Raw genomic sequence first — 72,089 nt, 5'->3', positions numbered from 1 at the left:
TCCTCTCCATCCTGCTGGATCTGCAAAAAATTTTTGGCATCCTGATCACCCAAGAAATGGATGTTTACTTTGTTTAAATGTGGAGAAAGCAAGTACTTGTTGGGCTGGATCGGCGAGAGAGCAAGAGATGATTACGAATCCACCAACCAGATTGGATGGAGGGGAAGGAATGAAAAGAAGAAGAAATAAAAAGGAAACAGATTCCTTGTTCCGTTCGTTTATCAGCCATTAAGCAAACTAAAAGCCTGGAACATATAGAGATCCAAGAAGTCCCAACAAGGAATAGAGCTCTAAGTAGTCCCCAACAAGTTACGTTGTCCAGAAAATGCAGTGAAAGCAATTCCACTTTTTCTCTTTCCTATGGCAGCTAGCGCAACCTTCTTCTTTTCGCTCGCTGATTGAAAGTAACAGTGAGCAAAGAAAAGAAAGAGAAAAGGAAAGAGAAGAAAATGTAGAAACATTTGTTAGCCTGCCAGCAAGCGGCTAAGGGAGAGGAGGTGGTGAGGTGTGAGATGATACCTTAGGTTATCAGCAGGTAGATGATAGCCATCAATGGGGAAGGGGTGGGTCGTGCTGCATTTTCCGTATGTAAGAGGAGGTGGCACAAGCTGCTGGGACAGACTAACCGACCTTTGAGTTTTGGGTCTCAACAGATCCGATGCACACTGTTCCGGCGCCTGCTCTGATATCTTTCCTCCTCCTCCTCCTCCTCCGGCCATGGCGCTTGTTGGATCAACTATAGTCATCTCTGCTCGGTTGCTACCGGCAGCGGTAGGACTGACACAGCCGGCCATTCCATTATCTAGGAACCCATGCAAGAACCTGCAATTGCTCCCATTTTTACAGTATCCCCTTGCATAGTACATACACGGCTTCCAAGGAAAACTAGATCCCATTTCTGATATTGGTGATAAGCATAGATCCGCCAAAGAACAGCTCCTCCTATGATGATGATCCACGCCAGGAGCAGCAATAGTATTGTTGGTGCTATTAGCCGCTGCCCAGCTTGCGTAAGGGAAGAAGACTCTTTCATCGTTACTGTTGTTCATGCAATCGAGGATGTCACCGTAGATACCGCTGGTGCTGTAGTCATCCCTGGGACTTACGCACAGAGAATTGGGATTAGGATTTGCACAAGCAGAAGACGCCGGCAAAGAAGATGACGATGACAGCGAGGAAGAGGAGGAAGCTGTGGCGGTGGCGGAAGATGAAGGGGGCAATGTGTGGTCATTGAGGAAAGAAAGCTGATCCTGGATTAACTGAAAATCGTCCACCATGTCGCCTCCATAGAAACCATTGCGGCTACCGCTGTCTTGAAGATGAAGTGAAGGAGAAGCACATGGGTGGTCTAAGCTGCCACCGATGTTGAAGGAATTTGCAGGAGCGCTTACCGTCTCATCACGATGTTGTGCATCATCAGCAACATTGGCCCTGAAGAAAGGCTGATGATGATGAAGAACCGCAGATGTCCAGGAAGCTGGAGCAGCAGCAGAAGCAGGAGCAGAAGAAGATGACGACGACGACGACGACGATGAGGAGGACGAGGAGGTGGAGGAAGCGGATGATAATGGTGACGAGGGGGAGAAGCGGATACCAGAATTTTGTCTGGAAAAGTAGGGAGGAGGGCTTCTCGTTGTTGAGGTTGGCGATCCGAGCAACCCAAGCTCCCTTTTGGCCTTTAAAACCGTGGATTGGACGAGAGACTCCGGTCCGAAGGCCAGACGAATCATTTCTTTCTCGCCGTGGTCCTGAATCAACAGAAGCCCCATGATTTTGGGTGCATTTTCAGGATCCAAGCATTGGATCCTCGTGAACACGATTCGCGTAGCTTCGTAGGCGTCCATGGCTCCCCTCCACCTCCACCTCCTCTCGATCTCTAGCTAACTTGAACACTTAACGACCAAAAGAAAGAGAGTGTGTCTTCTGGGCAATAGAAAGAGACTGGCTAGCTGTTAAACAAGAGGGTAGGCAAAGAAAAAAAAGGATGAAAGGAGGAAAAGGCATGAGAAAAAAAAGTCGCAAAAGAAAGTGACACAGAAAGAGAGAAGTTTTGGGGGGAGGGGGAAGAGGAACTGGGACTGAGGAATGGAGACAAAGTTTTGAGAAATAGTACTGCTAATTATAATATCAAAAAAGGAGGAAAAAAGCACAGAAGAAGACGGCAACGAGTGCGATGGAAAAATAATAAGATACCCGAATTAAATTAAATTCAAAAGCAGGGACAGGAGCAGTACTGCTAGCTCTGGATGCCTTCTTACCATGAAAGCTGATGAAGGGGGCTACAGTACTTTTCACTCCACACCCCCTGAGGAAGCTCTGTCACTCTCCTACTGTAGATCCACTCACTCAACACCTCCATTACTCTCTCTCTCTCTCTCTTTGTGGAGCGAGCGCTTGGACTTCGTGTTTTTCCCCTTCCCTTTCCTCAATCGTTTATACAAGTGTCGAGTAACTACCACCTTCAGTGCAAATTTTGCTCTTTTTTTTCTCTTCTGCGACGCTACTCCCTCCTTCTGCCTTTGTCGATTAATTTTTTTCTCCCAGACCGGAAGACAGCAACTTCAATGCAATCAAAGTGGCGTCTCTTGGAAGGACGGAACAAGATCCGCAGTTAGATTAGGTTCTCCTGTCTGCGGGATCTTCAGCATGGTCAGTAGTCCATGCCCTCCCACCCATCATCATCGCCTTCATCACCTACCCTGCCTAAATAACTCCATCATTTCATTTTGGGGGTTGGGCTTTGTTTCTGCTTCAAAAGGACCTCCAGTGATCAACCAGGACTGCAATTATTAGCAACCCAATCGGGGCTTGCTAGCTCTGTTTTCTCCTTGTGGCTACCGCAGTCCACCACTCTCCCGGCCCTCTCCAAAAAACAGGTTGGGAAAAAGGAAACGCGGGCCGGGTGGCTTATCAGACATCGATGGTGCGCCTCCCCGTCAAGGAAAGGTGAAGGTAAAGGTGAAAAATCTCGGAATCTCTCTTGTTCCTTTTCGTCTCTTCCTTTTTTCTTTGATTTTTTGTTCGTTAAACAAATATATAAGCTTCTCCGCAGAGACAGAGCGAAGCGGTGAATATGGAAGTGAAAATCTCAATATGTCACTTTTACGTGCACCCATTTTGCATTTGGCCTTGTAGAAAATGTATGGTACCAGTTATTACCATTTTCTGTTCACCATTTACCGTGGAAGCAGCCAAGAGTAAAGCAGATGACGACGGATAAAACTTAAAAGCAGCTAGCGGTGGGAACGAATCAATATATACCGGTGCTCTCCCAAGACACAGCTGCCGGCTTCTTCTGATTTATGAGTTACCATCTCGAGCCAATCCTGGTAGTGGCAGCTGCCGCTTGTTTTCTTTTCTTTTCTTTATGTTAAGTCTGTCTACAGTATGCATATGTAATAGCAGGGGAAAGGGCACTGAGTCATGACTTATGTCACATGGGTGACTCAATACGGTCCATGGCTGGTGCGTATATGGCACATGGAAGCAACTCAGATTTACTTCCTGCGGTGGACCATCCTGTTCCCCCTATCATATCATATGAGAGAGAGAGAGAGAGAGAGCATAGTTATCATATAAGAGAAAGAGAAAAAGAGAGAATAGTGTGGCTATGCGCACAGAAGAGCCGCAGGCTCTCTGGTATTACGCTGTCGCTTCCCGCTTGACAGGCCACCGGCTTTCTCTTCCCACCCTTCGTAGATCTTGTCGCGTTATGATGCTGAATAAGAACCGCACATGTGCCCTCCAAGGTGTGGTCCTCCTCCCCTGACCATAAGGAAACGGCGTAACGTTGCTCGGCATATAACGCAGTCCTCCTTTATCCATTACCCAATCAGCAGCCATGAAGGGGAAAAACGCACATGGTCTGAGCGTAGGCTCTCCTGCATACTGTCGACATTACATCGGGCGAGTTATCTTCTTTTGCTAATGCGTCGGATACGATAAACACATTAGGGCAGTGTTTGATTACACTTCCAGATTTGGAGGAGAAATCTTTATGGAAAATTAAGTTGTCTCCGAGAAAGTGGAATGGTGGGAGCTTCATCTTCTTCAAAAAATGAAGGCATGATTGAGAAACTAGAAAAACAAAACAAGGGCCTGTTTGATAAACTAGAAAATTAACTAGTTGAGAAATTTTTGGGCGCTTGATGAGTAAGGGGAAGGGCAGAAAGCCAGTTACTTTTGAAAATAAAGACGATAGCATATTTTTATTGCATTTTTGTTCAATAGTCACTTGAAACTTTTTTACACGTTTGAAATTTTGTGTTTTTAGCTCTGACCCTTGTCAAGACTTGTTTTGTTGGTTGCTAACATTTTCCACATCTCGTCTGGCAACTCGTGGGTAACAAGCAACAATGTAAATTGATCCTGCCACGAAAATGGATACTACTGCAAAGAAGTGAATTCAAATGATCATGATATGTTCTTTAATGAAAGCACCATCATTGCACTGGAGAATATATTAGAATTTTGTTAGTTTAGTGACAACCAGAGCAATAATAAAATCGGCAGCAGAGCTCAATCTACAACATAATTGACGGTAATCTTTGAGGACAATTCAATCTATTAACATTTGTGAAATGCAAAAAAATTTAGAAATAGAAACCAAGATAAAAGGGAAAAAATAAAGAAGGGCCAAAAGGATTACCTGCAACTGAATGGTGAAACTCCTCCTCCTTATCAACGTAAAAGTCATTGAACTTTAAGGCTGACAAACCACTCCTCCAGCACGAAACCCTCTGCAATCAGGAAGTCTTCTCTTCTCTCCTAGAAAGTACTGGAATCGCCCTCCCCACCTGTCCAGAACCCTAAGCCCCACCTCAGTCTCCTTTGCTGCTCCTTACATACACAATCAATGGCCTTCCGATAGCAATGAAGACGGTGAAGTCAATGAGAAGGAGATGAACAAGATTGTGCGTCCCTACACCTGCCATTTGCTTCTTTCTCTAATGTAAAACAAGATTGTGTCCCCCATTAATGCGCTCGTGCATAAGTGATTTCCAATGAATATTTTACCATTTTTTTATGTGTAGGAAAAATTCGTACCATTTCCCCTCCTCTATAGTGTTTCCCTCCCCAATCAAATGCTACCTAGAGGTCGGGTAGAATCTAGAACAATAAAAAATTGACAAAACCCTCATAGGCCAATTTGGCAACCCTAATTGTAAACCGTCAAAGCTATTTTCCAACCCTACTTGCAAGATACTACATTTAATAAGAAAGTTTCACAAAACTAGGAACCTTTTGCAAGTGTGTCAACATGAAATTTAATTCTTTCCTTCACATCTCTTGCTTATTCATGTGTTTTGTTGCTTCTCCCTAGCATCCCTAATCCAAACAGTCATTATCCTAAAGCATAAGCTTATTTTCCACGTCAAAGTCATATAATTAGGTGACTATAAAGGGTATCTTTTGCCTCTTCAAAGCAATACAATCAGCAATTAAAACATTGAATTAAATGTCTTGAGATTAAAAGAAGGAACAAAAGAGCAGCCACAAACTTATAATGGCATAGTTGGTTTCGATGGCAGATTTAATTTTGAAATATCTAACAAGCAATATGATACTTTGTGGAAGGGGCTCACACCCTTGGCCAAATGGGGTGAGCCCTAGTTGCAAAGTGTTATAGGTTGCCCATGAGCCAAAACACTAATGATCAAACACTGCAGCAACTAGAGGCTTCAAATAGTTATTTAGGCAAAAACCAAGATAGGAAGGGTCGAGCTGTTAGTCATGTAGCATTTCCAGTCGACGTGGCCAATGATGATTGGGAGACTATGGCGTAGCACAGTAGAGGATGATCCCTTTGCACTAGCAGCTACTTGCCAGCAAGTGCTAGAGATGGACAAGTTGCAAGCAATGCAGTGGTTGGTGCATGCAAAACAAGTACATGACCTTAAATTAAAATCTGACAACCACACACAGAAGCAGATGAATGCATGTCAAATAAGGTAACGTGGGGATGATGGGCTTGCCAAGAGTGTTAGCATGGAGATAATGTGGCAACTTGCAATACCACAGTAGAAGACCAAGAATGGCAAAAAAGGGCAGGCCAAAACTAGAAGTGCTGGTTTTAATGTCGGGAAAACTGTGATCTCACAGGCTAGGGCCAGTTCCATAGTTATTTGGCATTTGCTTTCAATAGGGCCAATGATTGATAGGGATATTACCACAATGGCATTTGATACAACAATTGCATGGAGGAAAAGTGTCCTCTAGAACATCATTACATGTATTTTGGGTGTGACTTGCATGACAAAACTTGTAGTTTGATATTGTAGATATTAGTTATGTGTCTAATGGTTATGACTTCGGTTCTTTGCATGTATATTATGATTTTGGAAAAAAAAAATCTTACACACTTATATCTTTTGTTGGCATGCTTTAACCCCTTTGTTGTATTGTTGAAGCATTGAATGGGGAATGTGCTTAGTTGAGCAAATTTTCTAACTAGTTCTAGGCATGCCGAGAATAGGCATTAATATGTATGACCATCCTTCTAATATGTATGGTATCCATGTGTACTATATTTACCTCCTTTTCTTGTAGCTTGAGTTCCCCAAGTTCGAGGAAAAAGAGATCATCAGTGAAGTTACAAAGTGCACAAGAACTTTATATGTAAAAGAGTACCTACCAAGCACTATGCATCCATATGTGTGTTTTATTTTGAGAGGGAGAAAACGAAGTACCAACACAAGCACTCATAGATGGATATGAAAAAGCTTCACAATTATCTATTTTGGATTGGGGGATTTAGTTTTTACTAACTATAAAATGAAACTCAAAAAATGAAGCAGATGGTCTCCATCTAGCAAGAGTGAGTTTGATGATCTTAATGGTATGATGTTAGAGTGGTCTGAGAAGCATTAATAAGGACGTTTACTGAGAGTTGACATAAGGAGATTTTGATTGAGCTCCTGGCCTAGGTCCCTCGGTCTTTGCACGACTGTTTTCATGTAGAGAAGATGGTTGAGACTATAAGCTTACTGGTTTGAAGAGCCTAATAGAGGACAAGGGCCACTAGAGCCACCAGCATCTAAGGGGGCACTTTTGTTGAGTCACATGCCTCTACCTCAAGGTTGCCCAAGACTTATTTTGTCTTCAAACAGGAACTAGAAGAGCACAGTAAAAAGTACTTATTCTTTAATTGTCATAAAAATGGGACTTAGGGCCACAAGTGTAAGCACCTTCATGTATACAAGTATACAAGTTAAAGATGAGGAAACTAATGAGAATGAGGTAAAAGAGCATCATGAGAATGAAGCACCTTCAAAAAAGTCCTAGAGGTCTCCTACCATACCATTACAACGGCTTCTTTGCTTTCAATAGGCTTTCGAACTATTTTGAAACCATTTTCAAACTGTTTTCCAAAGGTTTTTCCATTTTTTTTTCAGTTGTTGTTCCTTCATACCATTTAGTTTAGTTCTAAGAATACTTAGAAGCTAATTAGGCCATCCATTTATTGGAATTAACCTAGTCTATTTTTACCATTCTGCCATCATTTATTAGTGAAACTCTAGAAAAACCCTAAAAACTGCTCCATTGAACTTAATTCTCCTAGAATTAGTCATTTTCTAGGTAAAATATGAATACTAGAGATAACAACCCCAATTTATAGGTACTCAATCTAATTTAATTAGGCTAAAAGCACTTCATTTCATATGAAATGAGCTTGCTTAAGGTCAATTGTGCAAGTATACTTCAAACCAAAAGCAAACTAAGTTCATCTCAAATAAATTTGTTTAGCTTTAGTGGATCTTAGATTTCAACCTCTCTCAGTCAGTTTTAGCTTGGATCAGTCAAAATTGAGCCAAAATTACCTAATTTATGAGAAAGTATCTAGTTTTAGTTCAATTTAACAGTTAGTTTCTCAACCAAGCTCAAACCTAACTTATTTTAACTCAAGAAATTCACTCTTAATGTCTCATGAAGTTCAACCTTCAAAGTAAGTCAGCAGTAAAACCTAGTAATCAGGACAAACTCATTACATTCAGTAAAACTCTAATTTTAGTTCTAGCTCAATTAGGCATAGTTAGTCCAAATTATATTTACCATCACATTTGTTTAGGTCTATTTAGCCTATCCTCAGATCAGGTCAAGTTCAAATGCTTCAAAAAGTAGGCAAATTTATCACTCATCTCACATTCGGCTCAATCACTCCACTAGTGACACACAGAGTGTTCATTGCAGCTAATTTCTAGCTTGCTTCACATCAGAATTGTTATATTCCTTAGCTCATCATGATAGGCTGGCTCTAATCTTGGTTCTCTCAACTCAATTGAGGAAAACCCTATATAGAGTACAAGAATTTTCAATTTGTAGCTCACTTTAGTTGCTACACGTGCCTTTTTCTAAAAATAGACATGTCAATTTTTAAAAACTCAATGTTCAAATGAAACAAGAAGATTTACTCATAAAATTCTAGACAGGAATATTTTCATGTAGCCTTTGACATGTCATAGCTTGTACCTCCCAATTCCTTAGAATTTTGGATGTGACCATGAAGGGAAAAATGGTCATTTTACGTGAGACATCCAAGGGCACTTTGGTCTTTGAACATAATGACATACTTTCATACTTTTTTAAATTTCGAGCTTAATGAATCCATGTCTAGCATACATATGGGAGATATGTATGAAACCCAACCTACCTCAGACCAAGCCTGGTCAACTAAGCCCACCTCGCTCATCCCAATCCAAATCTAGATCCAGGGCATGTCCCCTTGCCTAGGGTCAAGCCTATCCAGACTTGGTCAAATGCTAGTAAAACCAGCTTGAGCCTAATCCAAGTTTGCGAAACCTCAATTAAACCTAGCTCAGCACACTTGCCTTGAACCTAGTTCATCTGAGTCAAAGTCCTAGCTCATCTAGTCCAGACTCAGCTAGCCAAGTCCTAACTAGTTGAACCCAGTTTAGCTCTCTTGACCTTGATCAAGTCTACTTGATCAGCTTGGCTAAGGATTAGCTCAATCAACACCAGACTAGGCCTAGCCTTAATAAAAACTAGTGCACCCTAGCATTGCTTATTCCTACTTGTGCCAGGGAGACCGGAGCATTGGATTGGTAGAGGATATTCATCTAGTCAATTTGAAGCCACCTATACATTAGAAAGTTGAAAAGATAAGCTTATGATTGAGAAGTTGAATTCTATGACCATCTGACATACTTCCAACCCCTTCTCTTCACCTATGCTTGAAAAAAGAAGGATGACAAGTGGAGATTTTATGTGGAGTACTGGGCATTAAAAGAGGTGACAATAAAAAAACAAGTACCCATTCTAGTTATTATTGAGTGTTTGCATCTCCAAAATTTATTTTGGTTTTTGGAGTGCTTCAGAAAAATGAGGTTTTATTTTGAAATGAGAGAGAAAATGACTCGCTCGTCGGCACGAGGTTCAGCCATTCAAAATGCCTTTGTTAGGTTTAACCTGACCAAGAACCAGCCTCTCGCTTTATAGATTCAGATATTTGAAATGTTATCCAAATTTCTATATGCATGTGTGTTCAAGTCTAAATAATTTTTTTTAAGAATATCGAGACTAATTTTGAGATGATTAAAATATAGTTTGGATTTTTTAAAAAATAATGGTGTCCACATGTCTAAAACTATGATCTTAAGGGTTAACAAACCCTTAATAATTAGTAACTTTAGAAACTTGAAATTGAATTGTTGGAATAGCCAAATAGTATAAGAAACAAATTGTTTAGAAGAGACACTTGTAAGATCATTTGAGTTCTTCAAATAATGTCACTAGAACTCAATTAAAAGATAACTTATATTTTAATATAGTTTTGAAAATTGATCTTTTCAACTAAATTGAGAAAATATGATTAGAAGCATACTTATAATTTACTTATTTTGTAAAACGTGACTTTAACTTGTCATGCATTGCAAAAGTAAGTTTTCTAAGTTTTGTTTGAAAATAAGATATCAAAATAGATGGACGATGACCATAGTTCTTGTTCATCATACGGCCAAAGAAAGAAATTTTGGAATATTGAAAACATCAAAATAATATGCTGAAAAAAATAAATATTTGATATTTAAAACAATAAATATTGTAATTTATAGGGGTGTTTCTCTTGAATCTTAAGTAAGTTTCAAGATTTTAAATTAATTCGATTATCACCTCATTAGGACTTGATCAAGTCTTACTTAAGCTTCTTAGATATATGTTTGTGAGCATTTGTGATTCCCATAAGTGATTGTGTATACATGATTACATAAAATTAGTATGCTTAACAAAAAAAATAAATAAATCATTCCTACCATAACATACATCTATGAAGCAAGGGAAAAGAAAAATTTGATGAAAATTGGTATAGTTAAGATTTCATCTAGAGAGTCACTCAATGGTGTATTGAAAATATAGGTGGGCCAATGGAATGCTAGTAGAATAATTGAGAAAAATATGAAAGATGAACTTGCAATTCGAAAAATGAAAAATGACATGCTCAATGCAAATCAAAATGTACATCAAGCGTGTTTGGGTGTTTCTCGGGTTGGACATGTCTCAACTTCAAAAATGACAAAAATAGAAAAATGATTCATCCCAGTCCTCATGATACACATTCACATACAATCAAGCCATCAAAATAGAGAATCAGATAGATAAATGAAAAGATAGATATATGATGAGAGGGCAACAATTAAGAGAAAGAGAAAAAAAAATGAAAATTCATAGAGAGCAATAAAGATAAAAAAAATGAGAGAAAAAGAGAGACATTTGAAAGAGAAATAACTAAATGAGAGAGAAATGAGAAGAGGAATAAAATAAGAAAAAAGAAGTAAAGATGAGAAAATTAAAATAATAGAGGAAAGTTAAGAATGAGAGAAATAAACATTAAAATGAAAATGAGAAGAGTAAATAATGAGAAGAAAAGAAGTTAAAATGAAAGAGAGAAAAGTTAAAATGAGAAAAAAAAAACAAGTTTAAAAATGATAAACGAGTGAAAAGAAATGAAGAAGCTAGTTAAAATGATAAAAAGATAAGTTAAAAAGAGAGGGTAAAAGATCTTGAGGAAAATGTTTGCCTTGGTCATGCTTTTTGGAGCTTCAAGAAGATTCCCTAGCTCCGAAGAGACTCTAAACATTCATCGGCTTGTTATGAAGAAAAGAGACAAAAAATGGTAGAAAAAAAGTTATAACTACCTTAAAAAAAAAAATTGATGTAAAGGCGGCTGCTTAGCTCTTCAGGGTAAAGAGAACTCCTTGATGGTGCCTTTAACTGGTTGGAGATGCTCCCCAAGAGTCCATCACAAACTCCTCCAAGGTCTCCTCTTGTTGGAAATGAAGGTTTGAAGTTGAAGATTAGGAGAGCCAAACAAGAAAATTTGAACAAGAAAAAAAACAGAGAAAGAAAGAGAAGAAGGATTCTCAAAGAGGAGAGAGAGAATTGAAAGACTTGAAAAAATGATGGATTTACCCATCAAATGAGAGAAATTAAAATCAAAGGCTATTTTGGAAATCTTGAATTAAAAATTATTGGTATTTGGGAAATGGTCATAATGCCTCGATACTTGGACTGGGAATGATCTGTGACTTGTACTGGGATCTAAAAATGGATCCAGCTCTCAGATTTGGAGCTGGATCAAAAGCTTAAAATGGATAAAAAATAATATATTTGGATTTCGATCTTGAATTTTGATCTAAAACTCATATTTGTTTCTAAATATTATATTTGGATCTAAATTAAAGTAAAATCATGGAATTGGATCTAAATTTGGATCTTGATCAAGAATTTGGACACAAACTAGGATATCTAGACTTTGGATCTTGGGTTCGGATCAGGTCTGAATTGATATAAAGGCACAAATTGGGATCAAATGAGTCCAAAATTGAGATGTGAATCAAGGTCTAGATCTAAATTTTCGATGTGGATCCAGTTTTAGAATTTAGATTTGTATATACATCCATTTTGTATGTGGTTTGAAACTTTGAATCTGGGGATCTATTTTGCATCTGGGCTAGTATTTGGATATAGTTTTGAATCTAGGGCTTTTTTTTTTATCTAGGGCTGGATTTTGTATCTAGATTTGGACCTTGGGATTTGTTTTAGGCTTTTGTATGAGTTTTTGAACCGGATTCCAGTTTGAATTACAGAACAAGTCTAGATTGAGATTGGCCTTTGTGTCGAAAGTCTGAAATTAGATCTAAATAAGTCCTACATATTGTTGACAGTCAAATAAAAGAAGAAATTGATCATAATTACGAGAAATTAAAGTGCTGGAAGCCAAAAATCCTTGAAGGTTGTTGTAAAGTTATGATGCAATGTTCGAAAAATGCTAAATATAGAAATTTAAAAGTTTTGGGTGATTACTTTGAGTTACTTGATAAGTCACAAATGTTACATATCATTCTAGATTAGATCTTAGAGTAAGGTATCATTAGGTTAGAATGAAATAAAGTAATATTAATAAGCACTATTTGGATGACATCATAGTGTGATTATGAGCTTTTCATAAAATGTCATTTTGTGATAGCTTTATTGTAGTATTTTCTAATGATATCCTCATATACAACTATACAATTGAAGAATCTATGATACACCTCAACACAATGTTGAGTATGTTACGCAAGCATAAATTGTATGCCAAATAGTTAGTTAAATGCAGTTTTGGATATCATGAGGTTATCTATTTGGGTCACGTTGGTAATTGATGTGGTGCTAGCTAACCCATATAAGCTTCAATTAATGTAGGCATGACCCCCCTACCTTGTCACCTCAAGGGCATGAGAGGATTTTTTAACCTAACTGGCTACCATATGAAGTTCCTTCAATGATATGGTACATTGCTCACCCTTGCTGAGTATGTTGGAAAGGGAGTCATGCATGGACTAATAAGTCCTTTGTTGCATTTGAGATGCTTTAGGAGGGGATGATTAACATCACAGTGTTAGCACTCTCAGATTTCACATGACCCTTTGTTGTTAAGATGGATGCATGATATAATAGCATTGGGTAGTGTGGACACAACATCGAAACCTTATTGCCTTTATGAGAAAGGCATTCAATGCTTCGATAAAGCCACTATGTGTGTATGATAAAGGGTTGTTGGGATCGGTCATTACTATAGAGACGTGATGAACTTATTTGCTTGGAAAGCAGTCTATGTTTCTAACTAACTACGTAGGCTCAAGTACTTGTTGATCAATACGTGACTACCTTGAATCAACAATAATGGCTCTCTTGGGATATCATTTTGAGCATCACAAATAAGATTCTAAAAAAAGATGCCACAACTTATTATCTAGACAGGAATTGGTTAACCTATTAGTCTCCACTATGAGATTTGGACTCAAGTCATGATACACCAGAGCATTGATGAAAGACTAAAAGCCCCAATGAAGTCCCTAATCCATGACCCCCCCTTCTTGCCTAACGATACTTTAAGAACTAAATTCTATAGTATAAAATCTTAGGGACACCTCTCCGATCTTAAAGATACTGCACCACTTTTGTTCTACTACAGTTGAACATGGGGTAGTGCACAAAACCCTATATAGGGTGAGGGAGCACCTCTATTAAAAGAGAATGAAGAAGTCAATTAGCAATAAGCAATGGAGTATCCTACCTACTAAAAACAAAGGTATCAAGCAATCAAACCCCCAATCCATCTTATGCCCTTGCTTATCACACTATCCCCTTGGTGAGATATGACTGTAGGCATTATAAATGTCTTGCCAAAATTAGACAACAATGATACCATCATAGTGATGGGTGGATCATTTCAACAAATAAAATCATTTTGTAGCATTTACAAGATGCTACTCAAGCTCCATTTTTGTTCAACCTTCTCAAGAAAATATGGCAACCTTACATGGGATGCCTAGTCTATTGCATATTTTCGAGATATTATTTTCTTGAGTGAATTCTGGAGAGAATACCTAAAGTATGCATGCATCAAGCTTAATTTTAGTTCACCAAACCATCCACTGGAAAATCAACAAATAGAAATTATTAATGAACTACTGAAGCCTACCTCCATTGCATTCCTAGCAATGACCTACTACTTGAACCCAATATCTTTCTTGGGTTAAGTGGTTATATAATACCAATATACGTTCTACTACTTAGATGGCCCCATTTGAAGTTACGTATGGGTATCCACCACCAATCATAGTAGCCTAAGAAATTGGCACAACTATAGAAACCAAGTTTCACAAAAAACCTAATGATTGAGATGACATACATTAGATCCTCAAACAAACATCATTTTAGTCTAAAAAAGAATGAGATAAATAAATAATAAGGGTATAAAGGATCATGATTTTGAGATAAGGGATTGGGTATTCTTGAGGCACCTACCTAAAAAGTAGAAAACACTCTTTTTCCATCTCTATTCAAAGTTATTAGCCAAATATTATGGCCTTTATCAAATTAATAAAAAATATGGTATGAGAACTTACACAATTATTCTTCCACCAGCCCTTATTCATCTAATTTTTCATATAAGTCACCTAAATTTCTTTCTTGAAACCATGATGAGGTAGTTGAGTTGAAAGAGGAACCGATCATCCCCAATAGATCCTTCATACTAGAATGTGAAGAAGGTTGAAACTTTGGTCAAACAAATGCTTATGGTGCATGGAAGGTGGGAAAAGCTGACGTCATGAGATGACAAATGAGATCGTTTCGATTCTCATAAATTCGGCCTTAAATGCAAAACCAGTATTAAAAGGGTATATCTGTTACAAGCCTACCTATGAGTCACAACCCTAAGATTGGACAATGTGTCCACCAGAGGTTACAAACAGTTATTTGGCACATAACCAAGACGTGGAGCCTTCACACAATACTTCTTGTGGCATTTGTGACCAATAGGTTTAAGGATTGTAGGAAGGTTATGCCCCCTGCATGGTAGAGGATGATCTCCTTGCATTGAGTGCTATCTAACAGCATGAGTGGCTGCTAGTAGTGCCTCCTCATATGTCGGTGAAATAGGTAGAAGATCTTCTATGAAGGGCCGATAAGTATGTATATGTGTAGATGAGTGCATGCTACATGGGGTAGCATGGAAGATGGAAGGCCTACTAGAGGAGCAGAACAAAATTGACATAGTGATGGGCCAAACCATGATAAAAGAACTAAAAAGGAGAGAAAGGGTGTGACGAAAATTGGAAGATATAGTTTCAACATCAATAAGGCATTGAGTTAACTGGCTAGGTATGTCCCAAATTTAGAATGACTGGTCTAACTAGTTTAGAAGACATTGTTCCATACAAACTTCATCACTTTTGTAATTTCAGGTTATGTTTAGCTTGGTCAAGACAAACAGAGATTACTTTTCAAAGTTATGTTCAATTTTATGATTTCCCCTTCCAACAACATGGAACAATATTGATGATTTTTTACCCATTTCATGTCTTCTATTCTAGCTCTTGCATGTTGTGGGGCAAATACTTTTACAATCAACAATTTGATTTGGAATAAATGGATAGTTATAGTCAATTTGAGGGTTGTTCGATCTTGGAAGATGTTATCCTGTAAATTTGGATGCATGAGTAATTGATGTCAAATATGTATGTTATATAGCTCTAGTTCTAGAGGAGGACCAGTCTTTGATCTTGTTCTTTAATGATAAAATTTACTTAAGTTACTAAATTAAAGTCTCTTAATCGAGTACTAGAGATAGATTGCATATATAAGATGTTTCTACTACAAGTTTGATAATGCATTGGCAGCATTTTTTATTTTCATACATAAATGTGCAAATGAGAAGCTAGAGTATCACAATGAAAGTCCAAGTCTAAGAGAAAAACAATAAGCATGAATTGACACAAAATGCCACAAATTCTCTAACAATTTGCTTATGTAAATGGAAGATATTTCTAGGGCAGTAATAACAAGATGATGCATACCATAGATTGTGATCATAAACAAATGTTGCTATTACAAAATTCTTCTTCTCAGAATGCATAAGCTATTATGTTCAAGGTTCCTTGATATTACAATGTTAATTTTGTTTGAGGGAGGTAGCATATCTCATGCAATAACCTAAGTTTTCTTTACAATGAAAACTCTCAAAAAATGATAAAGTTGATTTTTATATAACAAAAATCACATTTTAGTTATCTAGAAAAAATAATTGTTGCAGCCCAATTTCAAAAGATGCAAGAAGGCTAACTTCCAAAAAGTATCCTAATATTTATGGAAAATGTGGTTCTCGTAGCAATGATGGTGCAACTTGTAATAATAAGCCCAAGAAAAAAAGTTTGTTGAACCTTGTTACAACTTCCTACATAGCAGTAGCTATGTTGCATAAATTTTGCCTGTTATAAGAAAACAATATAACCAAAACACTAAGACAACCAGTATCAAAAGTCTATCCATCAAAAGGGGCACTAAGGAAAGTTTTAAAAGTAACAAACTACAGGAGAGAGTGACTTGACATTTTTCTCCAAATTTGAGAAGAACTCAATATAACTTCTGTATAAGTATGTCACATATTAGATATTTGTAAATTACTAAAGCAAATGTAACAACACATATTTTCAATGTTGCAGCCAATGTCCAAATGACATACTCCCAACTCAAGTTTTAGTTAATGCAATACTTCACCCTATTTGTACTTCCCAACTTTCTCTTGCTACATATGTTTTTGGATTATTAGACAATATAATCACAATCATATCATGTTGATATTGTGAGTTTACATTTCTTTCAGCTTTTATCACGCGTAGCTTCTATTAGAAAATTATAAATTTGAAAAAGATTTATTTGAATAACTTGTCATTAAATGTATAAAAGAAGAAGACAACGCTATAATGAGAAAAGACAAACACTTCAATGCGAAATTAGACTAGCCCCCTGTCACAACTTTTAAGAAACATCAAATTAAAAATGCATAAACTTGTACATATAACTATATTTATGAAATCTTTTGCAATATGTTGAGTTACCACTCATGAAAAAGGACCAATGATGAAGAACAAAAGTAGCATTACAATATTTGCTAGGTGTTTATGTGCAAAAACTTTCAATCTTGAATGCAGCGGTTTGAAAATGGGAAAGGCATTACTTGTACTTGCCTCCCTTATTTCATGAGAGAGTCTGAGAGATGGGAACTGACATGTTGATACAATGTTTAACTATTTATGACACCTTTATCAGAGGTAGTCAAACCAAGAACTAAAGTGCATGAAGACCAAACATGCCCTGATTTTTAAAAGATGCTTGTTTAAAATCTAAATGAATTATAACAAACACGACCTATGAACAGAAAAAAACTCATCATTAATCTATGCATATATGGTCCTAAACTAACATGATGTATACAATCCTAGGCCAAGCATGATTGAGACCTCGCCTCTAGGCTTTATTGATCTTGAGAACTGAATTGAACTCAAACCGAAATGAATGAACTCAATCCATGAACAAGATCCTAGTTCAGTTTTAGCTCACGACATTAGGTTGACTTCAAATTTACTTTAGACCATTGAAAAACAAGGAAAGAGTGGGTTTCTAGACTTTCAAAACTGAATTCAACTCAAATCAAGAAACATAAACTCAAACTGAACTTTGAGAAGAGAGGTCCAAATTTGATGAGCATGATCCTAGCTCGGTTTCAGCTTACTCCGTTGGGCTGAGGTCAAATTTAGCTTGGCCCCTTGAAAATCAGGAGAGAGTGTAGACTTTAAGACCTTCATAACTGGATTGAACTCACCACTGGGATGAATGATCATATACCAAACTAAGGAATATAGATTGAAACATGATGAACTTGATCATATCTCAGTTCAAACCAACTCAACCTAGTTAAATTGAAATTCAGCTCAGTCCCTACTAAATAGGAGAGAGAGAGGCCCAATGGAAACCAACAACTTAGTTTAGAACTGAAATTTAGGTTTTGTAACTCAAAGTAAGTGAAATACTACTATTTCCCACTAAGGTAAGCCTATCCTAAACTTAGTTGGGCTTAAGGATGTACCGTTGAATGAAAAATTATAGCTTTCGATTTCAAAGTGCTGACTTAAACTAGTGAAAAAGGGTAGTGAGTTGATTTTAACTGACTTATTAAGCTAACAATTACCCTATTTGAGTTTCTCTAAATCCTTGTCAAGGCTTTGTCAGAGCTTTTGATACTCTAGGGTAAAATGGTCATTTGGAATGATAGCAGGTGATCCTGCTTTAGGTATCAAGTGCCTAAATATGGTAGGTTTGACCCTATTTTTCTATGGTGGGCTCTTACATTTGAAATCACTTTTGAAAGCTCAATTCAAACTCTTCTTGCGGAGGAGTTAAATGGCCATTTGGTCCTAATGAAAAATTTATGGTGTTTACACTAAGGTGAAACAAACCTGAGGCTAATAATTAATGCATGGAAAGGCTCCTCTAGCATTAACCAGCATTATATGTTGTTTTATAATTTTTTGGGTAAGTTTCAAGAAGACAAACAAGACTTGATGTTCATAATCATTGCATTAGATAAAATAGCTGTGTGCATTATGCAGGTGGTGATCAGCAGAGAAAGAGAGAGAAAGGGGTGTTGACTTGGGTGCAGTGAAGTGTACATTCATATGTGAGAAATTTTGCCTACATAATTGGCCTGGCACAATCTATCATATGGTGCAATATATATTAACTACCTATATAGTTAACGCATGGTTCGATCTACGTAGTTAGATATAGGGTTGGACAGATTGTCCCCAAGATATGAGAGAGAGAGATCAATAGAATGGTGAGAAAGCAACTTCTTTCTTTCATTTCAAATGCTAGAAAACGGTCTTTTCTTGATCCCAGATAATAATGAAGGTGCATTTTGGTACACCCACTAGCAATTTAATGTTCGCTGTCAGGAGGTGGTAATTGGTGAATTAGTCAGTCTATTAAGCATGCATCTCTTTGTTATTTTTCAAAACAATGAGTGTCCTTCCGTAAATTGCTCAATAGTTGAGTAACGGCATATAATTTTTTTCTAAATATTTTGAATGGGAAAGGCTGTTGCCCCTGGCTTATATGTGACGAAAGTCTAAAGTCTTCAAATGAAGATATGAACTTTCCTTATTAGGAGAAGACACCCTTATGCAAAGACCCAATAATAAAGCATGTTTCCGTTTCATAATAGAAGCAATTAAATGAAAATACAGCAGACACCTCTCAAAAGATGGCATGCTTATTCATATGAAGGAAAAAGGCTCAACAATTACTCACGCCATTTCCATACTAATCCTTCTTTAAGTCGGAAAAGAAAAAAAAAAAGTTTTGAATGGTTCTTGTATATCCCATTATACCTTCGCAGTAGCACTACTCCCTTGTACGCTGCTTCAACAAATTGAACCAATGTCTGATTTCATACAAATATAAAACAGATAGCTGTAAATTATCTCAGGAATAAAAGAAAGTTTCTTTTGAAAAGGGCATGACAAAAAGTCGTTCTATACAAAACAACCATAAACCCTATTGCACATACCCATTTGCTTGGAATAGTCCATGAAAATATGAGCTTTGGTTGGATTAGAAACTAAGAAGAGAGCAGGCGACGAAAGGATCACCTTCCACAATAACTGAGAAATAAAACGTTGTTGGTCATTATGCATTAAAAAATCTTTAGGAGTACTAAAAAATCATATCAATGTTGGATTTAACATATGAAATCTAAATATTACAAATATGCTTGAACATCTATTTGGGTGCATGATCCCATGCAACTATATATATATATATATAGATGCACTAACTAATTATGTTACTATTAGTGCCAGTGAAAGGAGTGCTACTAATGCCTGCCTTCACTAGCGCTATGTACAAAGCATTTAAGAAATGAGTACCACAATGATACGACAACCAGCAGATATATATATATATATATATATATATATATATATATATATATATATATTATTCATAGATTTCATTGTCCCACTTTGACAGAGAAATCCTCCATCTTCTCATAGAACACCCTCTGATATAATACATTGGACCGTGTGTTAATCATAACCATTGACCATAAAGGGTCTTCCATTGGATAAAACTCAAAAATTTGTGTGTGTGTGTCATATATATATATATATATATATATATATATATATATATATATATATATATATATATATATATAGAGAGAGAGAGAGAGACACACACAAATCATCCAGCCATTTTTGAGTGTGTATGTGAGAAAATCAGCTGGCTACTTTTGCGGCCAGATGGTTTTTTTTTTTATTTTGTGTCACTAAAAATTATCACAAAATGTGTATTTGTAATGACTAGTTGGTTGGCCATGGTTTTTAACGACAGAATGCGTATTTTATGACGGCTTTTCACGACAAAAAATGAAAAAATAACCACTCAGCCACAAAGGTGACCATCTGATTTTCATTTTCACACACACACACATATATATATATATATATATATATATAATTGGTTATACAGATTATTTGAGCCATCGAACCAGCACCATCTATCTGAAGCAGAAGGATAATTGACAAAAAAACAAAATGAAAAAGATGTAAAGTAATATTAAATGATGAAAGTACTCATCATCCTATCTCTTAAGCTTTCATATGTTGGATCAAACAACCTTGATTAGATGGTTAAGTGACTCTAAAAAGCCAGTCACAATTCAATTTTCAGATATATATATATATATATATATATATATATATATATATATATATATATAATTTGTTGGTCTCTTCATCTAAGTTTAGACGAACAAATCTTTCAGCCTCTGAGCATATCTTCCAATGCATTGCACCAGACAGTCGTGATTGGATGACACTCAAAATAGCCAAAGGATTTCTGCATGCACATACACACACACACACATATATATATATACATTTCTCCGAACACCACAACACACACTGCATCGAGCAGTTGTGTTTAATTGCATCCACCAGATTCAATTTATCAGACATGGGGGCTCAAGATGTCTAGAGGATTTCAGTTCGCTCTCTCTCTCTCTCTCTCTCTCTCTCTCTCTCTCTCTCTCTCTCTCTCTCTCTCTCTCTCTCTATATATATATATATATATATATATATATATATATATATATATATATATATAATTGCATCCACCCGATTCAATTTATCAGACATGGGGGCTCAAGATGTCTAGAGGATTTCAGTTCCTCTCTCTCTCTCTCTCTCTCTATATGTATATATATATATATATATATATATATGACTATTATCTTTTGCCTGTATCAATTGGTGTTTTTAAGTATCTTTTGTAGTATTTATGGATAGATGTACAACATAAAAAGTAAATAAAAGATTGTAACGTACTGATGTCCAAGTCGATTTGTTTAATGATGACAAAAGCGTAAAGTTCATAATACACAGTAAACTTACTCTCTCCAGCTGACAACAGGCTCAGCGCCTCCGCCAAGCCTTATCAAGGCAACTCCCGCAACCCCTCGCAAAGCGCAGTTTGTAAGAACGAAAGGATGAAAGTTGATCCACGGTTTTCAACTTAATACCCTTTAACAACCTTCTATTAGCATTGTAGTAAATACATTTTTTATGCGAAATAAAAAGTTATTTATTGTAAAAGCTCTATACAACTTAAATTTTTCGCATCCTTTCAGTTTATATAATATAATAATAATAATAACTTATGATATAATATACTATATACTAATACCGCTAAAGGATGCGTATAGTTAAAAAAAGGGTAATCGCACATTGTATTTTTTTGTAATCATAAAATGCACTCAAAAGAGAATTTCAAATGGTTTATGTTGCAATGAAAGTTTATAGTGTTCTTAACAAAGTTTATTGTGTCCTTAACAGTGCTTTATGGTAGGCCTGGGTGTCAGGGTGGGCCGCCATCGGGTACCCGGTACCTGGCCCGGTCGAGCCCGGGTCCGGGCCAGGAAAACCGGGTCCCCAGCCGGGCCCGGGCCAGATGACGCAGCCCAGGTCGGCCCGGCCTGGCCTGATCAAGCCCGTTCCCCCTTCCCCTCTGTCTCCCGCTCTCCCTCTGTCTCCCGCTCCAACCCCTCCTCCGTCTCTCGCTCCACCTCCCCCTATGTCTCCCGCTCCAACCCCTCCTCCGACGACGACATGAAGGCCGGCACGCCATCCGCATCCTCGACAAGGAGGGCGACGGGAAGATCGCCAGGGCGAGGCAGGATCTTTGACGGATCCCCGCAAAGCCTTTTTGTGGTTGTGACTTCGCTGCTCGGACCGTCGGATGGCGACAACTTCGTTGCTCAAACAGGCCGGGCCAAGTCTGGCCCGGGCTTGTGCTTCGGGCCCGACGAGCTGACCCGGGTCGGGCCGGCCCGACTCGTTGCCCACCCCTAGTTTAGGGTGGTTTCAGTAGCTTTTAACTATTTAGCAACATCCAATAGCAAAATATTTGATATTTTCTCTCTCTCCTCTCTTACCCTCTCCACCGACCTACCCACTACCCACCTGAACCCGACGCTCTTACCCTCTCCCCCCTTTCTCTCATCCCTTACTCTCTGTTTGGTTGGGGGGAAAGGGAGGGAGGGAAAGGAAAGGAAATGGAAGTGAAAGGGAAGGAAAAAGAATGAAATGAAAAGGAAAGGAAAGATGTGATTAAAAAGTTTGTTTGGATAAAAAGGAAAGAAAAAACTAAAATCTTGTTTGTTTGGACTACATAAAAGAAGTGAAATGATAGAATTTATAATATGTCACAATAATACCCCTAACAGTCAAAATGTTTAAAAAAATGAGATTACCCCAGTCTTCTCTATAGTTGTTATCCCAGTCTTCCACTTGCTCTTCCTTTGATTGCTCACAGGATCCACTCATGAAATTTTGATCACTCTCATAATATTGGCTCTCTCATTCATAACAACTTTTTTTATGAAGATGATGCTCATATGTGACAAGCTGCAACCTAAATATATAACTAGCGATTATATTGGAAAGCATTGTCGATCGTCAAACACTAGTACTGATGAGTAGATCGTCAAGCTTCTTAGCTGATTACAGTAAGCATGTCATTGCTGAAACTGTTTAACAGTTAACCAGTGACATATACATCCTCAACCTTTGTTTGACAATTAGAATGTGAAGTGTTGTTACTAAAGGAAATGCCACACACATTCTTTTCCAAAAAAAAAAAAGAAAAGAAATTGTAACATGCTGCTATGTAAAGCTCTCTCTCTCTCTCTCTCTCTCTCTCTCTAACATGCAAGCGTGCTACAGTTAGCAAGACAAGAACAGTTTTTGAAAAGCCTATGGTGTTTATGTGGGTGGTACCATGGTAAGGAGAGTTTGCTGCTTCTCACCTAACATGGGAATGGACAACGAAAGCACCAAGGCAAAAAGGGGGCAAAAGGATGACTTTATGGTGAGAAAAAGCAAGAAAAAAATTGCGTAACAAGCAGAGGCCTTCTTCTTCCGTTTCTTCTTCTTTTTTTTCTCCTTTGCTCTTTTGCTTTTCCGCCCTGTTCCTTCTTGCCTCTTCTTTGGTTTCTTCTTCAACGGTTTGGTTGGAGGGAAATGGTGTTTCTTCTGACACGCCTTGTTTATTCTTTCGTTTCTTGTTCAACAAGAGGTGGGTCTTCATGAAGGGTATTGTAGGCAGACTATAACTCTTCATCTTCATTCATTTCCTTTTCTTTCTAATCTGTCCGATTTAGGAAGGATTAGATTTACACTATACAATCCTTCTCTTTCCTTTCTTTTTCTTTCCCTTCCTTTTCATTCAAACAGACTTTCTTTCTTTCCCTTCTTTCTAATTAGCCAACTTTCTCCCTTTCCCTCCTTTTTAATTAGCTAACCAAACACAGGAGGGATTGCTCAATCCCTCCATTTCCTTCCAACCAAACAGGGCGTTACCCCCTCCCCCCGGTGTGCCGGGCACGCAACTTTCCCCTGTAACTCTCTGCCCCTTGCACCTCTCTGCCCCTGTGCCCGGCCCCTCTGCGAGAATTAGCCCCCCTTGAATCGGCCGGTTGCTGTGACCCTTGAACTGTGATAAAATGGAACTTGAAGAGGCCACAAGAATTGGGCCACAATTTTGTTTTTTAAGGATTCTTTGAGTTAATCGCCTCTGCGACCAGCATAGGTCGAGATAAAAAAAATGAAAGCAGCGAAACAGCGGCACCTCCTGTTGAATTGATATGAAAAAGACGTTCTCTCGTAATAATGTGTATGGATAGAAGCTGGTCTGCATGAAAGGATTGGATGTTGAACAAGCATCCAAACACCAGCAGGATACTTTTTTGTCTGAGTGAATGAAGCACTGGATCTGTTTGGATTTTGATATGGAAAAGGCGTTCTCTCGAGATTCCTTTCTAGCTGTTCAGTTTTCTGACGTTTTCTGTCTCGATTGTTCATTCTCTGAATACCCATTTCAATCAATTCAACGTTTGACTTGCTTGCAAGCGTGCAATGGAATTTGGTATGTCGAATTTATAATACGTAAGTGAAATTTGCAGGATTGTACACCATTCTCACAATGTCCATTTCAATGGAATTTGCACATGATTCTCACAATATCATGGTCAGGGGCGGAGGGAGGGGGGTGGCTAAAATTGAATTATTTTTTTCTTTCATGTAAATTTTTTAGTGTGAGTTAAGTTTCCAATCCACAAATGGTCAAAGTTTTTTCTACTCAGTTCCTTCCTTATTTTGCAAGATTGCAAATGTTGGTGTCGGAAAGCGAAGGTACGGCTCGCCCTCACCGTTGAAGCCCTTCTGTGGCATGTCCCTACTGGGATTGCTGCGGAAAATCTTAATTGAATGGAGGCTTGTTTGCAGGGGCGGGGTGGTGCAGGCCGGGCCGTCGGGTGGAGGGGCGGAGAGTTGCAGAGGGGGGAGGGCGGAGGGGGCGGAGAGTTGAAGAGGGGGCATCGGGCGGAGGGTGGAGGGGCAGAGGTCGAAGGGGCGGAGAGAAAGATGGGAGAGGGTAAGAGAGGAGAGAGAGTGGGGTTCAGGAAAGAACGTGGTCCGATCCGATCGCGCAAGATCGGACGGCCAACGCCAAATGCCCGTCGGGTTCATAGATCTAAACTTATGGATGTGATCGTATGAGTGATCTATGAGGAACATGTATTAAGCTAGTCATTTTTTTACTTTAATATTGCTTTATGATAATAGAAAATGAACAGTCCATATATTATCAAAATTTTGATAGTAGAAAAATCAAAATTTTCTACAAAAATAACTTGGAATAAAACAATATTTACATTAAATTAATGTTTATACACACATAAAGATGTTCACATTTTGTTTATAATAATTTTTAACAAAAAATTAATTGTCTCTTACCTAAGTGGTCTGGTATTTATCAATTATTATTTTTTCTCTATTTTGTGTCTATATATATATATATATATGATACCATAAAGGCTTGTCCTACATATTTTTGATGTGTACTAAATGCTCTTTGATGTGATGATAGATAATAGATATTCATCTTCCTTTACCTTCCGGCCTACTCATTTATTAAGTTTTGGACCTATGGCCCTCTATGTTGCAGTTATGGCATTTATATTAATGCACTTTGAATGATATGGTATTAGTGGGGAGCAAATCATCTGCAGCAACCTTATTGAGCACAACAATAGAACCAATGAACACAGAAACTAAGATGGTGCATTAGTAGAACCAATGATCTAAGCACGTTAGCAGGTTTATATATTTAAGCATATCTACTAATACATCATTGATAATTCAAAGTTGCAACTACTTAAATGACCAAGTTGGTTAGAACTCTCAATGGGTTGAACTCAAATAGAATATCCAGCCAAACTATGTCAAAAAATCCAATTGATTGAATTCAGAGTTAAGAAATGACATATGCTTGGGCTCACATTCAAATTTTGTTTTAAACAAATATCCAATCAGATTTGGATTCAAATTTAATTTTAATAACTCTATCCAATATCCACACATTTAAAAGTTGTTCCTTAACAAATCATACTGCGGTTCAGTTGCCACTGTATAGTCAAAAGTCATTTATGTTTTCAAATGTAAAAAGAGAACTCTGATTCGGTATTTAATTTAAAAAATCAAATACGGATAAACATTTTTCTTTACTCAAATCTGGATTTGAATCTAAATCTATGAACATCCTATAAATTGGATATGGCAAGTGGGTAAATCCTGATCTCTTGACATTCCTAAGAACGACTTTTTCATAATATGAACGTCATACTTTTGGAACACATACTGATAGACTAAATTATCCAAAAGAATGCATGAACTAAAAAACCTTATATTCTTGTTCCAGAAAACACAATGTGATTATCGTTCTTTTTAGATCTGATAACCAAATGTTGAATGCAGTCTTATTATGTATATTTACTGAAGGAAAATATTGTGTTTTTGAAATACATGTCAAAGGAACTTGTATTTCTACAAGCTAATTTTTCTTTCAGCAAAACACCCTCTCGATAGATCCTTTTCACTGACTACTCACAAGAACATAATCCTTGCTTATGTTTTCCTAACATTGAGTCATCCTACCTAATTTCCACACACACACATGCCCACATATATATATATATATATATAAACGGCCCAATGGGCCATCTAGGATTTTCGGCTAAACGCACCACCATTAGTGTGATCATGGCAATGCTTTTGATCTAGTTATTAAACACCAAATATAACGACACCATATTTTCTATAACAAAAATATGGTGTAAATATTAAAACACGTGTTATAAAGAATACCTATTTCAAACACATACGTTTTTTTGGAAAAACACTCTAAATTTATCTCTTTCATGATTAATAAATCACAAATAAAAATGCATTGCCATATTGTCTCTTTTTCTTTGGTTTGCTTAGAATCAACACCTTAAATGATTTCCATTAAAATTTGTTAGATATATAGATATGCTAATTGTCACGATAAAAAAAAATTTTAGTATATTTTTTTTCCTTGTATTGGCGTTTTTAACACCTCTCTCCCTATTAATTGTTTAAAATTGATTTGGACAATTTATGCATAAAACAGTTGATACAATTTAGTAACTATATATTTTCATGATATACAAATGATAAATTATCAATCATGTCTACCATTTAATTGTATCTAATTTTCAGTAAATATTTAAAACGAAAAAAATAACAGGGTTGGTGATCATTAAGTGGGAAGGCAAATTATAATGTCGGGAAATGGTGATGGTCTTAATGTTGGATGGGATTACTGATGATGTAACTCTCAAACTCAGGGTGATGATTTTGGAATTATATGGTGTCCTAAAACCCCAACACAAAAGATTTCATCGGACGTCTTTAGATTAAGGAGCCACCACGCCACGCCACTGCACCACCCACTCCCCCAGTCTCTCTCTCCACCCTCTCACAGTAGTGCGCACATGGGGGCTTGAGTGGAGCTGGAACGTCCGTGACAACATACTTTTGTCATTAGCGAGGACAGTGTCGCTTTCAGGGTTGAAAAATATGGAGATGCCGAGCGCAGCGCATAATCACATCCTGCAAATTGCCTCGATGATTGATTGCCTGCCTCCCTTCTTACCTTACCGTGCAGTGAGTCAGCTACCAACACACAACACTGAGCAGCAGTGAGGGATCGCTAGCTCGAGGGAGTTAATAGTTTTTACTCGCCGTCAATTATTTAAGAGCTACCAAACCCACACCCCACCCCCTCTTGGCTCTTACATTTTCTCATCCGCTTTGTGCAAAAGGAAAGAGACGTATCGATAGGTCGGAAAAAAAAAAAAAAAAAAAAAAAAAAAAGAAAGCCAGCGACTGAAAGCCCTGGCGTCTTTGCAAATAATGACCACTACCCATCCATCAGTCCCTGTTAAAAGAGTACCGTTTGGCATGTGATGGTGTCAGTCGTTGTCTGCCATCTAAGTCGGGTTAGTTTACAAGCCTCAGCCCCCACTACCCCTTTTCGAATCTTTCGTTTTCCTTTTTTGTTTTTCATATTTTTTTTCTTCAAAAATCCTCTTTTCTTTAAAACTGAAAATTTTTACCCTTTTTCTCATACTCATTCATAACTAAATCCTAGTAACTTAAATATTCAAACAAGTTCATTTTTCTTCTTCTTCCTCTTTAATTAAACAACAAACAGTTGATAAAGAGACAAAAAGAAGAGTTTGAATCAGCTGAAAGAGTTCTTGTTAGAGACATTTTTTTATATTTTTCCACTTTATTAAATGCTAAATGGCAAACGTAGTATTATAAGGAAAAAAAAAACATTATCAAGCTACTAAGTCCTGACCAACTTAACTTATAAATTATTTCTTTATTCTATTGTCTCTTTCTAAGTATAATATAGTGTATATATATATATATATATATAGCCATATTAAATCACTTTCCTACCTATAAATTTGAGCCTTTCAGACTCATTTGTCAAGTTACATATAACAAATTAATGGAAACCAGAGAGAGAGAGAGAGAGAGAGAGAGAGAACATAAAAGAAAGCCAAAAATTAATATCATTTTTGCTCTATTTCGTTCCTTATCGAATTGTCAATACTTGTTAGTAAATAAAGAGATCAATAGACCTAAAAGCCATACTCTTGACATTAGAAGAAGCCAGGATCTAGTTTCCTCACATTTAAAAAAGAGTATATCCGTGGACCGTGACAAAAAACAGGCAGCTATAATACACAAGTTCCCATGGGAGAATGTTGCGGTGGTCCCTCTTATTAGCGAAATAATAAAAAATAAAAGAATTAGTCATTTACAAAGAAAACTAAAAAAAGAGGATGATCAGGATAGGACATTATGTCCCACTGTTTAGGCATATCTGCCCATTGTCTACGAACTATTTGCTCCACGGGAGACAGAAGAAAGCAGTCCTATTGTGGAAAAGAAGCGGGTCACTAAAGCATATCAAATGTGGAGAGTTACCTACATTAACAGGGTAATAAGGAGACTTTTATCAACCTAAGCAAATCCCAGTAAGCGAATTTGCTCCATCAAGTAAAATGTAAGATCTTAGTTGCCATACCTATTCAACAAGAATCTGCACTTTTTGAAAACGGATAAAAATCAACTAGTCAATGAACCCCTATTATCATAAAGGCACTCTAAACTCCCCAAATTTCGCACGATTCACCTTTGCCTTGTTTTTCAATCACTGTTTTCTTGGACACAATGCCATTGCCAGGATACCTTATCACACCCTTCATTAATTAGGCAAGGGTATCTAGGAAGTTAGGAAAACCCTAATTTCTTAAGTCAATTTTAAGCCATTTTATCATTTTTACCCGCAAACACAAGGAAAAACCTTGGAAATGGAGCAACTTGAGTTGAGTAGGTTGGTCTCCACGAATCCAATTTAGGCTTAGATTGGACCTAATGACCCTCATTTCTGGTTTATTGCCACTCAGCATTGCTTAGTTGGGGACAGATCCAACTCAAATGAGTCCAATCAAGCCCATTGGGTCCAGCTCAATTGGTTTTTAGCTCTCTTTTTCATCTGCTGCCTAAATTGAGCCTAAGACAGGTTCTTCATAGTCCTTGTAGCATAACTTCAGTGACTCATGAAGTATAAATGCCAATTTTTTGGTCTACTAAGTACAAATAATGTAGTCAGTCGAGTTTAGCCTAGATCGAGCTTTGGACATGTTCCTTGCATTGAGAGTTTCTTAACCATAGCATTGTTATAGTAAATTCCTTCCAAATTCAGTTGAACTCAATTTCCAAAGTGTCTAAAAGAATTCCCCTACTGTCTGGCACTCTGCTTTTTAACATTCGAGCTCAATTTCATTTCAATTCTGTTACATTAGCTTCTACCAAGCAGGGAACAACTTCTATATAAGTAAATTTAATTTCTCTTAACTCAATTTCAAATAAAACTTTTGAAAAGTGGAGCACAAGTTTCAATTTTACTGGTTCACTGATCTTATATGCTTCACTCAATCAATTCACTCATATTTATATTAGAAACTCGTTTTACCTTGATTTTCATCATAATTTCTTGGTTTCTTGATTGATAATAATCCAAACGCTACTGATCTAGGTCCCCTAGCCCAATTTGCAAAAAATCAACCCAAAACATGCTAAACCTGTCATTTTCCGATTTACACTTGTTTTTCATTTATCTTCTCGTTTTAAGTGGTGTCTTTTTAGAAAATCAATTTTTTCGAATAAACAAGAAATTGTTTTCAAATTTGTCTAAAGAAAACCCAAACTAACTCAGAGCTCATGACGTAGACTAGTTTCCATATTGTAATTCAAGGGCAAAATGGTCATTTCACATCTCTTAGCTAAGTTCTATGGGCCTTCTAGCCTGTATTGAGCCTTGCTCAAAACACATGTGGCTCTAACTCAGTGGGACTCACACCAAACTTTGCCTAAGCACATGCTTGTTAATCTCTCAAACATGTCAAATTGAACCTAGCTAGGCCCACTGAACCCAGTTTGTAGCCCAGGCCAAGTTCATAAAACTCGGGTCAAAGGAACTACCTAATTTAAATTCATCCCTGGTCAAACTCAATTGAACCCAAGTGTAACCCTTTCTCAAGCTAGGTCTATTATTGGGTCAACAGGCTCGAGCCTACTAAACCCAACCCAAAAACTAGTTTTAACTGAACCAGACAAGTGAATAGAGTGTAGACTCACCTGGCTCAGTGGGACCCGGCAAAGGATGCAACCTTTTAATTCCATATCAAATATTCTACCAAAATTTGCAATATGAATCCAAGATATGTGATATATTAGCTATTCTAAATTTGAATTAGTCTCCACACTCAATCCAAATTATTAATCTAATCTTTTATCTTAGATATAGATCTAAATGCCTTGTTAACTTCAGATTCTAGTCGATATCTAGATTTAAAATCCATGTTTGAGATCTGGAAGCACCCAAGGTTAGGGCTAATGCTGGTGGTCCAAGGCAGGGTTATGTCAAATTCTAACTTGTTTAAACTCTGGCACCTTGATGTTTGGAATATGTAGGAATGCAACTTGGTAGCATTTATGAAACCATCCTCATTAGGAAACTCCTAATCTCAGTTTCGGAAAGATGAAACCAACCTCATTAGGAAACTCCTAATCTCCAACATCTAGCTCTAAGGAGGGAGAGGAAGGAAAATGGGATGAAGAGAAAGGAAGAAGAAAAAGGAGACGAAGAACTTGTCGGTCTGTTAGAATAGTGTTCATTCATGCCTTTATATTAGTTAGAATTTGTGTTTTCTATGCCTTTTTACACCTTGAATCCGGCAAGCACTACCAACATTTTGAGGGAACAGTGGGGGCTTGTAGATGAAACCGAGCTTTATGCATGCAACGTATCAACACACTATGTTTGAACTCAGGTAGCACAAGCCATGCATAAAGCTTCTTTTTGTCAGATTTATTGGGATTGTAATTTTCACTATAGGAGGGGCTTTTCAAAGTTTAGATAAATATCAAATTTGGTGGGATGTTAGCTTTCTTTTTCCATCCCTTCTATGCATTTCATACTTTTTTAGCCCTTCCAGCCATGCAAAATACAGGAAACTGTTTTATGGGCAGAAATTGAAATTGCATATTTATAGTCAAACTTTAGGGCTCCATGGCTTATGAACCGGGAAGAATCCCATGATTTCAAAAAATAAAAGTCATCCATCATTGAATCTAATTTATATTAGTATACCTATTTTTATGAGTTTTTTAACATCATTTAACCCATTGGTGGATCAAATTATAAAAATAGTTTTTGTAGTGTGATTTTCTACAAAGGATTGAATAATGAGAAGTGATGCATCTTCTTGGCATTATAGGTCAACAGTTCAACATGATGTTCTGAATCCAACATTCAGGTCATCTTCGTAAGTAATTTCTAAAGATTTCCCTTCTTTGTCACATGTGGTGTTGATTCGTCCTTTCTTTAATTGCCCACTCATTACCCAATTTTCGGTTCTATTTTGTTTTATAGGATTTATATAATAGCGATTCCACAAGTTTTGGATTTTACAAAATGAGCTAAGGAGGCATTTAGTGAAACTAGAAAGTGGGATTTTTCTTCAGTATAAAAGATTCTTGAGACCAATTTTTTGGAGTCACCCATGAACATTAGATCGTCATTTAGTTATCTAAATTTAAACATTTAAATATTTTTTTTGTTTCTCATTACTATAACTATCTCATCATTATCCAAACCCCATTTTCTGGACATCATAAGTCTCAGTTAGGGAGTGATATAAAGTGGGATTTGTTTGTCCATATACATATTGTGAAGCCACCAAGTTTAGCTCCAACCTGTGTAATTTGGTTGTGCTTTCGTGCATCCAAAGGAGGATGCTCACTGGATCACATGTGCAGCACTGTAGCTGTTATATTTCAACTTCCTATTAAAGATTTGCCTGCAAGTTTATTGGTTCGCTTCACATTTTCTTGTTTTGGGCAGTTAGGCTAATGAGTCTAGCTGCCACTCATCAAATTTCATATCATTTTAACATGATTTGGGCATTTGTTTTATATTAAGAGTGAGCATGTTCAATTTTGTCCCAATTCTATTTTTTTGTAAAACCTGATTTTGACCTTTGTTGCTCGCATGGTTCTCCTTAGCCGGAATGGTTTTTTGTTTTTGTCATTTCATTGTGTTCTTTTGACATGTCTAGAAATTCCAGGCCATATTTTACATTAATTATAACCCATTTAGTAGGTTTACAATGTACAAATTTAATACCTATTTTCTATGTTCAATAGTCTTATGTTTTGCATGAATTAGAGTTTCAGTTTGCTTTGTTGTACTATACCTCAGGTTCTAGTCATCATTTTAGTATTCTATTACTCTGGTAGCTCCTTTAGGATGTCTAGGACAAGCCCACTTGATTCCATGTCAATCATCCACCTAATTGTTTGAGCCTAGTGTAGGTTATTTTTATGTCACATATTTTCTAAATTGTCACATTTGTTAGTAGGAAACAGATCATGGAATGTGCAGAGTCCCTCATCAACAATCCAATATCAGTGAACTAACCTTTAGCATCGTATCATGATTGATTGTTTGTGTGTCTGTAAGATTGTTTTCTTTTATTTTGCATATTTCTTATTTATGTTATGAAGCATGTAATGATGAAATCAACATCTATTACAGAGGAACATTTAAATTTGTGATTGTAAATTAGGATTCATATTGTATATACTTTTTCTTTCATGTTTTCACATGCAAAATTATTTGATAGGCATTTTTACACACTTTATTTTAGTTTTATGCATGTTGGGTACAGGAATGTGATCACATATATAGTTTATTCTCTTTTAAACCAAGTGGATTCAACACCATCTGTGCAGTTATCTAGAGATTCATGCACGGAAAAGGTTGAATGCCTTAACATCTTATAATGGAAAATTTCAAATGATCATCATGTGTTCTAACTTATTTTCCAAATTATCTTTCTAATAGACTTTCCAAAGAAATTTTGAACTCAGTTTTCAATTTTCTAAGTATGCATTTGCAAGCATCGTGTAGCCATAATATTCATGTCAAAGACCCATTGATGAAGGAGGCAACTTGTTCAATTTTCTAGCCACGTCCAGAGGTCCCTTTAGCTTTTGAAATCAATTCTTTTTTCTAAATATTAGGCTTATATATTTTCTCATTTACATTATTCATAAGGTTCGAGGTTTACACACTTAGGAGCTTAGACATTAAACATTGCAATTTAAACTTTGGATTGGTTACCCCTAGTAAATGCACCAGAAATGGCTAATCTTCATAACCATAGAACAAGTCACATTTCTATTTTATTTAAACCAGAGGTGAACTTATATTTTTATCATTAGGTTATACATAAGATTTCCTAAAAATTTTGGCATGTAAATAGGCCTCATGATTCGCAGAGCAGCAAAACACAACCTTTGATGGAGCATCACATTTCAAAGAAGCAAATTAAGATAAGAGGGGCTGTGAAAACATAGATATGTTTTCCTATGCAAATTCAGATCGGATAAGATTTCTTCCTTTTTCCATCTAGTAGCCATATATACATAAACCACATGGTCTCATTCACGCATAATCTTGTTAGCTTTTCATTGTGATTCTTTATGTAATATTACATTCTAGTGAAAGCCTAATTTATTGATATAAACTTCTACATGTAGGTATGATCTTAAAATTAATTTAGTATAAATGACATTTTAAGTTAGTTATTTTTAGCTTTAAATGTGTTCCACAAATCAATAATACTAAGCATATGAACAAAAAAAGGATTCAACATTCTCTATGGAAAAACTTTAACTAGAACATCTTTCCTAAATTTTTAGTGATAAATGCATTTATATATCTAGATGGGGTCTAAAGAATTTTCAATTACTTAATTTGGGCCGTCTGGTATTCTTGATGACATTTACTTGTTTGAGATACATACAAACATGCTCACCACTTTTGGTTTTGACAGCCTTGCCTTGTGATCTTGACAACCTTGACTTTTGGGTCTATAACTCTCTTCACTAAATTTTCATTATTTTCAGTAAAGAAAATATAAAATACAATTTAAATGATGGTGCATTCATTCAAAGCTGGTTATATGCGCCATCTTTTGTGCATGGGTGGTCTTCATGCCAGCCACATAGAAGAAACCCGTGATCTGGTTGAGCGATACAAATCAGAATTGTGGCCCAGTGATTCAGCAGAGTTGTTGAAAGAAGAAAACACATGCATATGTTTTAGTCCCAAATGACATTAATGCCCATATATTAGCCTTCCTTTTGCAAGAAGACTTTTTGAGGCCTGAAATGTGCCAAAGCCTAAGGTGACCTTATTAATGCACTAGAGCCACAAACTCCTCCTATTCACAGAAAAAGCACCCAATGCACTAGAGCATTAACATACCTCTTTTTCTTTGTTTGGTTGTTATTGCCCCTGTTAAAGTGAAAGAAGAGTCATGCAATGTACCATCAAATTGTTAACAGCTTCAATCCTACTACCGTCCTTTTGTAAACCACTGAAATATGAAAATTGATAATGAAAAACTTGTCTTTTAACCATTTGCATGTTGCCACTCCTACTGAGCATACAAACTCTCATATTAATTGGGTTTTATTGAAGTATCTAAGTAGACTGAGACATCAAGCTATTAGATGGGGAATTTGGAAGGAAAAGAATAAATATGAGAATTTTAAAGCCTAATATGGAGCTGTGAACAAAAGCGAGCAGACAGAGGCAATTCAAATAAAAGAAGATGAAAAGATTGAAGGTGAGGTTGGAGCTGAGTGCATAGAAGGAGAACAAGGATCTCATCGAGTGAAAGAGAAGTAGATGGAAGGAGAAAATCCAATGTCGTGAAATGAGAGTAGATGAGTGCAAGGAATAAATGACAATAATGACGGAGATGAAAGAAGAAGAAATGAAATAATTGAATTAGAAAATAAAGAATTCACAGATGAGAGTAGAAGAGAGGAAAGAGCAACTGATGTTGTGCTTGATGCTAGTAATGAAGGTGAGGGAGGAAGAGAAAGGAGGAAATCAGGTAGATGAAATATAACTCAGGATAGAAGTAGATGAAGCCTTTGTAAGTGACAAAGAAGAAGACGATGATGGAAGGAGGAGAGGGAATAGAGAGACATAAATGGCAAAGAGATACAAGAAGCTAGATGGAGGGAGATAGAGAACATAGAAGGAGAGAGAAAGATGGAAGTAGATTCCATTTTTGAACAAGTATAAGCTGAGAGAAGGAGAAATGAAATGAATTGGTGGGAGTTCATGAGTGAAGGAGATGGATTGAGGCAAGAGGGACAAAACAAGGAGACATAGCACGAAGAAGCATTTATGGGTAGTTGAATGCTTTCTTGTTTGTTTAATATAGTGCACCATTGTAATGCTCTATAATAGCTTACATACATCAGTTTCGCTAAAACAAGATGTGCAAATCTGTGAATAAAAGGAAAAAAGGTGAAAGAGATTGTATTTATATATGGTGAAACATGTAATCTTATATATATTTTTGCATCATTTTTAGTCTTATATATTGCTAGTAAAGACATGACATGCAGTTTGTTGTTAGGTTCAAACACTTAGCTTCTGTGCAGTTCATTTTTTGGAACTCAATTCTAATCAATTCGGGAGTCAACTTCTCAATTTCATCACTTGGTTGCAATCAGCAACACTTCGAGAAAGTATTTCCAGTTTTACATTAGAAGAACTCAGCTTGACTGGAAAGTTTCCATTTTACCCTTACCTAGGCTTTAGAAAAGAGCCATCAAACAACAAAAAAATTTAATTTTTGAGTTTTGGAGGGGCAAATGGGGTCATTTTTCAACCAACTTTCACAGGCTACCTTATTTGTTTTTGCACATGTCCCAATGTGGTCAGCTTTCCCACATGATCGGCTGGTTTGAATTTTTTTGCTAAGGGAATTTTGGTTATTTGCCATTATGCACATATTTTTATAAAACCTAATTTAGGATCCACATGAACCTATGTTAGCATTTTAGGTACATTGACAAGAACCTAGTAGGCTAGAGCCCTGGCTCTACCCACCTTAATTTTTACAGAACAAGAGTTTCCAAAAATGGCATCTAAGTCGCACCTAGTAAACTTGCACAACCTAGGTTTGAAACTAGATCACATCCAGCCCATGCCATTCAGCCAAAATCCATGTAGCCTAGGTTGAGCCAAGTCCTGGTTCATGCCATTTGATGTCCAATTCAAATTTCTGATCCGGATTTCACATCCAAGTCCCATTTTCATATCTAGGCCTCATATCCAAATCTTAAATCTGAGATCTATTTTCATAGATCTAGATCCAACATTCCAAATTATAGATCTCAATATTTGATCACAATCCAAATCTCAATATCATATCCAAATACATCTTCTAGAATATTCTTTAGATCCATAACTAGACCTAGGTCCCAGTAACAAATTGGATCCGATATCCTCATGCGAGCATAATGCACATTATATTTCAAAAATGGATTTTGATTTTTTTCACTCCATGCTTAATGCTAATTTGTATGAAACGACATCAATCACGTGAAATTCTTTGCTGAGTTGCCTGACGCAAACATAATTGAAATTGGTTTGATGTCTATATGTGGTCAAAATGAACATTTTTCTCTTTGATATTTGTTATAAACCTTGTTCTCCATGGTCAATGTCAATATGAATCCTTTATCATGAATCGATCAATACTTTTCTATGCAAGCCCATTGTTTTTCACAGACTTGAATTCAGATTCAGTATGAGATAGCAGCAAATATTTTACCAATTGAAAACATGATTTAACCTAAAGTTTCTGTTTCTTTAAGTGAGAGAGAGGTATAAGATTTTTATCCTAGATTGAGAATCTTGAGGGTGGTAAACCACCCCCCCACACCCACTATAAAAGGTGGGCAAACCCTCCCCCCTCTCTCCACACAATTTGAGCTACCAAGAGAAGCCCATGATTATGGTAAAATTTCAGGCGGGTACTCACAGAAATGCATGGCTCAAATAAGTTAAATTTTTTAGAGTCTTTGGTCCAAGTCTTGGTTTCGGCTGCATTAGCAGTCAACCTAGACTCAATCAGGCTGGGTGTAGTGTAAGAGTGGGTTCGGTTAGGTCTCCAGGTTCAGGTAATTTCTCTTTCCCTCTTCTTACTTTTCCTATTTACAATTTAGTTCTTTTCTTTCTTTTCTTTTATGCATGTTTTAGTTTTTTTTTTTTTGCTTCTAGCATTTTTTGTTTAGTTTATCTCTTGTCTAGATCTTTCTTGTTTGCTTTAATAATGTTGTAATTTAGCAAATTTAGTTTATAGAATGTATTTAATTTGAAGTCTTTACGGTAGACACAAGGGTCAGGTATGCCCCTCTCGTTCCTTTCTCTCTCTTTTAGTTCAATATCTTTGCTTATTTAGTTTTAACTTGAATCATGCATATAGTTCGTCTTTTTTTATGTTTTTATTAGTCATGCACTTGGATCAGCTCACATGCACCTCTTGTTTAAAACCTAACTGGTTAGCTTAGTAACATACCCTGTGGCATTAGCCCAGGTATATGAAAACCTAAACCTAATGTGGCCCTCACTAAGGGTCGGCAATGGCCCGGGATTGGGTCAATTATTTGACATTAGGGCTAAACCTAATATATAACTCGTCTTTCTATACATTTTATTATATATATACATTGATAGACACTGAGAAACCCTTGGTGCATTTCTGATGACTCCCTTAGAAGCTCTTTGTCTGTCACAGATAGCTCCCTTATAAACTCTCAACACGTCGTCGAGGGTTTTAGAGATACTAACATATGAAAAACTAAGGTTTCAAATATAGGTGGACATTGAACCGGGTAGCTAAGGAGGACAAAGTTGACAGTCGGGCCTGACTAGATAATTAAATGGGCTGGGCTTGGGCCGCTGTTAATAGCTTCTGGCTAGCCCGAACCCAACTTTGGAGAAAACCTTGGCTGGCCCAGTCTGACCTGATGCCCAGCCTTAGTCCTCTAGCATGACCACCTTTAAAAATCACAGCTTTGTATTGAATATTTTCAAAATCTCCTCCTTCAAACGATTTAAAAAACTTTGGGTCATGTAGGTGTGGAAACCAAACCTATTTCAATTCTCTAGGACCTAGCGTAGACCAGTCTTACAGACACCACTTGTGGACATAATCACTTTGTCAAGACTGAGCCAATTCCTTTAATACCCATCCAAACAAGATGAATGAAGATCATATTATGAATCATGTGGTTTGGCTAAGGTCAAACCCCATATGCTCCAATCAAACTGATCCCCAAGTAGGTACATATCGAGCCTAGTCCTTTTGATCAGCCTAGCCTTAGTCATTCAAATCTTGGATTTTGATCAGATTTCATTGATCTTAAACAATTACTTAAGATTTAGATCTTGAGAATCATAATGTTGGATTATGGATCTTGGATTCTAGACACCAGATTTTGGATCTCAAGCCTAAGATTTTGGTCCTAGATCGCATGACTTTGTTTCTGGATCGTATTTTACAAAATAAGTTTTGGATCATAAACCTTAAGTTGATCCCCACATAACTAGACCCATGTCAGGAATTTTGAACAGTGTAATCATCATATTTGGATATGTGCTCTCAGAATTTAGATTTAGAAAAACCAACTATGAATACAAGATCAAATTTATTAGATTTTTTATCTTAAATTTTAGATCACGAGTCTCAATAATATGATAATGATATTTTGGACCTATATGACATCTCCTATTTCGATTTAGAACAAGAATTATATAAAATCTCTTAGATCATGATTATACCCCCTAGATTCAGATCCAGTTTTCTGTTGATTGTCCATGTCCTACACTAAAGTCATAATAGAGACTGGACTCTAGGTCCATATGGCCCTGTTTCTTATATTTAGAATATCAATTTGCATTGATCGATGATGATCTAGAGGTGAAAAATATGTCAAATTGATTCTCATTTGTTCATCAATCTACTTCTGAGAACTATTTAGATTTCAAAACATGCATAGCTTCAAAATTATGGTACGTTTGCTTTCTTAGAATTTGGATGACATGTAGATGTAGAAATTGGAATATTTAGTATAATCTTTGGTTTGATTACCCTTAATAAAGGTACGAAAAAGGTCAAACTCATACCTATAGGTTGGGTCCCATCTCTCAAAATCTTGCATAAGAAAAAAATGTAAGAACAAGTGATTTATCTCATTTATATAGTCTGCATGTATGATGCAAATTTTACATTTAAACAAAAGTAGCAACCATTATGGGACCTATCACTGTCTTACTAGGCAAAAGATTTCAATTTTATATGTTTCAAATGTTGTCCCACCCATAGAGCCATTTAGGTACCTTCATTTGATGGATGTGAATATTTTTGATGTGTTTTAAGACTTACAGTTGAAAAAGACTTTATATGTTCACATAGACATAGGATTAGGTACCACTATTCTTAATTTAAGAGTTGTTTGAAAACAATGTTTGCTTCGCTTTTTTATTTTGACCCCCATCTTAAGTCACATCGCATTAGAGTCAACTGTCTATGCCCGTCATTGCATATTTTAAAATTTCCTTCACCTATATGTCTTAGTCATCATGTCGTGGAATACTCATTGTATGCATTAATTCAGGGTGGTTCAACAACATGACCAACACACTAAGGTGGGTATCGGCCCTCCCCTCACTCATACTCAGGCATTAGACTAGTATATTGGTGAGTGATCAAGGAGAATAAAGACCCTTGACCCTTAGAACACCATTTGGAGGAGTCTATACCACATACTATGGACTTTTCATCTAGAAATATAGGCATCTAGTATATAGAACAACTGACAATCTCTAGTCATGGATATCCAGTTTTATGTTACCAAGTCATTTTCAAGTAATTGCATGGTAGAGCTGTGTTATTGGCGAGTGCTGCTTGTAACATTATGTGTATGTCTTATCTAAATACATGTTTATCACTTTTACATGCATATTTTATTGGCATTATGCACCAGATTTTTCATTAAAAATTGGGTGGATTTTCCAAAAGAACCCTTGTTTTCCTGTGTCAAAATAGTCTAGCATTTTCCCCTCTTATGTCATCCTATAGTAATTCTTCAGCTTGTCAAGGTCAAAATTGTTTTTCAGTTGAAACTTTCTATTTGGTGGACTTTAACTGGTACAGTCTCATCATCTAGTTTGGCCATCTAATATTTGTATGTCCATTCCCATAGATGGGCTCGTGCCAGGTCTAGTACCCATAGTGATGTGAACAATTCATGGAGGTCTTTCCCCATCATTTAGATGATTGTGATCTTGAGACGGTAACATTAGTAGTAACTTGTTAGATCAATGGTCACCTGATACAAACCATTGGCTGAGAGGTGAAACATGTATAAATCTAGATTTTGGTTTCCTTTCAGAGATATGGCACATGTCATGAACAAGTACACATATATCTTGGGTCTACCAAAGACAACAGAATGTCTCACAAACCCAATTGATCATTAGTTTGTCACCAATTCCAGAATCGTCAACTACAAGGACTTATTATACAAACTCATAGTTATCTAGAGTTGGGACCTCAAAAAGGAGGGAGATCATTGTTTCCTCTGACTGGTACACTTTTATCCACATTTTTGGAGGCTCTATAGTGGAGAAGAGGACCAGAGGGCCCAATCTATAGCATAGGACCCAGGAATTGATGATGATCTACATGACAGAACTCATTGTCTTCTCTATGGACATGGTATGATGGAGCTAAGAACTTACCCGGTTTGTTATGGGAGGCTCCGACATGATCAAAGGCTGCTTTTGGTTTGCAAGAGTGGCCTTACAAGCATGTCATTCAGGTTGGTCAAGCTTTTAGACCACTTGATGTCCATTTCTTGACATTAGATAAATTGGTGGAGAAGCGTACTGTTTGGGAGTTCTTCAACAAGAAGAAGTAGACGACCCACTACACATACCACCACAGGAAGACAAACATTCTTCTACTTGGCCCATTCTCCATCATCCCATATCATCTAGAGCGATGTGTGGCATAGTTCCCCAAGAGGTATATGGATTTCTATACAATTAGAAGAGCGTATCACACAATCACAAACTTTGATTTAGATAGTGAGGAGTGGCAGGGTATCCATAGTCTGGTTACAACAGTTGGTCCTCTATGAAAATTGTGATTTTTATATATAAGGAACTAGCTAGGACTATAGTGTACATGAAGTAGTGGGAAACTTCCATCCCACTCCATATTGTCATTGAGTCCTTGTCTTAAATAATATTTACAATTTAATGACATGCCGACCTTTAATTTTCCCTCCAATTTGCAATAAATACATGTCTTTTTCTGTCCTTTTCAAAACCATGTGATTTTTACCTCTTTTTTCAAGCTAACATGACTTTTTCAAATGAAATCAATAACAAGAATATTCTATGGCTTCCCACACAAGATCACAGGATGAAGTAGAGAGAGAGCCCAAAATTCAAGATGAAATGGGGATCCTCCTCAAGTGGATTTCACACTTATGTAAGTCATTCAAAAAATGATCCAGCTAATCATGAAGCAAAAAGTGGCAGTAGGGACCAATCACATAATTCATAAGGTTCCACTACGCCAAAGTGCCCGACATCTCTGTTGGGCATATCACGGTCAATCTAGTCTAGCAGTGAGGAAATGGAGAAGATAGTTTATCCGATTTGGAGCACAAAAGGTACACTTTAGATGGGATTTCTGTAAAGGGGGACTTCCAAGAAAGTTCAACAAGTTTAGGGTGACAAGAAACCCACACACGTCTATCTATATGCTTCACTGAATGTGGGAAGTTTCGTGACAACAATACATTATTCATTTTTTTTCCTCGGAGCTTAGAAAGTGAGGCAGCACAATGATACTTAGAGATCATTGACCCCACCCAAATGCGGGATTTCAGTGAGGTGGTCAATGTCTTCATTGAGAAATATGGGCCCAATCTCTCTGTGGTGCTGACCATCAATACCCTTACCAACCTCCTCTAACAGTCTAGAGAGATGGTTAGAGAATACATTCAGAGGTGGTAGACCTTAAGCCTATCAAGCCAAAAGCTTCACACCCTCTTGCCAGAAGAGCACAGTTTAACTATGATCCTTTGGGTTTTTCAAGATCACATCCACAACCATCTCATATAGCATGAACATGAGAATTTCTACAACCTCATCAGAAAAATAGAACACATTAAGACAACCATAAAAAATTGCTATCTCTAAGCAGATGTAGGATAGAGCAGTAGTGGCAACAAGAAGGGTGATTGTAGAAAAGCAAACAAAACTGAGGTCATATTCTATTTGTGAACACAGATTCGACCAATGCTCAACCTAGCTAGCCAAGTTAATTTCAGAACTAGAAAGGTAAGGGAGACAACAAGAAAACACCGCAGTCCAACCATGACAACAAAAAAGAATTCTGCTTGGATGCAAGATAAAAAAATCACTCCCTTAGAGCATAAAAAGGATGCAATCCTAGAGTATCTCTTAGTAGAAGGTCTTTATCATTTACCACATGTATCAGACATCTCATAAATGAAGGCAAAGAAAATAACCAATACTGCAAGTTTCACTATGCTTTGGGCCACAACACTGAAGATTGTACACCACTCAAGCACATCATCTAAGATTCCATTGACAAAGATTTACTAGTTGAGGACACCATTCCAAAAGACTTCAAAGACCCATTCAAAGAACATAGCAAGAACATTGTTGCAATAGTAGGTTACATGTCACTCTATCTGCCAGACCTTACCAGAATGGCACACAAGAAAAGGTGGACATTATGGCCATCAAAATCAAACCTATGTAGAAGCCAGGGGACTTTATACAAACCCTCAACAAGAAAACGACTATAAAAATTCAAGTTGATGAGTCCATGATTGTGAAAAGGTTATTGTACATGTGAAAGAGACACTAAAACTACCAAGTCTCATTTCAAAGTGTCTCTACAGTAGATCAAAAAAGAAGAGAACAAAGTAGAAGGCCAGCCAGAGTCTTCTCAGACAACAAAAATGTGCTCAATGCAATAGGTCCAGAACATCTTATGAGACATCTCCATCCTAGACCTTATAAACACTTCTGTAGTACATAAGACTGCCATGCAGGAAGTACTCAAGAAAGTTGAAGTCAAATCCAGCACCACTCAAACTTAGGTACAGACCATCAACTCAGGAATAGTCAATGCTCCACTCACATTCTTATATTACAATATGCTAAAATCTCATCAATTTCTCAACAATGCACTTTATATCGTGGTGAAAACTTGTAGCATGAATATCCTGCTTGCTGATAGATGGAGAAAGCAGTCAGAGCATAGGCTTCAAAATGATTGCCAAAGCCATAGGCCTTAAGGATGAGCACTAGATGTCAAATGATATGACCATCTATGGCTTTAAGTGGAGTAGAAGAATGGTAAAAGGAAAGATATATTTGGACTTACATATTAATTTTACCATTCACTCAATTCTCTTCTATGTGATGGGTGTACCACCATCTTACAATCTATTGCTCGGTCGGCAATAGATCCATAAAACAAATATCGTGCCATCCACCCAACAACAATGCATCAAATGGAGTCATGGTAACATTATTACAATAGTTTTGGTTGAGAATCTTGAAGAAAGGCTCTTGCAGCCTATGGTACTTCACCCTACATGTAGAATTGAGATGTTAAGTGTCTAGTGTCCAGATGAAGTATATCTAAAAGATATCCTTGACTACTTGGGTATGAATTATAAAGTAGGTAAACACATTGAACGGAGGGGGCCGAATTTTTACAAGCTTGGAGGGTGAATCAACAAGGCTGCCATTAGAGATCATTTTTTTGTATGAGCATTTTGTAGAACTATTAAAAGGGCTTCATCAAATGATCAAGTTAGGATATAAGCCATACAAAAGTTTGGGAGTCAACAAAGACAGGTAGAATTGAGCCTATCAGTAGTAGAACTATGCATAGACGAACTACAGGTCTTGGCTTAAAGAGAAAGCCAAACAAGGGAAAAGCCAATGAGCAATATGAGAAGAAGCGATGATGCCAAATCTATGAAGGGATGGTGAGGGTCAACATTCTTTCAAATCTTGTCAATAAAGTTTAGTGATTTTTTCCATATCCATGTATCTCTCTATCTCCTTTCTCATTATTTGCCTCACAATGCATACTAAATGCACATCCACCTTACATTCAAACATATTTGTAAGCTGGTCATTAATCCCAAACTCAGACATCAGAAAAATCCACATGTTTGTGAAGACAATAAATAGGAAGAACCAATTCCACAGGTAGAAGCAATCTAACAAAACAAAACAAGCAAAGTCAGAATTGGATCATGTAGAGTTGCTTCAATTACAAAAATAAGATCGACAACCAACATTGCTCAATGATCCCACCTTGGATGTGAATATCAGGACCATAGAAGATCGCAAAATGATAAAGATTGGTGTCAACTTGGATTTGGAAGAAGACGAAAAGCTGGTTCAACTCCTCAAAAGATATAAAGAAATTTTCGTATGGACATATGAAGACATGCTAGAATTGTATCACAAACTAGTGGACCATTCATTAATTCTCAAACCAAGGGGCTGCCATGAGTCGACGACAAGGTCAAAGACGAATTGGAGAATATACTCAGATCCAAGTTTATCAAAAACTTATCCTGCATAGCTTGCCAACATAGTGGTTGTATCAAAGAAAAACAAAAAGGTTCAGATCTGCATTGATTTCTGAGACCCCAACAAGGCCACAACTAAAGATGATTATCCTTTGCCCAATATCGTTCTATTGGTTGATAGTGTGGCTGGCTATATTATGTTTCCTTTATGAATGGATACTTTAGTTATAATCAGATCAAGTTGGCTCCCAATGATCAACCCAAGACATCATTTATCACAATGCCACTTGGATTAAAAATTACAAGGGTAATATGTCAAAGAGTTATGGCAACTATATTTCATGATCAGATGCATAAGTTTATGGGGACATGCATAGATGATATTTTAGTAAACTTCAAGATATGCCAATATCATATTAGGTGTTTTGACACAAGTCCTCAATAGGTTGTTGAAACACAAATTGAGGTCAAATCCTTGAAAATGTGTGTTTTGTGTTGAATAATGAAAACTCGTAGGATATATGGTGAGCAAGCAGGGTATTGAGGTAGATTACACCAAATTCAAAGCCATTATTGACATGCCAGCTCCAACTACTTTGAAAGACTTACGTAGTTTGCAAGCTAGAATGCAGGCAATTCAATGATTTATTTCCAACTTGGCCATTAGATGTGAAACATTCAATCAGTTACTCAAATACGACGTCAATTTAGAGTGGGACCCCATAATATGAAGAATCCTTTGAACATATCAAGCACTAATTATTGAATCATCCTATTTTAAAGCCATTAGTCTTGGGATGCTTTGTTGTTGTACAGTTCAGTTAACAACTCTACTTACAGAGAGTTCTTAGCACAATACGAAGAAGGTTGCAAGATAGAACATGCGATAGTTATGTCAGCGAAGCATTTCTTCAATATGAAAAGAGGTATTCAGTGAAAGAAAAAACAAATCTCTCATTTGTCTAGAAACTAAGACTATCTATTTTCATATGAAGTCAAAGTGGTTTCAAGATTAAACCCTTTCAAACATATTTTGGAGCAGCCATTTCTCATAGGAAAAATTACCAAATGGCAGCTACTCCTCATCCTGTATGACTTGGAGTACATTTCTCAAAAATCTATCATGGGACAGGCATTGGCCAATCAACTAGCCAACTTTCTATTAGTTGAAGAATTGAATGTTGATAGTGATTTTTTAGATGAACAAGTCTCATACATTGAAATTACTTAGCCATGGACAATGTTCTTTGACAGCTCCAAGAACAAGGATGGAACAAGTATTAGGATTCAACTACTCTCCCTTGCAAAAGAGATGATTCTTTATTCTCTCAGGCTGGGGTTCACATGCACTGACAACATTGTTGAATACAAAATGTTAGAAAAGTTGATGATTATGGTGATTCTTTGCCATCAAGAACCAATAAAATGAAGAATAGAAGGTAAAAGACCCCAAGTTAGCACCTCACTAGGAAGTCACTGGAGCCTTCGTCCAACAGTTTGAAGAATTCCAACTATTTTATGTCAAGAGAGAGTTTAATCAATTTACAGAAGGTCAGGCCAGCCTAGGATCCATCATCACTTAAAAAAAAGAATCGTGTAGACTTTTCGAGGTTGGAAGTCTCAGTTAATCAGCATGCTATCATTCAATATGCCCAAGAAAGAGCAAAGAGATGCAATGCATGTTAGACAGATATTTTATATTGGCAGGAGTATTATACAGACACAATTTTAGCGCTTAGAATATTCATTATGTTGACAAAATTGTAGCTTAAGAATGATCCAGGAGGCCCACAAACTAATATGTGGAGAACATGCCATATACCAAACATTGGTTAAACAACTGATTTGAGCAGGCCAATATTGGCCAACCATGCAATAAGATTGCCACAAGTTCGTCAAAAGATGCTTGAAGTGCTAGACTCATGCTAATGCCATACATGCTCCAATAGCATATTTATATTATGTGGTATTACTGTGGCCCTTTTCAAAGTAGGCATTTGATATGATAGGTCTCATCAATCCTCATATGCCAAATGGACACAAGTGCTGCAACAAAATATTTCACCAAGTGGATGAAGTCCATCACCCTGAGAACTGTAGAAGGCACGCATGTTACTTCTTTTATCCAAAAAAACATTTTGTGTAGGTTTGGGGTGCCGCATGATATCATGACCGATAATGAAACATTTTAAAAATGAGAGAATGTGTGGTTTTTTTATCAAAGTTGAGGATCAAACATAACTTTTCAGCACCCTACTACCCATAACGAAATGGTAAACTAAAAGCAATGAACAAAATCCTTATCCAAATCATGGAAAGGGCAGTGGAGGTTGGTCATGATTGACATGAGACATTACATGATGCATTATGAGCTTACAGGACTACAATAAAAACTCCCACCAATGCCACTCCAGAAGAATTGCTATATAGCACAAACGTAGTCCTCCCTTTGCATGTTCAAAAACTAGCTTATAAGTTTTCATATGTGCGTTATCGAGCTTCACATGGATCAATAACAAAATCAATAGATGATGTAGTTAGATCTACTCAATGAAAAAAGGCTACGAGTACTGAAACATGCAAAGACAAATCGACAAACGGTATCCCGACACTTCGCCAGATCAGTGATTGAGCAAAATTTGAAAATCAATGAGCTAGTGTTAAGATCAACGATTCCATAGAAGGACCATCCCAAGGGATGTGGGTGCTAAACTAGGGTGGGCCTTATATTGTCAAGGAAGTTTTGCTAGGCAGTTCGTGTCAACTGATTGATGTTGATAAGGTTGAATTGTTTGATCTTGTAAAGGCTCTTCATTTAATGAAATTATATATATAATCTAGTTGTATAAAACAATTTCATATCAAATTTCTTTGGTAGTTAGACTAATCTCTCTCTCTCTCTCTCTCTTCCTACTCTTGTTGTTCATACCAAGGCATCCTTTAAATGATAACACGAGTCTCACCTAAGGAAATGGCCACAAATGGTTTTCAAGAATAACAAACTCAAGGGATTTTAAAGAATTTGAAAGCAATGAGATCCATAAGTTTTCCCATCAAACCATACAACAATTTTTCAAGTTTTGATATCTTTTCAAGAGCTTCAAGTTTTGCAATAGGGTTATCAAATTTCACCCCTCAGTGCATACATGCTTTGCCGTAAGAACCCTCATTCTTATTATAAAGTCTATGACAATTCTTTCAAGTCAAATTGCAAAGATGCATCATCACAATATTTCAAAACATTAATCCATTCTATATGTATATATTACAGTGAAAATCAAAACTACAATACGAGCTCAATAAAGTAGTGCATATCTGGGCAACATGGCTTCACATATATGCTTTAGCTCACATCCATGGTAAGGTTTTTCTATAGCTCTGGTACCAAAGCTGTCACACCCTAACTTTTTTAACCTCCAAATAAATTTTTTCGATACAACACGTTGAGGTGTGACGACACAATAATTAAAATAGATCTATGCAAATCAAAATGACAATGGAGCAAATATTCCACTATGTAACAAAATCAGTTCATATAAAATGACTTCATGTTTATCAATAACATACATGACAAAAATGTCCCCGAAACCAAAACATTGATGTCTAACAAAAACAAGACATCAATGAGACCAAAATGTGACACTTTGGCATGACAATAGACTCAAAATCTCTCCAATAGAATGTGAACAAAGTCATTTGAACAACCTGCTACCTCAGGTCTACCAAAACCTGAAAAGTTTAAACAATAAAAGGCTTAGCTTTCGCAGTAAGACAACAAACTAGATAAATCCCTAACCCTCTACGGTAAGGGCTCAAATATGGAGTCTAACATGAACACATGTTTGCTAAATTTTGCACCTTGGTGCCCACAAGTTTTACAACTTTACACAATAGTACACACAAGTCTTGCAATCACAAATAAGTTTCTCAATTTCACACAAAAGTACATTCAATTTCCCCAAATTCACAAGCTTTTATAATGATTTTGTGCATTGGAGCACATTTTTGTATTTTGGCACACCTTTTTGTTACCTCATTCATACAAGTTTTACAAAACCATGCATTGAAATAAGATTTCATGCTTTGATGCCCATAGGTAAATATACCAATGCACAAATTTGGCGCTTTGGCATACACATATCTTTGTGTTTTAGTGTAAGATTTCATGCTCTGGCACGCACGAGAAAACAAACTTTGAGATGAGATTGCGTTCTTATACTTTCACATGAGCCTAGCTATGCCCACCTCAATTCTTCGTTGAACCAAAGTTGCCAAAAATAGAACCCAGGTTGATCCAGTAAACCTCTTGCCAACCTAGGCCTGAACCTACTTTTCAAAATTGTACCTAGGTCAGGTCCAACCCAAGCCACTCAAGTTGAACCCTCCTAGCCCAGTCAAGCGAGGTCCCGGTTCATGCCATTTCAGATCTCCAATTCAGATTCATGATCTAGATTTCATATCAAAGTCTAATTTCCATATCTGCATCTCATATCCAAATCTCATATATGAGATATATTTGCATAGATCTAGAGCCATCATTCTAAATTCCAAATGTCAATATCAGATCATGATCCAAATATTAACATCATATCTAGATCCATCTTCTAGAATATTTTTTAGATTTGGACCTACATCTATGCCCCATTATCAAGCCCGAATCCAGGATCCACGTGTGAGCTTACTGCACATTGTATTTAAAAAATACATCATGATTTTCTCCCTTCAAGCTTAATGTCAATTCATAAGAGAGGACATGAATAATGCAAAATTCTTTTTTAAGGATCTCAACACAAACAAAATAAAAAATCGGTATCTCTATATGGTCGGTATGAACATTTTTTAGTCTGATAGCCATTTCAAACTATGGTCTTAATGTGTGTCTTCTTTGCTACCTATTCTTGCATTGTTCGTTCTCCATACTCAATGTCAATATGAATCCTTTACCATGAATCAATTAGCATTTCTCCATGTATGCATCACTTTTTACAGAATTTAAATTTGGATTCAGTATGAGATCACAGCGAATATTTTTTTGATTGAAAACATTATTTAACATAAAGTTTATGTTTCTTTGGGTGAGGAAGAGGTCTATGATTTTAGTCCTAGTTCAAAAATCTTGAGGGCTGCCTAGAGAAGCCTAATAATTCTAGTAAAACTCTAGCTGGGTACTCACAAAAAGGCTTGGCTCAAATAAGTTCAATCTTTTTAAAGTCTTTGGCCTAAGTCTTGATTCAGGCTGCATTAGCACTCAACAAGGCTCTGTGCAGAGGTCATGGGAGTACGCTGGGTCCAGGTAATTTCTTTTTCCCACATCTTTGTTTTCTTCTTTGCATTTTAGTTTTCTTTTTCTTTCTTTTATGCATTTTTAATTTTTTGTTGCATCTAGCATGTTTAGTTTATTTGATTTCTTTCTTAGGTCCTAAATCTTTCTTATTTGTTTTAATAGTGCCTAATTTAATGTATTTATTTTCTAGAATAGGCTTAATTCAATGCCTTTAGGGTAGAAATAGGGGCCAGGTATGTCTCTCTCATCCCTTTCTCTCTCTTTTAGTTCGATGTCTTTGGTTATGTAGTTTTTACTTGAATCATGCATATAGAGTGTACTCCTTTTATGTTTTTATTAGTCGTGCATTACATATTTATTTTAACATGCACCTGGATCACCCTACATGCATGTGTACTTCCTGCTTGAAACCAAACCAGGTTAGCCTAGTAACATAACCTGTGGCATTAGCTTATTTATGTGAACACTTGAACCTAGTTAGGTCATCAGGCAGGTCCCGCTTTTAAAATCATAACTTTCTATGCAAGGTCTTCAAAATCAACTTCTTCAAAGGATTTCAAAAGCTCTAGGTCATGTAAGCAAGGAGTCTAAACCCAGTTCGATTCTCTAAGACATAGCCCATACCGGTCTTAGAGCCCACTACCTGTGAACCTAATCTTATTCTAGACCTAGTCAATTCCTTTAAACCCATCCAAACAAGATGAATGAAGATCATATTATGAATCATGTCGTTCAACTAAGACCAAACCCATATGCTCCAATCAAGCATGTCTCTAAGTATGTTCAAACCTAGATCAAACCAAATCCAGTCCTTTTGACCGGCCTAGCCTTAGTCATTTAAATTTTGGATTTTGATCAGATTTGATTGATTTTAGATAATGACTTTAGATTTAGAGCTAAAGAATCATAATGTTGGATTAAGGATCTTGGATTATGGAGTATGAATCTTGGATTATGGATACGAAATTTTGGATCAGGGATCTCAAGCCTTGGATTTTGGATCAGATTTTACACATTGAGTTTTGGATCATAAACCTTAGGTGAATTCCCACATGATTAGACATGTATCAGGAATTTTGAACTATGCAATCATCAGATTGGATCTATCCTCTCAGAATTTAGATTTTAGAAAATCCAGTTATGAATACAAGATCAAATTTATTGGATCTCTAGCCTTGAATTTTGAAGCATGAGTGTCAACAACATGATATGATATTTTGGATCTCTATGACATATCTTATTTCAATTTAGAAGAAGAATTATAAAGTTTCTCATATCATGATTAAAACCTTCAGATCAAGTCCATTTTTTTCTTGATAGGTCTATGTCATACATCCAAGTCCCAACATAGACTAGACTCCATGTCCATATGTCCAGTTTTACGTGCACCATATTACATTTAGAATATTGATTTGAATTATCTACGATGACCCAAACATGAACAATATATCAAATTAATTTGCATTTGTTCGTCAATCTGCTTCTAGGATCAATATAGATTTCAAAATTAGGGCATATTTGCTTTCTCAGGATTTGGAATACATTTAGACTTAGGAATTGGAATATTTAGTCTTGTCCTTGGTTTGATTACTCTTAGTAAAGGTGCCAAGAACGGCCAAACCTCGTACTGACTGGTTAGGTCCCATATCTCAAAATCATGTATAAAGAACTAGAGGTGAGTACATGCATTATCTCATTTATATGGTCTGCATGTAAGATTTAAATTTTACATATAAATACACATCCTTGTTTATGAACCAATTCAGTTGGATATCAATATCCAAATTGAATTTATTAACATCCCTAAACAAACATCTTTATATGTGTCATCCTTGGTGGGCCAATCAGTCCTGTCAAATATTAAATTTAGCAGGTCTACCCAAGTTGTGGTTAATTGATAAAGACATCAATTGGGTTTCATAGCATAATTGTGTTTCCAGAGCGAAAAGAGACCAAGGATTCCATGTTGATTTTAGATTATGAAGATGAACCATTGTAATGCCCAATATGTTAATATCTCCCTATTGTACCAAACAACACTAGTGCTCCACATAGCTAGACAACATTTCTTTTTCAAGTCAAAGGATCAGTCTAAAGTATTCCGATAAACAACAAGACATAAAACTCACACGCTTCAGGAGAATGTTTATAATACATGAAAAACTTAAACGTAGTAATGACCCTTAAAGAAAAGGCATTAAGCAGTTTTCATATTTAAATGTAAATGGAAAAATTGGTTCACACACAAAAAAAAAAAAGAAAGATGACAACATTTGCAAAGCAATAAGAACTTATACAGAACACCTTAGGAGAACTGAAAAGGCCAAACAATCTCTTTATGATGAATACAATTTCTATAAGGTATCAAAAGTTGGTGACAAGCTTATAGTACAATGGCTAACCAATCTGCCCTACCTATCATCTAAAAGGTCTTGGATGAGGTTTCTCTAAGAAAGATCTACATGTCAAAAGTTAGAATTTACCTTTATTTAGAATGCAATATTAGATACAGAAAGATCATGTCCAACTGAAATTTTGTTGATTTGAATGGTAATAATGTCATTTACTTTGGATTACCAAGACATTGCAAAACAAGGAAAACATAAACCAATGATCTTGCAGTTTACTAAGAAGCATTTGTGTACACATCAAGATAAAGTATCGTCTGGATGAACCCTCATGTATTAAAGTAACTGCCTCAACCAACCAGCTATTGTATTGAAGTTACTTCCCTATATTTCACTCCTACAAAGGAAAGAAACACCTTCATGAAGCCAAGTAATTACCTAAAAAGATGAAATCAGCCATAGAGTTATGAGAATTCACATTATCCTCAATTAAAGTTAACCATGCAAGTGCAAATCAGATCTAAAGTTAAAGACGGCAAAAACAAGCTTGTAGCAATGAATCCATTAAGATGTTGAACACAAAAAAGCAATGGTCAAAATGAAACTGAAAAGAGAAAACTGAATCACATTTCACATGCATTAATTGTCCTTTTAGTTTAAGAAAAAAATGTCCTTGTGCACTTTGATTGGATCTACCACCTTTTTGAAGAACAGAATCTCAGCCCTATTCAACCATTTTGAGAAGGAAAAGAAAAAAGTTTTTTTTCAGAATATTTATGGGTAGGATGAAAAGGTGGAGGCCTCTACACAAGTGAGTGAAGCACTCACCAAGATCCTCTAGCCCTTCTAACTAGGCCTTAAGGGCAATAATCCATGGCTTGAAATGGGGGCATGAACTATGTCATAAATAAAGAATGCACTTTCACCCACCTTGGAATGGGGTAAAGGCCAAAGGGGAGCATATGCTTCTTCACAATTACCTTTCCATAATCTAAATTTCCATAACCATCTTTGTTGCTCGTGAGGATCAGTGTGTTTTCCAGCATAACCAACACATACCAATTCTCATAGTTGCAAAAAAGATATCACAAGATCAAGCACTGAGCTAAATACAGGTGCAGGGAAGCAAGAACTGCTAAGGCTACATGAGTTCAACATTTGCTCGGGATTAAATTCCTTCAATCACTATTGTTATTTGATAATTATAGTGCCATTATTGCTTTCAATTCCATTCATCACAGACATTGAAGTAGAAAAGCACTTCATTGGTCAAAAGGTTGAAGAATTTTTAGAAAAATCAACCTAAGTCATGTTCAGTGACGAAACCAAGTTGTTTATTTGTTCACCAAAGGTCTACAAAAATATAAATTGCAAATACAGAACAAAAAGATTATGACCACGGTTGTTAATGTTCCCCTGTGTCTGAGATTCTGCACAGTCCTTTGCTTTGTTTTACAATGTACTTCCTTTGCTTATGTTGAGTCATTTGCTTATTACTTGTTTACTTGCAAGAGAGTACCCTCCCACCGGTCTAAGTGTCATATGTGGGGATTCTATGTTTTGGGTGGTCGGCATTAGAATCCTTTGTAAGTGGCTTCGGCTATCCTGTAAGTAAGTTGAGAACTTTTCTCATTTCTTACCTTCCTCGTGATGTATTAAGTTTTTCAAGTGAAATACATTGTGAGTTCTTTATTCACACTATTTTCTTTATACATTATTTTCGAAATGCTCTTTGTGCCTTTTCGGTGGTTTGAAGGCTGACGACAATTAGGTTCTTGACGGCATTAGGTATCAGAGCCCCAGGTTCTGCTCAATCTGGGGAAGCGATTGGAGAGCCGGTGTAGAACAATCCACCGGCAAGCATTGATCGAAGAGGACGTCCTGGCAACTCAATACAATCTGCGAAGGGCCAAGGGCAAGGAAGTGGCCCAGTTTGACGAGATGGGCACATCCCATGGTCAAGAAGAACTGGCTGAAGTGGTGAACAAGCTGGTTGCCGATGTAGTTACTCATGAAGAAGCATTGGACAATGCAGTCGAGTCCTTCGAGGGAATGAAAGACAAGATGAAGCTGAGCTTGTGGCCATGAATCGGTTACTTGCTGACACAGTCACCACACTGCAAGCTGAAGTCAAGGAACTTCACACTACAGCAACAAGTTTCTCTAGGTGGAGGTGACGATCGACCAGTAAGGGTCGATGTTCAGAGGCCAACAAAATACAACAGAAATAGAAATAGACGTGTGATCGACAAATTTTTGTTTCAAGTGGAATACTACTTAGACCTACAAGGCGTTGTGGGGGACGATCTTCAGGTCAAGACTGCAGCTATGCTGTTTGAGGGCGATGTTGTGGTATGGTGGAGAAGAAAACAGTTTGATATTCAAAATGGGATCTACACAATAGACACTTTCAATGATTTTCAGCGAGAGTTAAAGAATTACTTCATACCCCCGACTGCAACACGCCTTGCCTATCGAATGGTCGGTGAATTGAAACATACGAAATCCTTGCAAGACCATGTGAGGACCTACCAAAGGCTCATGTTAGATGTACCAAATATGCAGGAACAAGATAAACTGAACTGGTTTATTTTGAGACTTCAGCTGTGGGCACAATCTGAAGTGGAAAGGTGCAATCCAGAGACCTTGGATGATGCTTATGTAACAGCAGAGCGCATGACCGATACTCGGCGCAAGAGCTACACTAACACCTTCAAGCCTTTGAAGAAGTCTGACCATGGAGGAAAGAAGGAAGAACGACATGACAACAATGTTGAATTGTCGACCTAGCACCAAGGTAAAAGGAAACCTTTCTTTCGCAAGAGCAACAATTACCAAAATAATGAGGTAACTTGTTGGTTCTGTGAAGGGAGACACATGGCCAGGCAATGTCCAAAGCGTAGAGACAACCCAACATGTACCTCAAGACAATCTGCTAATGCGGTACAAGGTGAAGAAGGGGAATGACCAAAGATGGGTGCTTCAACTTTTGAACACGTTGAAAAGGAAAGAGAAAACAAAGGTGACAGCGACACCTTTCAATGCACTCATGTATCTAGAGATTCTAGTGAATGGAAAACCTACGAAGGCTATGGTAGACACGGGTGCCACACACAACTTCGTCTCGAATGAGGAGGCGAGGAGATTGGGTCTCACCCTTGAGAAGGGAGAGTTGCGCATTAAGGCAGTCAACTTAGAGGCAAAAACCCATCCACGGAGTGGCCCGGGATGCGGTTGTGAAAATTGAGAGTTGGTCAATAAAAGCTAACTTCTCATTGGTCCCGATGGATGATTTCTGGATTATTCTAGGCATGGAGCTCCTTAGTGCAGCGAGATTGGTCTCGATTCCGCATTTGCGCAGTGTTAGCATTATGGACGAGAAGTCTCCTTGTATGGTCCCAGCAGTAACAGTGAGGAAAGACAAGGCCAAGGCCGCGATGATATCTGCTCTTCAATTAAAGAAAGACCTAAAGTACGGTGACGATACGTACTTGGTGGCAATCACGGAAGTGCTAAAGACTCTCCTGGTTTGGTCTGAGAGGCGCTTGCGCCTGTCCTAGAGGAATTCACAGGGACAATGCCTGCGGAGCTCCCTAGACGACTGTCACCTCGACGTGAAGTGAATCACACCATAAAACTGATTCTTGGTGTCAAACCACCGACAATTGCACCCTATAGAATGGCCCTTGCAGAGTTAAAAGAGCTTCGACGACAACTGGATGAGATGCTAGTTGGAGGTATAATCAGACCCTCCAAAACTCCTTTTGGTGCACCAGTGCTGTTTCAGGCGAAACATGATGGCTCTAAAATGTTATGCTTGGATTACAGGGCATTGAACAAGTACCATTTACCTTAGATTGTCGATCTCTTTGATCAGTTGGGTGGAGCTCGAGTAAGCAGCTCGATGGAAGACCACGTGAAACACTTATGAACAGTGTTCAAGGTGCTAAGGGAGAATGAACTCTATGTGAAGCGCGAGAAGTGCTTATTCAATCAACAAGAAATCAATTTTCTCGGCCACATAGTAGGGAATGGTCAGCTACAGATAGACACAGAAAAGGTGAGAGCTATTAAGGATTGGAAACCGCCAACCAATGTGCAGGAGTTGCGTTCATTCCTCGGCTTGACGAACTACTATTAGGTTGTGTTTGATTGTAGAGATAAAACGAGAGGGGAGGGGAAAAACTGTACGGGCGGTGAAATTTCACCCGCCCGTACTCACGATGTATCAAACGGGGTGAACTTTCACCCGTTTTTCGTTAAAGCGAGTGGGTGAAAGTTCACCCGCTCAAAAGTCCGACCTCACAGGTCTGACTTTTGAGCGGGTGAACTTTCACCCGCTCGACGGCTCCCGACCAGGCGACGCAGAGGGGGGAAAGGGAAAGGCAGAAGCAGAGGGGGAAGGACGAGAAGAAGAGGGGGTAGAAGCAGAGGGGAAAGGGAGAAGCAGAGGAGGAAGGCGGAAGCAGAGGTCCACCGCTCACTCGGACCACCACCGCCGCTCTGCCTCCAGCCATCGCCATTGTCCTTCAAAGAAATTGAGGTACGCCAACCTCTCTCTCCCTATTCTGCGTTCTCTCTTTTTCTATTCGTCTCTGCGGTCCTTCAAATGCAATGGTTGTTTTCTTTCTGTTTTTCCCTTCTTGCTGCTTCATGGGGACCTCGCAAGTTGAGGTTTTTGAAGCAGTGTTTTTATATTGTTCTTGGTTGGTGGCCCGTGATGATCCATGTCTTCAAATGAGTATCTTGATAATCGTTTGTCGGTGAAGAACCAAGCTTGGTTTGTCAAGGGAAATCCCTATTTCCAATGACAGATTGATGATAGGAAACTGTGATGGCTGTTGCAATTCATCGTTGAAAGCAATTGGTTGGGGAAAACTGATATAGAGGTTTCAATTGGTTGGGAAATTCTTGAATTTGTTGGGAATAGAGCATAGCCCATTTTCATTGAGTTCTGAAAGTGATCCTAAATCACCAAGGGAACGACTATGGAAATAGTTTGAGAAAGATTCATTGGCTAGTGGGGATCTCTTTGCTGCAGATGTTTGGAACGGAGGGGATCCCCAGCTGGAAACTGAAGGATCATTTTCCAGTGAGGGCGCTTCTCGGTCAGATATAATGAGGGGTGAGGAGATAGAGACAGAGAACTTTCCTCTTCCTAGAGATCATCTTGAAAGCTAGACTAGCTTTGACTTGGATGAGGATTTTGAGCTTTCATTCATTGTACATGCTGCTGAAGCAGAGCATGACAAGGCAGTTCAAGCTCTGAAAAGTAAAACTAGAGCGAAAATACTGGAGGATGAAGAGACTGAATTTTTGATGCGGGAATGGGGCTTGAATGAGAATGCCTTTTCTCTGAACAAGAGATGGTGGATTTGTGCGGTCTATGAATCTTGCCCTTTTTAAGAGTGCCAAAAACAATGGGTCACTGACCATGTGCGATGGATAAAATTGAAGCCCTTTCAATGGAGGGGCTAAAAATACAGTCCGGTATGTCAGATGATGATGAGTTATCAAACATCGGTGCTCAGTCAATTGGAGAGATTTCAGCTTTAGAGGGAATGTGAGCAAAAACAATGTGGGTATGTTAAAGGGTGTTGACATGAAGCTTTTATTCCTTCAATGATTTGCTTGTTTAAATAATTTGATGACTGATGACTTTGTTAATTTTATGTTTTGTTGGTATATAGAGAAATGCGAGTGTATCCACGTGAAAATGGAGGAGAAAAACAAAAAAACCACATCTTCCAATGGTCACTTAAAAAGTCTCTCTTTCATTTTACCCTATGCAACAAACACAGTTAATTTTACCCTGCAAAAAACTTCCCTGCAATCAAACAGGACCTCAAATCAGAAGAGGGTTAAATTTCATCCTGTTTTTTTTCTAAAAAAATTTACCATGTTAAATTTACCACGTTAAATTCTTCCTTACAATCAAACGCAGCCTTAGTAATTCATTGAGGGGTATTCTTTGATAACTGCACCTCTTACTGATTTGCTGAAGAAGAACCCAACTTGGGCTTGAGAGGAACTTGAGGAAGATGCCTTTGATCGATTGAATAAGGCCTTAACGTAGGAGCCTGTGCATAGATTATCTAATCATAGCAAGAAGTTCGAAGTTCACACGGATGCTTCAGATTTTTCTATTGGCAGAGTTCTGATGTAGGAGGGACATCTGGTTGCCTACGAAAGCAGAAAGCTCAAAGATGCAGAGCGGCGATACTCTGTGCATGAAAGGTAAATGAGGGCCGTTATCCACTGCCTTCGCACGTTAAGACACTATTTATTGGGAGCTCAATTTATGGTGAAGATAGATAATGTAGCTACGAGCTACTTCCAGACTCAAAAGAAGTTGACCCTAAAGCAGGCCCGATGACAGGAATTCCTTGCGGAATTTCATTTCACCTTAAAGTATAAGGCATGAAAGACTAACGTTGTAGCAGACGTGTTAAGTCGAAAGGCGGAGCTGGCAGCTACTCGAACGACATCATCTGAAGCACAGTTGGAGAGTGCTCTTCTCGGGTGGATTCGAGAAGGCATGACGCAGGATCCTGTGGCCAAGCACTTAGTTGAGGCAACTAAGGCGGGAAAGACGCTGCCATTCTGGTTGTGTGATGAACTTCTAATGTCGAAGGGTGGACAAGTGTTCGTGCCTAGTTGGGGAAAACTTCGGCGAGAGCTGTTGAAGGAATGCCACGACTCGTTGTAGGCAGCGGGCAGGTCATCCTGGCCAGGAGTGGACGTTGGTGCTCCTTGAACATGGCTACTACTAGCCACAAAAGCGAGATGACGTCAAGGCCTTTGTGAAGACGTGCTTGATCTGCCAACAAGACAAGGGGATGAATCAGAAGACTGTCAGTTTCTTGAAGCCTCTTCCTATTCCAGAATGTCCATGGGAGTGTCTCTCTATGTCCTTCATCGTCTGCTTACCCAAAGTTGACAGCTTCAGCTCCATCCATGTGGTTGTAGATAGGTTCTCAAAGTATGCGACCTTCATCCCAGCCTCTAAGGAATGTCCTGCGGAGAAGATGGTAGAGCTGTTTGTGGAACATACAGTGAAACATTGGGGCGTGCCGAAAAGCATTGTCAGTGATCGTGATGCCCGCTTCACAGGGAAGTTCTGGTACGATGTGTTTAGTTTTTTGGGATCGGACTTATTGTTCTCAACAAGTTTCCACCCACAAACTGACGGCCAAGCTGAACGGTTCAATGGCTTATTGGAGACATACCTTCGGCACTATGTCAGCGCAAATCAGAAGAATTGGGTGAAGCTACTTGATGTAGCCCAATTTTATTACAATTTGTAGAAGAGCGAGTCTTCTGGACATAGTCCGTTCGAGATAGCCACTGGACAGCAGCCGTTGATGCCTCATACCCTTGCTGCTCAGGAGAAGGGACGGCCTACTTTCACCTACTAGTTTGTCTGAAACTGGCAGGAACAGACGGAGTTGGCTAAGGTGTTCGTACACAAGGCCGCTAAGAAGATGAAGATGTTTGCAGATCAGAGTCGAAGGCCAATGGAATTTCGAGTGGGCAATCAAGTCATCGTGAAACTTTATCCAGACCGGACGGGCATCTTCCATGGTCGACACAGGTCGTTAATTCGGAAGTATGAAGGATCCTTCACCGTGCTGAAGAGGAACGGGAAGTTGGCCTACAAGCTAGACCTGCCGTCAGACTTTAAGGTGCATTCAGTGTTCTATGTCTGTAACCTGAAGCCCTTTTACTTTGATGAGGAAGACCCAGATAGGAGCATCACAAAAAGAGACCTGGTCGTGCAGCGAGCCTTGCCGATCAAGCGAGCAGTGGACCATCAGATGGAAAAAAAATTTCGGCACAAAACCAACTTTCTTAGAGAACCGAAGAAGTACCAAGTGAAGTGGATAGGCGAGCAAAATCCAACCTAGGATTATGCATTCTGCATGAAGCAGCTCTACCCATTGGAAGTCAAAGCCTACCATGAAGCAGCTGGTGCCAAGGACGATACTTGAGTTGAAGGGGAGAGCATGTTCTCCTGTGTTTGAGAGTATGTACAGTCCTTTGCTTTGTTTTGCAATATAATTCATTTGCTTATGTTGAGTCCTTTGCTTATTGCTTGTTTACTTCTAAGGGAGTTCTCTCCCACCGGTTTAAGTGTCATGTGTGGGGATTCTATGTTTTGGGTGGTTGGCATTGGAATCTTCTGTAAGTGGCTTCGGCCATCCTGTAAGCAAGTTGAGATCTTTTCTCCTTTCTTACCTTCTTCGTGATGTATTAAGTTTTCCAAGTGAAATATATTATGAGTTCTTTATTCACACTGTTTTCTTTATACACTGTTTTTTAATGTTCTTTGCGCCCTTTTGGTGGTTTGAAGGCTGACGGCAACTAGGTTCTTGCCGTGTCGCACGGACTGAAGGAGTCAGCCTGTGACAGTTAAGATGTATTGATGAATGTGATTGGATCTATACTCATAATACTCCAGATCCATACACGTCTGATTTTAGACATGTTTAGACATGTTTTAATGTTTTATGACTTTTTGCCATTTAGTAGAATTTCTATCCAACTATATGTTAATATATCAAAGAAGTAGGATTGAAGGTCTCTAAGTCTGTGCTGCTACTGCCTCCACCCTTGACAGCTTTCTTTCTCTCCTTTCCTTATTTTTTCTTTTCTCTGATCTAACACCAAATTGATATTACCATTATCTGTCATACAAAATTCTTTCACTTGTAAATGTTATGTACAAAAATCCAACGCCAAAATTTTCATGTGTGCATAGATGTAAACAGAGATTCTATACAGAGAAAAAGAAGCAAAGAGAGTAACTAGAGTACTCAAACAAAGATTTATGGTGAGTCTATCTATTTCCTGAAAAGATAATTATAATGATGTACTCAAATTATTAATTTTTTATTGTCTCAACACTTTGACTGCTTGATTAAGGAGTAGATACAATGTTTCAATAAAATTTTGGAAATGAGTAGTCTAAAATTGTCACAAATATTCCCCCCCATACAATCATACTTTCATCAAAAAGAATGATTCAAGTGACTATTATTACTGAATGGACCATAATGGGAGGACCTGTAGTGTTAAATTTGCAACAAAATGCAATAAGTTCGTGAATCTTGGTTTGCATAATCTAGTTAATTGATATATACTATGTTTGCATGTTGTTTGTTATAGATCTCTAGCACTTGTACAAATGTTAAAAGGCTAACACTCGTCTCAACCACAATGCAACATATATAGCTAACCTGTGTGTTTGTTTGTCTGTGTGGATGTATTTGGTACAAACATGCGCTCACAAGCTTGTTGGGACTTAAATGTAGGTCCATTCAGCATGACCGAAGGCATCTAAGTCAGCTCTTTATTGGTGTTGAACAAAAACCGATATTTTCTAAGCCAATTAAGTTTCAGGCATTTTCCACCACCGACCTTTTAATTCCCAACCTAGGTCACACGGACACTGCATTTTCAGTGCCGCACCTGAGTCGACACGACACGACTCAGGTGCACGTGTAGACTCGGGTGTCGCTCTGACGCACCCAAAGCCAGTCAACGGGAATTGGGTGAGGCTGACCGCACCTGACCAAGATTGTCTGATTTTCGTATGCACATGATTTGGGTCAAACGTGAGTCAAGTGCGGTCAACCATGTCAAGTCTACATTTGCTTATTTTTTTAATTTGTTTATAGTTTGTTAAAACACAAAACAAAAGGGGATTAGGGCTTTGACTTAGCCGAAAGCCCTTCGTTCACCCTTGAGGTGCCTTGCTGTTGTGTGTGGGTCCTGGCAATCCTCACAGTTTTCCGGTGACATGAGACTGCGTACTATCTTCCAACAACCAGCAGCAACCTTCAATGCATCTCTAGCACAAGGCAGCAGCACAAGACCATTTGGTCCATCTCCGTTTGGAGTTTAGAAGCATTGGCCGCTGGGTCTCCACCCAAATGTGTCAGGAATCAGCTGCGAGTTTGCGATCCATCTAGTTGATTTCTTGATGTCACTTGCGTCTTTGTCTTTCATTGCGGTTTCTCTTTAATTTAATTATTGTTTTTGTAATGTTCAAGGTTTAATGATTATTTTCTAAAATGTGGAATTGTTTGATCATTGTTTTCATGGTATACACTATATATGCTTAAGTTTTACTGTTAACGTGTTAATGTTTTTCACCTACCAGTTTTTTGTTTTGCTGCAATGATGGTTATACTGTTGTTGAATGTTTACTTGCTTAGCATGTTTTTATGACTTTCTCCTCTGTATGCAGTTTTTTATAGTAGCCATAATTTGATTTGTTTTGCTGCAATGACTGTTAGCACTGAATGTTTGAAGTGTATTGTAAACATTCATATACCATTTACTGATTTAGATTTTAATATTTTACTTAGCACCGAATGTAGATAGTGTAAATTTGTAATTTTTTGGTTTACAGACAATTTTGTTATGTGTGTATGTGTGTGTGTGTGTATATATATATATATTAATAATAAAAAAAATTACCCTCGCCGCACTGCCGCGGCTAAATTTATTGGAATGTGCTGCTTCGGCACCCGCACCCCGCCACACCTATGTGACATAGTTCCCAACATGGACAGATGTAGGCTTCCAACAATCAAAAGGTAGATCTCCATTAAGTCAACCTATAGACTACATCTATATGCATTTTCTACCACTGATTTTTTTATTGCCATCCTCAACACATTGAGGCTTCCAGCAATGAAAAGCAGATCTCAGTTAAATCAGCCCTAGAGACCACACATGTGGTTGGGTATACAAAAAAATATGGAATCAGCGAGCAACTAGATTATGCAAACCAATAGTTACAGTAAGTCTGTCTATTTCTTGGCAAAGGAACTAGATGTTGGTAATTACATAATTAACTTTGTAACTCAACAACAGACAGTCTGATTCCAATGCATAATGCATATATAACCTTTTATAGAGTCACAAAATCATTAGGCTAGAGTTTTCACAAATATTTCATCCTAAAAAATAATCAAAAGGCTTGTTTAGAAACCGGACCATAATAAAAGCAATTCCTATGACAAACTTGGAAAGCAAATTCAAAAAATCATATATTTCAGTTGCCATGATCCTTTCACTCGTGCCCTAAACACTTATAGCCAGTATCTCACAACCACAGTGTTTAGTGTCCATGAAACATAGCTTCCACGCTAATAACAAGAGAATGTCTGTACTAGTCATGTCATTTAACTTGCGCTAAATCTTAATCTTCTTATTCATAATTCTGCCTGTACACCAGACACAAGACCGATCTACCTATAAAATCTTGCCCTGTCTGTTGGGCTGCACAACGAGTCGAGCCAGCTCGGGCTCGACTCAAACTCGCCCGGTTAAACTCGGCTCGAGCTCGACTCGTTTATAAACGAGTCAAGTTTGAGCTTACAATGAAACTCGAATGAGTAAACAAGTCGAGTTCGAGTTTTAAGAACTCGACTTGTTTATACTCGACTCGTTTATATAAAACCGTTTAAATTTTGAAAACCGATACACAAATTTACCAAAACCGGTTCACCGGTTTAGGGTAAAAATTGATCGGTTATAAGTTCTTTTCCCCTTTTCTCTCTCTTCCGTCGACTATCTATCCAGTCCTCTCCTCTCCGCCAGACCGCCACCGCCTGTCCACCACACACCATCTCCACCAGACCACCGTCCGGCATTCGGCATCTAACCACCAGGCACCAGCTCCACCGTCTGGCAATGGCATTTGACATCTAACCACCAGCTCCACCGTCCGGCCTGCCGTCTGCGTTTTCGTTTAGGCTCCCCATGACAGTCCACACAATGAAAAGAACACAAATGGGCATCTAGAGACGACCCAAAAGATTGGCAATGCTTGTTGTGTGAGCACCAGGTATGTTCCCCTCTTTTTCATGCGCTCTTTCTTTGCCTCTCTCTCTCTTAAACTCTCGTGAGTCCGTGACACGGTGACACCTCATCCTCATAGGCTCACCTTCGCAGGGTCTGCACAAGCACGGGAACGACAGCCCCACTGTCTGCATTTCCTCCTCATTTTCCTTCTCTGCCACCGCCACCGGCCCACCACCGCCCTCTGCTCTGCCTAACGCCCGATGGTATGCTAATGCTCCTCCGGGGGTCAAAGTTTTGAACATCTTGTGCTGCGCCTGTGCTTTCAAACAAATCCTTGACTTCATCCTCTTATTAGTCATTTTTTTGCTTTTTATTTTGGCAGAGATCTTAGAAAGGGATAAATATTGAGGTCGTAATTGCTTCTAGAGGTGTGCTTTCTGCTCCCGCCTTCACGTCAGGTACCCCTTCAACCTTCCTTTCTTCTCCTTGTTGTTCATCTTCTTCCTCTTCCTCCTTCTTACCTGTTTTGTGAACCTGTTTTGTTGTTTTGAATTTCTTGATGCAATGCCTATTTTGGTGGTTAGAAATGAGAAAGAAGGCTCAGAAAGGGGTCAAAGAGATTTTGTTATTTTTTTTCCTCGTGCAAAGTGATTGCTTGGAAGAAATTTGCTCTTCCTAAGTAGTCGACGTTTTTTAGCCATGTTAGAAACCTTCAAATCTCGCCTGTCCAATATTTTCTTTCTTAAATCTTGTTCACCAAGCTTTACAGGAACAACATTGCTCCACATTTCCTTTTTCTTCCTTCATGTTCACATGATTTTTTATTTCATTAACATAAATTCTTTTTATATATTGTTTATGACATGTGTGCCAAGCATGTGTAGATCCAGCTGTGTGCAAGGCCTTCACTTAGGCACTAAAGGGCCTAGGCATGAAACATTGAAAAAAATAGCTTTTATTATTCTTTCTTTTTCTTTATCTTCTCACGTTGTTTCTTGCTCTGTTGCCTGGGAAGATTTTTTCTGGTCATTCATGGCTTGAAATAAATAGCTTTTATTATTCTTTTATTATTCTTTCTTTTTATTTATTTTCTCACGTTGTTTCTTGCTCTGTTGCCTAGGATGATTTTTTTTGTTCATTCATTCATTCATGGGCCATGGCTGGGAAGCCTGCAATAATATTTAGTGCACATTACACTAAAGGGCCAATAGAAAAAGCAATCAAATTGAGTTTATTTTGATATATGTATTTCTGAAATTTTAGAAATTTCTATGGTTTGAAAAGTCAGTGATTAACAAAATTGCCTATCCTAGTCCAGATGCATATCATGCTTTGTTATGTATTTTCTTATTTTATGTTTGTGCGTTGTTGTTGGTTGCATGTCTTTAATTCCTTCTTATTTTAATTTCTTTTTACGAAAAAGCATTGTGAATTTAAAAAATGCACTATATAACTGTAGTTAATTATTGTATTACAGATTAGTCCTTTTATCTACGGAAGAAGAATGTCTTCACCGATAGAAAATACTATTAGTAAAGACAAACAAGTAATATGCAGTTCAGGAGCAGGTTCAACAGAACCACATAATGTAGGAAGCTCTACACAACAGTCTATAGCTCATGACAGTTTAGATCCTATTAATACAAGGTCTGTTGAAAATGAGGATGTAACTGTGGGTGGTATGAAAAGACAAAGGGCAAGAACTTCTTCAGTTTGGAATGATTTTGAAGAAGTAACTGTAGGTGGTGTCAAAAAAGGTAGATGCAAGTATTGTAAAACAACATTTGTTATAAGTTCAGGAGGGTGTACATCATCGATGAAAAGACATAAATGTCTTATGCGTTCTGGTAGTTTGAGGCAAAATACTTTGAGGTTTGGGATTAGTGAAGTTTCAGGCCTTACAAAGGAAGTAATAAGTAATGGTGCCAAACTTGTTCCTGAAAAGATAAGAGAAATAATAGCAAAGATGGTAGTTTGTCATGAGTATGCATTCAATATGGTTGAACATTGTTGGTTTAGATTTTTAATGAAGGTTGCTTTTCCAAATTGGGTACCCATTTCAAGGACAACAATGAAAAGAGATGTCACAAAATTATACGAGGTCGAAAAAAAGAGATTGAAGGAATTTTAAAGGAGTTCCTTCCGTTGCTTTGACAACAGATATGTGGACGTCTAACCAATAAATTGGGTATATTTCCATTACAGCTCACTTCATAGATCATTCTTGGACACTTCAAAAGCATATAATTGGTTTTAGCCAAGTCGAACCACCTCATACAGGGAAGAATCTAGCAAATGTGATTGCTAAAAATATTCAAGAATGGAAAATAAAAAAGAAGATCATCTCAATTATGGTTGATAATGCTTCTCCTAATGATGTTCTTGTAAGAACATTAAAAGAAATTTTAGAGAAAAGTGGTGTAAGTCTATACCAAGGCGGTAAATTTTTTCATGTGCATTGTTGTGCAGATATTTTAAATCTAATGGTGCAAGATGGTTTGTCTGCAATTAGAGATGAACTTGATAAGATCAGAGAGGCTGTCAAATACATAAAATGTTCCCCATCAAGACTTTACAACTTTTAGGTTATAGTAGATGAATTTGAAATGCATGGTCAAAAGAAGTTGGTGCTAGATGTTTCAACTAGATGGAATTCTACTTACTTGATGTTGGAAGTTGCACTTATGTACAGACATGTTTTTGATAGATATGCTATGGAAGATGTTGGTTTTACTTGGTTGTTGGATGCAGAAGAATGAGAGAGAGTACAAAAAATATGTTCTTTTCTTGAAGCATTTTATAATGTTTCTGTTCTTTTTTCAGGGTCGAAGTATCCTACAACAAACCTATTTTTCTTAGAAATTTGGGGGGTTCAAGAATTATTACAAGAAGGAGTTACAAATGGGTCTAGCTTTATGAAGAGAATGACATTCAAAATGAAGAAAAAATTTGATAAGTATTGGAGTTCCTGCAACATATTAATGGCTATTGCTTCGATACTAGATCCAAGGATAAAGTTGAGTTTAACAGACTTTGTCTTTTCAAAGACTTTTTGTCAAATAGAAGAAAAAGAAGAACATATGACATTAGTAAGAAGTACAATGCAAGACCTTTATAACAGCTGCATTGCAAAAATTGACGGTTTAAATAAAGATGTTGAAAGTGATTCTACTACTTTTATGAGAGGAACTGACTCATCATGTGGCAACTCCAATAGAAGTAGAATAAGATTTTTTAGCTTTTTAAATAACGCAGACAATGTTCATTTTCAAGCTTCAGAGTATGAGCTTGATATGTATTTAGAAGATGGATTGCTCAAATGTGATGTTACCGCTCATGATTCGTTTGATATATTAATTTGGTGGAAAGATAAAGAACTGAAATACCCTATTTTATCACATATGGCAAGAGATATGTTGTGTATTCCTATCACTACAGTTGCCTCTGAATCTGCTTTTAGTACTGGAGGTCGAATTGTGGATGAATCTAGGAGTTCATTGAGCCCAAAAACAGTAGAAGAATTAGTTTGTGCAGGCGATTGGATAAAACGGTATGGCGACCCTATGAATCTTGTACCGGTATTGCTAAAGGTAAGTACCAAAATGCATGTATATTTAAGTTTTATCATGTTTATTTTACGCTTATATGTTATAGAAGTTGTTTACTTATCAACTATTGTTGGTTTTTTTTGTAGGGTACTGCTGAAGATGAGATTGCATGACATGATTCAACATCAATTCCAACATATTATGCATACAACCTATCAAAATATTAGGTATTGTTCTAAGTTCAGTTATTGTTTTGTTCTTAGATGCTTGATTTTACCTTGAGACAAACATACTTATATACAAATATATGGTTCTAAATTCTAATAATGTTTATGATGAATGGTGAAAGGTGAACAGGCTTTAGTTTATGATGTAAAAGATGTTCCTGAAAATACTCGTATGTTGGTTTCTGCTTTTCGACTCACATTTTTCTTTGGATATTCCATACCCTTTTTTACCTTTAGTGCTGGTTTCTGCTAAAATGGGCTTTCATGCCTTATGCTTTGATCTCTAGTCAAGCATACCAAATCTATTTCAAACCGTTCTTTCATAAGTTGAATTTACTGAGATGTCTTTAATGATGCATGTTATACATATAGGTAATAACTGAAGGCACATTCCATTCCAAACAGTAATGGAAGTGTAATAAGCTTGCTTCATGGGTTTTTTACATATGTTTTGGAATCAGCAGCCTGCCAGTAAAGAGTAGAACAGCGAGAATGTGCATCCATCTGTAAAAGTACAACATTTTCTCATGTTAAATTCTTTTAGGTTGTTAGCTTCTCATGTTTGACGTACTTCATTGTAAGCTAGATTGTCTCCAAAGCACTTCCCCTGTTGGAGAACCAGAGCAGTCCCACTCTGTGCAGGAGATCACTGATAGAGAGCAAGAAGCTATGGCTATGGAGCTCGCTGCTGTGTCCATAGAGAACTCTGTGGTTGCAGGGCTGGGCTTTGGCTTCTTGGTAAGACATGGCAGCCCATGACATCAAACCAAAAAAGCTTTGTTTCTATCTGCTAGTTGTTCTGTATTAAGGAACATATACTAGATTATATCATTTGCGTATTGGATGATTTCTGTTCTGCACTAAGGAGCATGTCCTTTATTATATCATCTATGTATTGGATGATTTCTGTTGGAAATTTGAACTGGGTTTTGGTGATCATGGCAGCTGGGTATGGGAAGTGCTTTGGAGACACTGTGTGGACAGGCCTTTGGAGCTGGGAGGTTGAGGATGCTGGGGATTTACATGCAAAGCCAGAGGTCATGGGTTATTTTCTGTTCTGCACAGCCTTGATCTTGACTCCTGTCTACGTCTTCTCAAACTATATTCTAAAGCTTGCTCAATACTTTGCTGCTATTATCCAATTTCCTCTTGGAGATGATGCTCTGCTCAGATCTGGACTCGACTCGAATCTGCTCGTCTGTTTTTCCATCAAAGGACATATGCAGCTACTAAAGTTGGCTTTTATTTTACCATACTGTATAGCCAATTTTAAACTTTTATTTCCTCGTATACATTATGTCCTATTTACATTTTGTTCAGTTGTTCAGTCATCAGCTTATGATTCTATAATATTTAATAATGAGAACAGTCTAATACCAAATGGTGTCTATTTGCAGCTCTAAACTGTTGGCAGGGTTGAGCGATTCACAAATTTCATCCCACGTCATCAAATTTACTAGATATTTTAAAAGGAAGGATCATATTTTATTTAGACGAGCTAATCGAGTTAATCGAGTCGAGCTCGAGCTCGACTTTGTTTAATCGAGTCGAGCTCGAGCTTGTGTTAGGTAGCTCGACTCGAGTTCGAGCTCGAGCTCGAGCTGGGCAAGTTCGAGCTCGAGCTCGAGCTGGGCAAGCTCGAGCTCGACTCGGCTCGTGTGCAGCCCTACCTCTCTGTCAGCTGATGTTTTCTCCCCAACAAATCTACAGTAATTGTGCGCAATTCCATAAGGTAAATAAAGCACAAGCATTATCAAGTGACATGCTCTCCAAGCCACTAAATAACCTTACGGAAAGGTGATGAAGGATTCAAGCGTCTATATTTGCTCCCTCGCTTGGAACCTCATAAACACGTTTTGAGAAATTCTCATGCACGAAGCTGGGTGGACCATTTGCTGCAAGAGAAAAATGCTGATAAAAATTCCCTAAACCCCAAGCCATCTTATGTCACACTAGATTGTCTTACAGATGCTGCCTCAACGTTGCTGCAAGGTTACTCAAATCATGCCTCCAGACATCTTCACTGGCAGTAATTTAGCATGTCCTCCCAGGGTAATTACCATCCATCCACGCTTCTCAAACTTTCTCCGCTCAGCCACGCGCTAATAACAATAGCGGACTGGGCAGTTAAGCATGGAAGCAGAGTCTAAATCTCACGTGTAGGCATTTGCTAAAGGCGGAAAAGGGGAGTATGGGCGGAAAGTGAATAAACAGGATACCAGACCGTCACACAAAAACCTTTCGAAGCTAACAAATACAGAGGAGAGTGGGGATGGCCGTGGAACAACACGGCCGGCCAGAAGGTGTATCGGTACGGACCTGGAGAAAGAACGCCCTTGTAGGCGGTAATTGTTGGCGGTCGGAAGTCGGTCGTAGCTCTGATAGTCGCAGAAGCTGTAGTCGGGCATGGCGCCATCGGCATGACCATGTTCGCATGAGTCCTGCCGTCCAAATATGTACTCCACCGCGCTCTTCCACTCGCTCATACATTCATGTCTGGTATCCTGACGACCTTGGTAGTCCTCGCCCAGGTGGCTTTGGTGGGGGGAATCCTCTTGATGCAGTTGAAGCCAGTCAGCCAAATAATCAGCATAACTCACTGGGTGGGCATAATCCAGGTGAACCCTAGAGCCATATTCTGCTTCTTCCGGGTGCTTGGGCCAGTCCCACCCACAGCTCCAGTTATCGCCATAGTCATATCCATAGCCATCGCCATAACCATAAGGATGAGAGGGATCGTCCCGCCAGGGCTCACCATCTAGAAGATAGCGAGGACGGTCAACGTCGCCTCCTCCGGAGTTCCCATTGAAATCCACCATATCCCTTTCTGCTTGGTAAGGCGAATCCTCAGAAGAACCGCGTCCGTGGGTAAAATTTTCTTGGTTGAGGGATGGATCAAGCATAGATTCCGGAGTGTAGCAGGTCTCGTGGGAGGGGGTAACCGGCTGTCCATAAGCGAGAGCCTGATCGTAGCCCCCGCTGTAAGGGGTAGGATCATACTCCGGGAACACATCATCCCCACCGGTTCGATCATCGTAAATCATCATTCAAAAATTGCATATAGGATACCTCGCTGCGCGTGGGCAAGAAGGGCAGGAGAGAGTACCTTGCTACTTCTGGCGCTAGAACGGCTCTGTCATTCCCTTGCCTCACCGCCCTTCCATCCTTTCACATGGCTTTGTTGCAACAGTCTAACGTACCTGATGAAGGAGACAAGCGGCCAAACTCTCCACGGCCCTGTCGCTTTGTCCTTGGTTAAATGGCCACCAGTCATGAACGGACCAGGTCGCTCCTTGGGTGGCCTACCTAATCTAAACGCCATCACCATCTACCACGCGTCACTTCATGGCCGGTAAACGTTTTCTGCTTCATTGCGTCCATACCTTTTCTCTCTGCACTCTCTTGAGTCTTGACCTCTCTCTCTCTCTCTCTCTCTCTCTCTCTCTCGTCTTCCTAACAAATCATATCCATCAACCTGACCACAAAAGGGCGTGTCGGTAGGTCACTGCCCTCAACCTGTCGCCCACCATCCATTGTTCCTCAGCAGGCCTTCCTAATAGTAGTCGATCCTCCAACTCTCGTAACAAGGAAAAGCATCTATTTCATCATTGTCACCACCCATTGTTGCTCAGCAGGCCTTCCTAATAGCAGTTGTTCCCCCAACTCTCCTAGCAGGAAAAGCATTTTTTTCATGCTGACCTCCCGAATTCGCCAATTATGGGCTTCTCAAATGTTCGACAAAATGTTGGAGAGAATCTTAAATACCCAGTTGGCAAACCGGCTTTTAAATCGCATAGAAGAACCAAACGATTCAGGCTTTCAGCCAATCGGTGGATGGCATCGGAATAGTCTTTGAATCACTTGATTTAAAATGGTGTTCTAAATTTAAAAATAAAAATCAGAAAAATAAAAAAATATGCACTTTAATAAAACAAATGCTAAAACGTTAAAAAGCATAACTAACCAGATTAAATTAA

At 37.9% G+C, this 72,089-nt stretch overlaps 2 protein-coding genes across 6 annotated transcripts in view; both read right to left on the bottom strand.

Annotated features, from left to right (window-relative positions):
• LOC116260390 (zinc finger CCCH domain-containing protein 53-like) overlaps positions 1 to 2,921 on the bottom strand; it is a 5,238-nt gene extending 2,317 nt beyond the window's left edge. Inside the window, exons 1-3 of one of the 3 annotated variants that reach the window (XM_050079511.1) lie at positions 2,259 to 2,901; positions 520 to 1,923; positions 1 to 20 (exon numbers count right to left, since the gene is read on the bottom strand). The exon at positions 1 to 20 is cut by the window's left edge and continues 91 nt beyond it. In XM_050079511.1, coding sequence (XP_049935468.1) covers positions 1 to 20; positions 520 to 1,844 — 1,345 coding nt within the window. In that variant the 5' untranslated portion in view covers positions 1,845 to 1,923; positions 2,259 to 2,901. Of the gene's footprint in view, positions 21 to 519 lie in introns of all 3 variants that reach the window. The other 2 variants (XM_050079510.1, XM_050079512.1) reach the window with 2 other exon arrangements.
• Positions 2,922 to 48,531: 45,610 nt separating this feature from the next.
• On the bottom strand, positions 48,532 to 71,758 carry LOC116260451 (uncharacterized protein At5g39570-like). Of its 3 annotated transcripts, none has more exons than XM_031638804.2 (2): positions 70,432 to 71,758; positions 48,532 to 48,617 (listed from the first exon to the last, which is right to left on the bottom strand). In XM_031638804.2, the coding sequence occupies exons 1-2, from the start codon at positions 71,157 to 71,159 to the stop codon at positions 48,608 to 48,610; spliced, it is 738 nt and encodes a 245-aa protein (XP_031494664.1). In that variant the 5' UTR covers positions 71,160 to 71,758; the 3' UTR covers positions 48,532 to 48,607. The 3 variants fall into 3 exon arrangements, with proteins under 3 accessions (XP_031494664.1, XP_031494665.1, XP_031494663.1); XM_031638805.2 differs by lacking the exon at positions 48,532 to 48,617 and adding an exon at positions 52,643 to 52,958 and having other exon boundaries at positions 70,432 to 71,756; XM_031638803.2 differs by lacking the exon at positions 48,532 to 48,617 and adding an exon at positions 52,643 to 52,917 and having other exon boundaries at positions 70,432 to 71,755.
• Positions 71,759 to 72,089: the final 331 nt, after the last annotated feature.

Source organism: Nymphaea colorata, chromosome 9 (assembly GCF_008831285.2).
Source record: "Nymphaea colorata isolate Beijing-Zhang1983 chromosome 9, ASM883128v2, whole genome shotgun sequence".
NCBI classification, from domain to species: Eukaryota; Viridiplantae; Streptophyta; class Magnoliopsida; order Nymphaeales; family Nymphaeaceae; genus Nymphaea; species Nymphaea colorata.
The sequence above is the reverse complement of the archived record's forward strand: the minus strand, read 5'-3'. Positions and strand labels throughout refer to the sequence as shown.

Coding starts and splice junctions, on each gene's coding strand:
- LOC116260451 (XM_031638803.2), bottom strand. CDS start 71,159: ATGATGATTTACGATGATCGAACCGGTGGGGATGATGTGTTCCCGGAG.